Source organism: Nicotiana tomentosiformis, chromosome 2 (assembly GCF_000390325.3).
Source record: "Nicotiana tomentosiformis chromosome 2, ASM39032v3, whole genome shotgun sequence".
Taxonomy (NCBI): Eukaryota; Viridiplantae; Streptophyta; class Magnoliopsida; order Solanales; family Solanaceae; genus Nicotiana; species Nicotiana tomentosiformis.
This window is the reverse complement of record NC_090813.1, coordinates 9,683,902-9,755,864: the sequence shown is the minus strand read 5'-3', so window position 1 is coordinate 9,755,864 and position 71,963 is coordinate 9,683,902. Positions and strand designations below refer to the sequence as shown.

Genomic DNA, 71,963 nt, shown 5'->3' with positions numbered 1-71,963 from the left:
ATGAATTGGACCTTTTGGATATGAATTGAAATTTTAGGATATAAATTGGTGTAATTAGAAAAAAATAAATTTCTTGAATTAACTAAAAAAGATATAATTAATTTATAATTGTAGGATAAATTAATTTGTTCTTGTGAATCGAACTTTTAGGGTATGAGTTGAATTTATTTAGTTTAGTTAGTTTATGTTTAAACTCGTAGGATATGAATTGAAATTTTAGTTTTTAGGATTTGTTCTTGTGAATTGAACTTTTAGGATATGAATTGAACTTTTAAGATATGAATTGGACCTTTTGGATATGAATTGAACTTTTAGGATATAAATTGGTGTAATTAGGAAAAAATAATTATCTTGAATTAACTAAAAAAGATATAATTAATTTATAATTATAGAATAAATTAATTTGTTCTTGTTAATCGAACTTTTAGGGTATGGGTTGAATTTATTTAGTTTAGTTAGTTTATGTTTAAACTCGTAGGATATGAATTGAAATTTTAGTTTTTAGGATTTGTTCTTGTGAATTGAACTTTTAGGATATGAATTGAACTTTTAAGATATGAATTGGACCTTTTGGATATAAATTGAACTTTTAGGATATAAATTGGTGTAATTAGAAAAAAATAATTATCTTGAATTAACTAAAAAAGATATAATTAATTTATAATTGTAGAATAAATTAATTTGTTCTTGTGAATTGAACTTTTAGGGTATGGGTTGAATTTCTTTAGTTTAGTTAGTTTATTTTTAAACTCGTAGGATATGAATTGAAATTTTAATTTTTAGGATTTGTTCTTGTGAATTGAACTTTTAGGATATGAATTGAACTTTTAAGATATGAATTGGACTTTTTGGATATGAATTGAACTTTTAGGATATAAATTAGTGTAATTAGGAAAAAATAATTATCTTGAATTAACTAAAAAAGATATTATTAATTTATAATTGTAGAATAAATTAATTTGTTCTTATTTTATTTGTATAGATGGAACATCGTACTTGGATGTACAATAGAAATTATCCTAATCGGCGGGGATTGCGGGAGGATTTTGTAGAAGGGGTTGATGACTTTATTAGACATGCAATGTCACTTCCACCATACCAAAGTGAAGGAGTAATTAGGTGCCCTTGTGTCAGGTGCGATTGTATGAAGTTTAAAAAATCGGAGGAAGTTAAGCTTCATCTTTATAGGAAGGGGTTTATAGAGAATTACTTTGTGTGGACTAATCATGGAGAGATCGATGGTAGCAGTGGGATATTCCATAACATGGTTGTTGGTGAAAGTAGTAGGTCGGTGGAGAATACAAATCTTGATTCTAGAATTCAGAATATGGTTGCGGATGCTTTTGGGGGTGAGCCCAATGAAAATGTTGAACAAACTCCTAATGATGACGCAAAACATTTTTATGAACAGTTAGAGGAAGCTAGTCGTCCACTACATGAAGGAAGTCCGCACTCTGAGCTGTCTGTTGCAGTTAGATTACTAGTATCAAATCTAATTGGAATATTTCTCAAGCAGCCATGGACTCTTTCATTGGCCTTATGAGTGAACTAGTTGACCCTAATATCAACTTACCTGGTGATTTCTATAAGGCAAAGAGATTGGTTTCTAAGTTAGGACTTTCGTCAATAAGAATTGATTGTTGTGAAGATGGTTGCATGTTATATTATAAAGATGATGCAACTTTAGACAGTTGTAAATTTTGTGAAAAGCCTCGTTTCAAGAGGCTTTCCAGCGGGAATATGGTCGCTGTCAAGGCGATGCATTATTTACCTCTTATACCTAGGTTAAAGTCAGATGGAGAAGCTTGAAAGCACTTTGATAGGACATATCTAGATTTTGCTAGTGAACCAAGGAACATTCGGTTAGGTCTGTGTGCGGATGGCTTCATGCCTTTTTCTATATCTGCGACACCATATTCATGTTGGCCTGTCTTTCTTACACCTTATAATCTACCACCTGAGTTGTGTATGACTAGTCCATATATATTCTTAAATTGTATTATCCCCGGTCCACGTAATCCGAAAAGTTTGATTGATGTATATTTGCAACCTTTGATTGATGAGCTAAAACAATTGTGGTATGATGGTGTTGAAACATATGACATATCAACCAAGCAGAATTTTAATATGCGTGCTAATTTAATGTGGACTATTAATGATTTTCCTGCGTATGGAATGTTGTCTGGGTGGATGACTGCTGGGAAGCTAGCTTGTCCTTACTGCATGGAAAATAGTAAAGCGTTCACTTTGAAACATGGCCGAAAGCAATCATGGTTTGATTGTCACCGTCAATTCTTGCCTGATGATCATGAGTTTAGAAGGATGAAAAATGCATTCAAAAAGAATAAAGTGGAATATGATTCTCCACCTCCGATACTTTCAGGTGAGGAAATTTGGGAGAGGGTCCAGAACTTCAGTAAAGTTACTGAGGCTCCACCTTATAGATTCCCCGGATATGGTGTTAATCATAATTGGACGAAACAGAGTATATTTTGGGAGTTGCCTTATTGGAAGGATAATCTTCTCCGACACAACCTTGATGTCATGCATATTGAGAAGAATTATTTTGATAATTTGTTCAACACAGTGATGGATGTTAAAGGTAAGACAAAAGATAACCCGAAGGCTAGAATGGACTTACAAAAATATTGCAGGCAGCCTAAATTATACTTGCAGATAGCAAATAATGGTAAGGTGTTCAAGCCCAAAGCAAGTTACATATTCACTTTGGAGGAAAGACGACAAATTTGTGATTGGGTTACGAAATTAAAGATGCCTGAGGGTTATGCGTCGAATCTTGGAAAAAAAGTAGATATGGAGGTAGGGAAGTTGAGCCATTTGAAAAGTCATGACTGCCATGTTTTCATGGAGACCTTAGTGCCTATTGCATTTTGTGGTTTGCCTGAAAGAATCTGGAAACCCATCACAGAGATTAGTTTATTTTTCAAAGACTTGTGTTCTACCACATTAAGGGAAGAAAACCTACTTTGGATGGACCAGAACATCCGTGTAATTTCTAGTAAGATGGAAAAAATATTCCCATGTGGTTTCTTTGATGTGATAGAACACCTTTCAATACACCTTGTACACGAGGCACGACTTGGAGGGCCTGTTCAATGCAGATGGATGTATCTTTTTGAGAGGTAATATTATAAGTTTGATGTAATATTCTATTTTATTTGAATGTTCTTGGCTAACATGAGATTATGTAGGACAATTGGCAAATGCAAACAATTTGTTAAGCAGAGGAATAAGATTGAAGGATCTATATGCGAAGCCTATCTTGCAAAGGAAACTGCACATTTTTGTTCTTATTATTTTGAGAGTAACGTGCCATGTTCTAGGAATAGGCCCAATAGGCACACGGTCGAATGTGTGAATGATCCATTATATCCACCAATGTCCATATTCAATCAACCAGGCCGATGTTCTAAGGATGTTAGAAAGAGAAGTTTGAGTGATATGGAGTACAAGTCAGCTACACTTCATGTGTTGCTAAATTGTCCCGAAGTTGTACCATTTCTCAAGTAAGTATTGATTTATTAGTTATCAAAATGTAAAATTTACTGTGACTACATATTGATGCAACGACTAAAAATATTTGATATGTCACAGTCACTTCGTGGGTCAATTTGGCTATGATGCTGTATATACGAGATTTGATACGTGGTTCAAACAGTTTGTAAGTGTGTTTATATATATATATATATATATATATGCAGTGAATGTATAAAAATTGATTCATAAGTTGTGCTAACTTATGAATTTTTTTAACTCTATGTTGGTAAATAATCCAAATAATGGTGTAAATCAATTTTTGAAAGATATATCTTGGGGACCTGGGCTTCAGGTCACAACAATGTCTAAGTACGTAGTGAATGGTTATAAGTTTCATACAGAGGATTGCTCTAAACATAAAAATAGCAACAACACCGGGGTGTGGGTTCAAGGTGGTGATGGCAACCAAGTTGGAGATATTGATTATTATGGTGTGGTCAAAGAAATATTACAACTAGAATATACAGGTTGGCCATATAAGAAATTTATACTCTTTAGATGCAAGTGGTTTGATCCAAATCCAACAAGAGGTACAAAAGTACACAACCAATATAACATAATTGAGGTTAATCATACGAGGGAGTATGATCGCTATGATCCTTTCATAATTGCACATAACGTTAGGCAAGTGTATTATGCTCCTTATCCATTGCGGCGAAATAAGTCCGATTGGTGGGTTGTAATAAAAACTAAGCATGTAGGTAGGGTGGAAGTCAAGAATGTGTTAGATGTTGCATATCAAAACGATATCTCCAATGTTCACCAAATAGTGGACGATCAGTTAGAAAATAATTTGGAACATCCTAAACGCATATTGGAAGAAGTTGATATAAATGAAGTAACAATTATAGAAAATGAGGACGAAGAATCAACTGATGAAGCTCAAACAAGTGAGGACGAAGAATTCTCGGACGAGGAACAATACGTCGATGAGGATTAAAAAGTTGGTTTTTTAAAGCACTCTCGTTTTATAGCTAGTTTCTTATATGTTTCAATCTAAATGTGTATTATATTATGCAGATGGCAGGGAAGGGTCAAGGTAACAATAACCCTACTAGTTCTCGGGGTCGAGAAAAGGGTAGGAAGGGAAAGAGGAGGGTAGAAAATAATACTCCCTCTTTTCCACCCTTTTCAGAGATGCCTATGTCTTATCCTCCACCACACGGCTATACTGAGCGGCCACAGCATCACGAGCCGTGCACCTTCATTCAGACACCCAGTCTTCCATCACAGGGCCATAGGACTATACGTCCGACATACAGTCCAGCTACCTTACAGCCATCTGCATCACATCCACATGGATCACATCCCTACATATCACAGCCACATAGATCGCATCCATCCATGTCACAGCCACTCGGGTCACAGCCACTCGGGTCACAGCCATCGGTATCACATCCACTTGGGTCGCATCAAGCTATGTCGCAGTCACAGGGATCGCAACCATCTTCATCATCGACTCCATCTATTGTAGGCCTTCGCCTGCGAGGCATTAGCTCTGACCCGCCTACACCGTCTTCACATGCCTCTAATACACATGCTTCGGATGGTGATGACGAGGTAGTGCATTATGATCGATATGGCAGGATCATCATAGTCCCTGAGGATGATGGGTAAGTGTTATTCATTATTTTTGTGTCTATTGATTTGTAACATTTTTACTAAGATATTAATGTGTTTTTATTGTTAAATTGCAGGTTCAGGCCGGGTAATAAGACTACGAGGATAATCACCAATGCCATCAGAAAGCTTTATGATGGCCCTTATGCGACTTGGACTGATTGCCCATTCTCACTGAAGGAGCAAATTTTCAATCAATTTAAGGTATAAATGTTCTTTTAAACAGTTTAATAATTTATATTTATGATGTTTCCATCTAATATTTAACTTTTGAAATACAGAGCAAGTGTGTATGGGAAGACCGCTATAGCGCGGAAGTGGCTACAAATTTTCATCATAAAGCTCGCAAGAGATTGGCGGATGCTTTCTCGGATGCTAGAAAGAAGAACAAGAGGCCTGGCTGGTTACTTGAGAATTTGTGGAATGATTTGCAAAGGCAATGGCTTACCGCAGAGTTCTTAGAGAGGAGCGAAAAAGGAAAGAAAGCTCGCGCATCCGAGAAGGGAGGCTCCTTGCACACTGGAGGTGCGATCAGCCTAGGGACAGTAAAAAGAAGATTGGTACGTAATTGCTTAAATTATTTTACTTTTCTAAGTATATCTATTCTGTTTATTAAATAAATTAATTTATTTTCAGAAAAAGAAGTATGGGCGTCCAATGAGTCATGATGAGCTATTCAAAGAGATACATATTGTGAAGAAGAAGAAATAGGGGGATCAAGATAGGTGGGTCGAGGACCGGGCCTCGACCGCATATGTAAGCTTTCAATTTTCTTTAAGTATTATAATTTACTTTTATAAAAATTTTGAAATACTGATTTAATTTAAAATAATATAGGGTCGCTACCAAAGTAACGTGGAGGAATTCATCCGTAGTCATCCAGCTGGTGAATCGGGTGAGCCAACCCAACCTTCGGACGAGGATGCTGAAAGAATATGGTTGGAGTCTATTGGCGGTCCAAAATGGGGGAAGGTATATGGGCTTCCTACTAAAAACTTCCATCGCTATAAGTGTGGAATGCGAGGAATAGGGACTTCCTCGCAAGGCGAGCAACTTAATAGGGAGAGCCTCTCCGCTATGCGGGAGACAGTGACAAAGCTCACATCAGAGCTAGAAGCGGCCAAGGAAAGAGAAAGGCATAGAGATGCTCAATTCCTTGGCATGCAAGCTCAGATCAGAACTCTCCTATCTAGTGGAGCTTTTTCGTTGCCCCGATCTCGTGAGTCATCTCCAGAGGGTCGACCTCCACGTGATCGTTCCTCTCGTCCTCCGCAAGACCGTTCTCTATATTGTCTTGTAAATGAAAGTTCATCAGACGGTGATGATGATGTTGTAAAAAATACCCCTTGACTTTTATATACTTTGAACTAGACAAATAGAACCAGTTTTGAACAAGTTGTAATTAGTTTTAACTTGGTTTTGAATTTTTATGTTCAATTGAACTTTAATTTGTTAGTTTTAAAGTATTTATTGAATGTTTTGGTTGTTGTTGTGTTGTTGTTGTTGTTGTGTTGTTATTGTTGTTGTGTTGTTGTTGTTGTTGTTATATTGTTGTTGTTGTTGTGGTGGTGGTGGTGGTTGTGTTGTTGTTATTGTTGTTGTATTGTTATTGTTGTTGTTATTATTGTTGTTGTTGTGTTGTTGTTGTTATTGTGTTGTTATTGTTATTAGGTGTATTGGTATGCTGGCAGGTGGTATAGCTGCCAAAACAGGCATTTTATGCCAAAATTAAACCCAGAAAAACCGACCAAAGTTGGTCGGTTTTTAATAAAAAAAATAAATTATTCGAAAATACCGACCAAAGTTGGTCGGTTAATGAACATTGAATTCCCAGAATTCAACATTACCGACCAACTCTGGTCGGTATTTTGCCTGCACTGTTGAGATTACCGACCATAGTTGGTCGGTAATGTTTAATTTTAATTATTTTTAAAATATATATATTTTTAATTACTGACCAAAGTTGGTCGTTTTTTTAAATTTTAATAATTAATAAAAAAAATATAATTTAGTTAAACCGACCAACTTTGGTCGGTAAAATTAAATTAATAAAATATATTTCCGACCAAAGTTGGTCGGTAAGTAATTAAACTTGTCAGATGGTCGTTTTAAGCTACCGACCAAAGTTGGTCGGTAAGCCATTCCGACCATCAAAACACCGTCCACACCGTAATGGTCGCGTTTTGGTCTGTAATTGGCCATAACCGACCAACGTTGGTCGATTTTTTTGGTCGGTTTTTAGCAAATTTCTAGTAGTGAGAATACATTTTTCAGTGCCTCAAAACAGATGTAAAAACATACAAACACTAGCCTACAATGTTCATGAGGTTCACCAAGCTTCACAACACAAGTGTTGCCAGGGTTGGTCCTTAACAACTCATCCCTGTATTCAAGAATTCTACCAAACTCCACATTATGATCACCCATTATTTGATGTAGTACTTTAGCTTTTGCTCTTCTAGTTGTGGTCTTACCAACATGAACTTTGAATTTCTTTCTAATTAATCCTTGTAACTTGAATACTCTTATGTTTGGTTGTTCAGTTATTCTATCTTTAAAGACATTGGCCAAGAATTTAGAATTGCACGAATAATTTCTCGAGGCACTCTCACACTTGTGAACCAGATTGTAAGTCCTTATAACAAAATTATTACTTACAGTGTCCAAGCTTGCAAACAAAAGCCAATTATAGTTATCCTCGTTGCACCTCACCCTGACTCTTGTTGACTCATTTACATGCTTTTCGATCAAAACTCTTTTTGTAGTGCATACCTAGCTACTACATCTCTAAAGTCATCAACACTCTCAAAGATCATACCCAACTGCCATACAATCTTTTTACATATTTTATCAAACTTCTCACTCTTTGTAGATGTAGATCTCCTTTTTGTTAGCTTTACCTTCATGTCTTCCCATCTTCATTCCAACATTCATCTTCATCAGTTTCAAAGCTATAAGCATCAGAACTTGGATAATATGGTTCATCACTACCTAGCCTTCCTTCTACACTTTTTTTTACCTGTTTCAGTCTAATCAAAACCAAGATCCGGCCCAGCATCACCACATGGTACATCTTTAGTATCAACAACAACTTTCTCCTTTTTTTCTCCTTTGAAATGACCTACTTTCCTTCCTAATCTCTATGTACTCCTCATATACATCACTTTCATAATCACCCCCCTCCCCCCCAAAGAAGACTGTCTTCAGAATCATCATTATCTTCAATTGATCCATCAGATCCATCTTCACTTGAGTAATCTTCAGTTGGAGAAGATTTTGGGTCTGAAAGAGCAGTTGTTAAATCTTTTGGATCTGCAGGAGTAGCTATATTTGGAGGAGCAGTGTGTGGAGGAGCAACAATGCTTGGAGGAGCAGCAGCAGTGATTGAAGCAGCAACAACTTTGTTTGAAGGAGCAACAGTGTTTGGAGGAGCAACAGAACCATTAAAAGCAACCCCTTTATTAAAAGCTGAACAAGATTCCTTCTCACGCATGTACACATATACTTCCAAAACAGCCCCATATTGTAAAGACTTAAGACCCTTGTCATTTTTAATATTTTCTAAAATGCCACAGTTAGTTGGCCGAATACTAAATTTACAACTTGCGTTGTACCCTAGTTCTTTAATATAATCCTTCAACTCAAAATAGGATAGTATTCCCACATCAACATCCAAATTCACTCATTACTCCACCAACATATTTTGGTTCCCCATTTCCAAACTCAAAGACCCTACCATGATACAATCTTAAAGTGATTAAAGCAAACCCACTCAGACCTATATGCAAACAAAGCAAAAAATAAAACAGTCGATAAAACCAAATTTAGCAGAATTCGACAAACTATAGATACTATGCTAGAAAAATACTTATTTGCTAAAAATCAAAATTTTTCATTGAACCCATGCACAATCAAATCTCCGAGGTTAACATGCAGACAAGAAATCTCAAATTTATTCTGCCAATCGCAAAATCGCAATGGCTAAAAGCATTTAAAAACCCTAATCTAACACAAAAGTAATTAAATGCAGTAAAGAACTAACCTTTGCTCTTGGATTGTGACGAATAAAAAGCTTAGCCTTCCAATCTGACCTTCAATCGACATACGACAAACCCTAGAACATTATTCTTGTTTATCCTTCCAATCTGATCTCCCCTTCCTTGAATCGAAGCATTAAATAGGGGCTTTATACTTGTTTTCAATCTATTAGTATCCAATTGCAAGAGAACAAAGAAATTATTTAAGTTTTGATGATTTCGTTAAGGATCGAAGAGGGAAGATGAGTGTGAAGAATGGGGGAAAATTTTAAGTCTGATGTGTTTTGTTTTAATGAAACCGAAAATAAGAGGTAAAAAAAGATAAAAAGGGGAATGGGATGGGGACCATCATTTTATTAATAATTGATGCGTGTGTCTACACCGCATGTATTTTAACTGGGATACCAGTCCAGCTCAGCACAAAAGGTCCAAACAATTAAGGTAAAAAAAAGTTTAGGGGTACTAGAAATTCCGAAAAGAAAAAGTGTGCAGTTGGAACTTTGAGTATAGATTGGGGGATGGGGGGGGAGGGGGGGGGGTTTTAATTATGCATTTTCCCTTTTCTTTTTTGTTGGTAATATTTGTAGAAAATTTAAGTTTTGACTGTATATTGTGTGTCTACTTTTTAAATGTCACATATAATTTCCTTCGTTCCATTTTGTGAGTATTAGTTTATATAGACATGAAGTTCAAAAAATATAAATTTTTGTTTGAATCTTATGATCAAATTAAAAGTTTGTATATCTTTTGAATATTGTACAGTTTTAAATACGTCATGTCAATTCTATAAGTCAGTAAGAATAAAATAGAAATATTAAATTAAAAAATTACTATATATAGAAAGTTATATTTTTTTTGTTAATAGAGGAAATAGATAAGGAAGACGTGTAATTGTGCAACCAATTAATGAAGTATTTGGTATATGATTTTGTCAAAAAAAACCGAAATGTCTTTTCACTTTAAGTAAAAGGTAGATCCGACTTGAAGTATGAAAATAAATTGAAGTATATAAAAGGAAAATTTACGATGCACAGCAAACATATACACTTGTATCTACAAGTTGTATTCGTTGTGCAAACGAATATAATTCACGCATTGTATTTGTTGCGCGTCGAAATACAATTGATACAAGCTGATAACAATTGAACAATAACTACGAATGATAATCAAACAAATTGTAGTTACGTATCGAATTAGACTTTGAACTGTAGTGCTTTATGAACATTTTTCCATATAAAATGTGAGAGTATCTTATAGATGCTAACCTTCTATGCTTAGTTTGTTATTTGTAATATATGAACAAGAGATGGCAACCCAAAAGACAATTATACTTATAGCTTCTTTGGCCAAATTACCGAGAAACCAAAAGTGCTTATTTTATTTTTAAAAAAGTTTTTATTTTAGAGAATTAAAGTGTTTAGTCAAGTTTTTAGGAGACAAATAAGTTCTTTAAGTAGTAGCAGAAGCTATTTTTCGGAAGCTAAAAGAAGTAATTTTTTTCCAAAATTACTTTTGGAACTTTGTCAAGCACAAATTACCGCTCCAATATTGACAAAAATACTTTTCAAATTGATTAGCCAAATACAAAGAATTTTTCTCTAAAAGTACTTCTTTGAAAAGCATTACCGATAAAAATTATTTTTCAAAATAAGTAAATTTTGGAAATTTTGGCCAAACAAACTATTAGTGAGAGAGTTTATCCCGTCTATAAAATTCAATTGGTTAAATACAGTTTAAGAAGAATGATAGCTTCCTCATATACGTTCACGTTGTGAGTCTTTGGCCGAAAACGTTCCTAAACTACTACTATAACTTAAATTTCATCCCTACGCTTGTAAATAAAAAATATCTTTAAAGTTTATCAAGAGGAGTATGATACGTCCTACCGTTGCTCAAAGTTTAAAAACTAACGGTTTCATATTAAAAGCAAGATTTTGTACCGTGATAAGATAAAGTAAACTAAAGCAGTAAACAAACCTCTACCGAATAGACATTAACAAAATAGAGCAATTATTTCAGTCGCATTTAATAAAACAGTTATTGGTTCCACAACCCTTCCATATGGAAAAGGGTTGAATTACAACCATTTATCACACATCTTTATATACCTATCAATTTAACTCAATTTATTTATAGTCTACGCAATTTTTGATAACCATTCATTTGGACTAAAGAGGAACGTCCCTTTTGACGACCCTAACCTTCAAACCATTTGTCATTCGAATCACAACAGTAGCAGTAGGCGAAATGGTTTGTCCTTCCACTAGTTGGATATGGTAATTGTATATGATGGTGGCCGCCACCATTTTCATCTGAATGAAACCCATATCCTTCCCTATACAAGTCCTTGGACCAGCATTAAAAGCTGGAAATTGGTAAGATGGCACATGTTTGATGCCTCTTCGCTCCGAAATCCATCTCTCTGGCTTGAATTCTAAACAATCTTTCCCCCATATAGTCTGCAATCTTCCCATCGTATAAAACGATATCAATATTTTCATGTCTGGAGTAACACGGTGACCACTCGGGAGAACGTCAAGTTCAAGTGGAGATTTATGCTCAAGTGAAACTGGTGGAAATAGCCGAAGAGCTTCACACAATGCACCATGTAAATAAACCAGTTTTCTTGACTCTTCTATGTCGAAAAACTTGAGGTTTTCATCTTTTTTTAAATGCAGTTGCTGTTCAATCTCTTCCCTAATCTTTGTCTCTACTAAGGGATTTTTAGCTAAAAGCCAGAAAAACCAAGTGAGAGTTGTGCTTGTGGTGTCTCTCCCAGCAAACATTAAATTCAAGAAAGTATCTCTAAGAAATTCTTGTACATTACCAGAAGTATCTCCATTCGTCCACTGATTGTATGCTTTGATGTAGTCAGCAAATAAGTCAAAATCCTCGTCTTTGTTGGTTTTATTCAGTAGTAGCTTTTCTTGCTTTTGCGAAATGGCAGGATATATGAATTGATCAAAAGCTTCCCACGCTTGACTGAGATTTTTTTCTTTACCAATATTAAGCTTTTTTTGCAATTGCCAATAGCTGTCTGGTAAGACGTGTCTATACAAAAGTGCATCAACCATGTCGTTGAAGCCTTTTTCACATGGCAAATGAGGTAAATCGATTGATAAACTTTTTGGATCATGGTCAAGTAACAATTTACTAATATTATCAAAAGTAAATCTCTGAAAAATATCTTGCAAATCAAACGTCGTGCCTCGTTCAGCAAAAGCATCAAGAACTGGTACGAGACCTTTTTCGACAGTGTCCCATACGTTCTTCTTTAACAAAATTTGGAACTTGGCATGGCTCATTAAAGACATGGTGATCTTCCTGTGAATCTCCCATAATTCAGAATCAACATTAAAGATTCCATTTCCTAATATTTCAAATATTTTACGAAACTCGGGGCCTTTTGGATAGTTTGAGAAGTTTCTACTAAGGATATGGTGGATATTTGCAGGATCACTAGTGAATAACATGTTCATATTGGAAATCACAGGACCACGGAACTCAAAATTGTTCCCAGTTTCTAAAAGAATATCAGTGAAAAATTCGTGGATTCGATGAGCATTTTGAATTAATCCAGGCAACATTCCAGCGAGGGGCCAATCTGTTGGCGCTGAGCTTTTCGACCTTCTATTTATTAAGAACCATGTAAAATAAGTGAATCCAAGGATTATCAGTACGGGAATAAGAGAGTATACATCCATTGTTGTCGGACTTAATTTTTCAAGCTAGCTTTGGTTTGGTTAGTGTTTTTGTAGTGTCTGCACAAAATTAAGACAAGTATCAGCAAAATACTTCCATTTTTTTCAACAAAGTAATGGAGAGAGAGAGAGGCAGAAAAGAAATCTAGTTAGAGAGAATTTCCTTAGGTTAAGAACTAACTTCTTTTAGAAATAAAATTGAAATTGCAATTATAATGTATATTGCACCACTTAAATGCAACTAATACTATCAAAGAAGGGATAAGACGTATAGAAGTTTTAGTACCAGAATTATTTTTCTTAGACATCATATCCATCATATCAAACGGCCCTGATTTCTTTAACTACTAGACCGCTCCCGTAGAAACTTTTTTTCTTTCTTTGTCTTTAGATCTCAAAAATGAATAAACCAAAAATGTAAATCCGCCAATGATATCAATAGCCTATTTCTAACAAACTCGAAAAACATCCTATTCAGAAGACTAAGCTAATATATGTACTCTCTTTTGTCTCAATTTGTAACCGTGTTTGACTGAATATAGAGTTTTAAAAAACTAATTCTAAAAGTTGTGGTATAAACAAGTCATAAATATTAATGACTATATATCATCTCATTAATGGTAAAATCAGAAATTTAAAGATAAATTATTTTTAAATAAGAAGTTATGACACTATAGATTAAAAAGGAAAAATAGTGTTAATTTCACTGATGGTCATTGAACTATCTTTCAATTTCACTAAAGTCATATAACTATTTTTTGTCACTTAAAAGTAACTAAACTTTTTTATTGTCACTTAAAAGTCATTTTGCCTCAAACCCTACCATAAATATAACATGACATTAAATTTTATGATAAAAATTCAAAAATAAATGCCACATAAGCTAATATGGGTCATACCCATTTTAGATCCATTGAATTATCTTTCAATTTCACTAAAGTCATATAACTATTTTTTATCACTTAAAAGTAACTAAACTTTATCATTGTCACTTAAAAGTCATTTTGCCTCAAACACCTACCATAAATATGACATTACATTAAATTTTATGATAAAAATCCAAAAATAATTATCACATAAGCTAATATGGGTCATACCTATTTTAGATCCATTTATCCTTTAATGTGATTTGATCAATAATCCAAATGAGTTTCGATTAAAAAAAAAATATTAATTCCACATTAGTTTAAAATGATTATCCTATTCTACAAAGTTCTGTCTTTTCTGTCACAGCACATTCATAATTATTCTGTACTAAAATAATCTAGGCTAGAAAATTCTTATCTTGTTTGTAGGCCCCATCTGAGTAATTTTATAACTCTACTGAAGCTAAAATACTATTGTATACAATAGTATTTTAAAATGATTCGGATAGGGCATACAAACAAAATAAGAATTTTCTAGCATAAATTATTTTAGTATAGAATAATTATGAATGTGCTGTGATAGAAAAGACAAAACTTTGTAGTATAGGATAATCATTTTAAACTAACGTGGAATTAATATTTTTTTATCGAAACTCATTTGGATTATGGATCAAATCACATTAAAGGATAAATGGATCTAAACTGAGTATGACCCATATTAGCTTATGTGGCATTTATTTTTGGATTTTTATCATAAAATTTAATGCCATATCATATTTATGGTAGGGGTTTGAGACAAAATGACGTTTAAGTGACAATGATAAAGTTTAGTTACTTGTAAGTGACAAAAAATAGTTATATGACTTTAGTGAAATTAAAAAATAGTCCAGGCCATCAGTGAAATTAACAGAAAAATATGACACAGACCAAGAGAGTATCATTTAACTTTCCTAATAAAACATAAGCGAAAGAAGAACCAAATCATATACTTTTCCACCTTGTTTATCAAAATAAATAGAAACTTGAGTGTACATCTCATACAAATGTTTAGACAAATACCTTGAACAAATATGAAGCAGTGGCTCCTGCAGTTGTAAGTCCTTGAATGCAAATCTTGGATAAATGGAGTTCTTATAGGTGGTTAGAAATTAAATTTTTGGAAGGAAGGCTAGGTTGTGTAGGGCGGCGGGCGGCCGCGGTGGCACAGACTATGTTAGGCAATAGATATAGGTGTGGCGGCGATAGTCAACTTTTCTTCCCATTATTCTCTTTTTTGTTTCCCTATTTTCTACATATTTGTGAAAGCTCCTATAGAACTTTATATAGCATCCGTCCACCTTTATTGGTTAGTCACCTTTATGCGTCACATCACGAGTTCAGATTAATTCAACCCTCAAATAGATTAGTTATTTTATTGGTAATAAGAAGTTTTAGTTTTGAACCTTGGAAATAGAAGGAGCATTTTCTCCTTTAAAGTTGACTTTCTGAAATTAATCGAAGTCTGCGGATAGCAAACACCAATGAGGAAACAAAAAGTAAAAAGAGGGCACATTTGAGATTAAAAGAAATAACTATGAGATTATTATATATGGACGGATAGGTAAATATATTTGAATATTTTCCAATCAAATACAAAAGAATAAAACGACTTCACCCGACAAAATATTTTTCACAAGAACAAAAGTATCTTTATATGAAATATGTTATCCTCCTTACCAAAGTAATAATATATTGAACCTAAGGTCCTACCCCAACATTGTACAACTTAGACACCAGCATACCACGTTGTAATCTTAATTAAAAGGTCTATCTTTACGTTGAAGAAGAAGATTAAATAGCGAGCTTGAGCACACTTATGATTAAATTAATAAACGTTGAAATTGTTTTGTTTCTTTTGATATAGCACACTCTCAGTTTCGGGAGATTAATTGCGTGAGGTCTGGTTATTGCAACGGCAGATGTAATATTTCAATAGCGATTTTCACCACATTTATTTGATTTTCTATCCGATGTTCGGCACTTGCTTTAAGCTCTTTATTCTAAATTCACGCAGAAAATTAATCACATTTACCTTCAACTCATATATATATATTAGAAAATTAAAACATATAACATTGGACATGAAAGAGTAGTGAATGAATGCAGTAACATATTACTTGCAAAAAATTAAAACTCCGAAATCATATCTGGTTAAGTGATCTTTGTTATTTGGTCAAAAGTATATTGTAGTATACTAGTTATAAAAGGTAAAAAGAAACACACGCGTATAAACAGTAAAACAATTTCATCTAAATCTTTTTAAGTTTCAAAAGAGTTGCAATCGCTTTTGATTTCAATTGCCCCGTGATTATTTTACTTCAACTTATTTATTACCAGTTCATATGTTGTCAATACATTTGCTATATTTCAAAAGTGAACGTAACATAAGCTCACATACATTTTGCAGGGAGGATCTTTTGAAGATACATCAACAAGAGCCCAGCAGAAATCTTCTCAAATTCTTCACAGCTTTGGATATGTAATAAATGAAAAGATAGGAAGCAGGTGGCAGCTATAAATGAAATGGTACCAGGGTGAATTTGCAAGGAGATGGAAGAAAAGATAATTCAAAGGCGTAAATAAATGAGGATAGAAAAAGGACAGAAAGTTAGGTCGAAAAATTATGGAGTCATCTATAATGGGACTTTAATTTGGCCAACCAAAATTGCTTTTTGTGTGTGTGGTGGGGGAGGGGGATGAGCGAGGGTAGTATGGTTAAAAAAGGGGCCGACTCTAAAGTTATGAATAGTTAGGCTTGTACCTCACATCACCAAATTTGGGGTTCCATTTTTTTAAAAAGAATAATAGATTTATACGTATTTAAAAAATAATATTTAGTACTTTTAATACAAAAGTAAAGTTTTTAATATAAAAGAAAAGAAACCTCTTTAGATATACAAATAAAGTAATAATTTGATTTACTTAAAATGAGTAGATGAATAATTTTTCAAACGTTTTAATTTTTTACTTTTTACTCATTCATTAGATAACGTGTCAAAATTTTACTCTCCCTTCTTAATTTGCCAAATCAATCTTTCTTTTCCCCAATCTCTTCATGTTTCATAAACTCCTACATATTTTTTTTCTTTCTCTTTAATATTCTTATACACATTCTTTTTCCAAGATTTCATTACTCACCTTCTTTCTTCAAGATTTGATTAGTTCAAGTGTTCAACAATTTTATAAAATCTTATCTAAGAACAACAATATCTCAAGAATGATTAAATGAGTTAACTCTATTATCAGTTGAAAGGAATTATTAGAGAAAATCGATTATATAAAAAGATTATTAACAACTTTCTATTTCAAAAAGTTAGAAGATTAGATTTCAAATAAAAACATATCTTATAACTTTCTTTTAAAAATTTAGACCTCATATTAAATTTTGGCTTCAAATCCCCGCGTGTGCTTGAGCCGTCCCTAGTTCAAAATCAGGTTATTATGGAATTATAACTAGAATTATAATTATAATGGTGTAAAATTTATCCGTATTTTAGCTTATACCCTCAACCTGACATATGATAAATTTAAGTGCTTAAGTGCTATTTCCTCGACATAACCCACTCAATCCCTTCAACCAAACAGCCCTTAAGTGCTTTTTCCCCTTTTAGTTTATGACACGTTTCGAACACATGTTGGAATATTTTATGTAAAGGACATTACCTAGTTGGGCTGGTTCTGTTTTATTATGTGAAAGTGCGCAGTTAACCAATAATTAGAGATGTATTTACTCTTTAGCCACAATTTAAAATATATTTATTCTTTAGACAGTGCTTAATAAATTTTTACCCGTCCAGACGAAAATATCCATGTGCTAGACATGGGTATTGTCTAAATATTAAGGATATGGTGTCCTTAACTTCATGATTATTGTGTAAATATTAAGGACAAAGTGTCATGTATTTGCACCTTCCGTTGTTAAATTTTAAGACACAATGTCCTTAACTTCATATGTTCGGTGTAAATGTTAAGGACATGGCATCCTTAACTTCATGTGTGCAGTGTAAATGTTAAGAACATAATGTCCTTTACTTGTATTTGCACCTTCTGTTGTTAAACTTTAGGACCTCATGTCCTTAACTTCATATGTGCAGTGTAAATGTTAAGGACATGGTGTCCTTAACTTTATGTGTGCAGTGTAAATATTAAGGACATAGTGTCCTTAACTTTATGAGTGTTGTGCAAATATTAAGGACATGGTGTTCTTAACTTCATGAATGATGTGTAAATATTAAGGACAAAGTGTCATGTATTTGCACCTTCCGTTGTTAAATTTTAGGATATCATGTCCTTAACTTCATGTGTGCAGTGTAAATGTTAAGGACACCATGTCCTTAATATTTACACAGCACTCGTGAACAAATGGTAAAAATATCTTTTCGTATTAATTTTAATAGAGTAATGGCTATAAAAATACTGGATAAAAACTAAATATCATGTTAAAAAGTAATTATCCCACTCCATTTCTACTTTGTATTGGACCAAGCCCATTTTTGTATTTATCATTGAATGTAGCAGATTGGGCCAATAGTTAGTTTCGGGTTTCCCAGTCTCTATAAATTGAGAGGCGTAGATATTATGTAAAGACAATTATCATTTTTCTTTTTATGAATGAAATAGCTTCAAATTACTTCCCAATGTTAGCATAGAACCCTAATTCGATTTCATCAAATCAGCATGCGTTGGGCTACTTATCAACACGAATTGTGGCATGGTATACAACTCGTTTAAGTAGTCATGCTATAAGATATAATACTCACTTCTGATAAATGAGACGTATTGTATATCATCTGTAAAAGTGATGTGTAATATGATAAGGGAAATCTTTGCAAGTTGAGTTGATAAATCGCGCATGTATCAAGCCAAATATTACTTCTTCCGACCTTTTTTGCTTGTTTTGTTTTTGTTTTTACATGCTTTTTAAGAAAAAAATTAATTAGAAAAATAACTTGACTAAATTATTTTTATTTATTCTTTTGGATTAGCAGAGTTATCACTAGTTGGGTTAACATCAGGAGCAGGACTAGTGGGTGTATCATCATCCGGTTGAGTTTCATCAAAATCTATTTCCTCATCATCATTTTCATCAATAGTTGGATTAGAATAAAGAGCATTCATTAATTCATGGTCTAATTGTTCACCAGCTCTAATATTATGGCAAAATTGACTTTCGGTAAATTGTAACAAACTATTATCGCTATCAAGAATAGCAAGTGTAGGACAGATATGGGGTTTGGTTCGGGGAGCCTGGGGCAGTGGAGGAGGAACAGATTGAGCACTAGATTCTCCACTCTTGGATTTTCCCTTATTTTTACTAAAATTTTTTTTTATGGAAGACATCTTAATTAATCAAGTAATAGAAAATAAATAAAACAAACAAATCTATAATATTAAAACGTAAAAGTTGGAATGAGTTTAACGAATTGACGAACAACTTATTGAAAATTGATAATCGTTGAAGACTTGAAGACTTCAATTCACAAACTTCACAATTGTTTCACAAATTGTAACAATAAAGTAAGCAATAGTAGCAATTATAGAAGAAAATTAGAGAGAGATTGTGATAGATTGATGATTTTGTAAGAAAAATAAAAGAATGAGGAGGTATTTATAGTTGAAAATAGGGAAAAGATATAATTATAAAATGTTTGGGGTTAAAACAAAGTTGGGGAGTTAAATGACTATGTTGTAAATAGCCAACGGCTATTTTGTAACAGCCCCAATGGCTATATTTTAAATAATAGATTTTGTTTTTTTGAAATTTGACCTTTGGGACCGTTTGGCCCGCCAGGGACCAGTTCGGTCCCGGTCCCAAACGGTCCCGGGCCCAACGGTCCCAATTCTCGAACCAGCCCAGAAGCCCGAACCAGGCCCATGAATACCGGTCCTGGCCTGTTTGGCCCGTTTAGCCCGCGGTCCAGGTCCTGAACCGGCCCATTTGCCACCCTCAAAGTCAACTCCCCGTCAAACTTATGAACTTTCCAAACCTTCAAATTTTCAACTTTCGCAAATTCGCGTCGAAACCTTCGAGAAATATCCAAATGCAAATCTGAGCATACGCCCGAGTCCAAAATCACCCTATGGACCTAACGGAACCATCAAAAACTCCGTTTTCGGGTCAAATATACAAATGTCAAAGTTGGTCAATTCTTCCAACTTAAAACTTCAATCAAGAAATTCATTCTTCCAAATCGATTTCGAATAACCTGAAAACCAAAACCGACGATTCACACAAGTCATAATACATCATGTTTACCCGAAAAATAGATAGAGTTAAATTTATACGTAGTTCCGAGGATATGTGGCGTAACTTAACACAAAATGCAAGGATAAATAAAAAGTGTAAATATAGACTGGGGAGAATGCTAAAACAGATAAGGTTATCAGGAACAATGAATCTCAGGATTCAATAAATAGAATCAATCTAAGAAATCTGAAAGAACGGTTATTTTTGTAGAAGAATATAGCTCTTTTATTACAGTGTAAGCCTTCAAAAAACTTGTCTTACAGAAATAGTAACCAAGCCCTTTTATAGTGGAGGGATTTGGCTCTAAGCATAATAAAATAAATATTCATTGGGAGATCCATGATAAGTTAGCTTTTCCATAATTTCTGCCAAGATTCTCTCTAGTGGGATTGCAACGACCTTTGTCTGCGAGCTCGATCTTGCTTAGAACCCTCGATTTTGGTTCGAGCTTGATTTCGGCTCGAACTCATGATCTTGGTTCGAGCCCGATCCCGGCTCGAGCCCTCGAATTTATTCGAGGTCAATGTCGGTTGGTCTCTGGATTGTCAGCATAGTAGATTTTGATTCGAGCTTGGTAATGATATCGAACTTGACATGGATCGGCCTCCCCAGGTTCGAGGATAGTTTGCTCTACCTTCGGGATCTCACTTTGATAAATCATCGTTTGAACTCGATCGGACGTGCTAAGGCCGAAACCTATTTTGACCGTATACAGATAGTTCCCTCGTTTCTCAGAAAGAATGTGGCGAGAAACAATATGATTTTTTAACAGCTCGATCGGATTGTATCCTGTCGTTTCCATCGGGTTTGACCATGATGCATCCGGTAGCTGTCCCGTCGGTTTAGTCTTTCAAGGCATTTAACGCATGTCAGGCGGTAGTCGGCCACTGTTGATATTGAACCGCCATCGCTTGGACCTATAAATAACCCTTTCTTTTATCTTTTACCATTTTTACATCTTTTATCTTCCAAATTTTCCAAGTTCTTCTTCATACTCTCCATCTTACCAGTAAATCTATGATTTCTTTCAGCAAAAATCCCTCTTCAATTCTACCAGATCTTTGTCCCTTTCTTCTACTCCCCACCTTTGAATTCAAAAATGGCTAAAATATCGCAAACCATTCCTCAGAAAGAGAAAGCTTCATCCTCACAGTGTGCCGCCGATGAGAAACCGGCAGAACCACGGCCTGAGGAGTGTGTTCCCGAGGCGTGTATCCTTACTTCAGATTTTAAGGTCGATAAAGGTTCATCGGTCCCTGGCCGGTGTGAGCCTGTATCGAGGTACATCTGTTTGATAACCGAAAATCACCTCGAACAGCTAAAGAAAGATTGCAATTGGGGTGAGAAAGAAATAATAATTCCTACGCCCGACGAAGATATCACTTCTTACGTGAAAGGGTTTTTGAATGTGTATACTTACCCTTTCACTTTGGGTCCCTTTGATTCTGTTATTATTGACTTTTGTCGACAATACCAAGTAACCCTAGGCCAGGTCCATCCTTCTTTGTGGTGGATCGTTATCCTGATCCGATATTTTATGAGCAAGATCGAGGGGATGCCATTCACCCTCGATCATCTTATCCGATTGTACCGTCCTCGACTTTTTCGAGGGGGGTTAATAAAACTCCAGTGTCGGGCTACCAAGGCTCTGTTCTCGAGTATTGACGAGGACAGGGACCGAGGTTGGATGGGCAGGTTCGTTCGAGTAAGGACTTCGGACCTGATCCCGACTGAAAAGATGCCCTTTTCCGAGGAGTGGAATATGAAACGTAAGTGTGATCTTACTGTTACTTCTATTTTCTTCTTTCATTTATTCTCTCATCGACACTCCCCCTTCTTGTTGATGTAGTGGTTCCCTGGATGCCCGGAGCAATCCCCGATCTCAAGAACTGGGTACGAGCCCTTGTTTCGACCTCCACATACGCCGAGCGCTCATGGCGTGATTTGTCAAAGGGTCGGTGGGAGGCCAAAAATCACGGTAAGCCCATTTCTCCGACTCTTTGATGATCCGAACAAGGCGGTTTTCAAAATATTTTATTAAGGTTTCCCATATGCAGGTTTGGGTAAAACATGCAGTTTTGAGGCCCTTGCCCAATGAAGAGGGAATTTCGGCCTCTGTCCCAAAGCCGGTGAAGGAAAATAAAAGGAAGAGAGCCTCGGTTCCTGAATATCCAAAACCGAAGAAGAGGATGGCTTGTAAGCCGAACAAGAATGTCATTCCTTTGACCGTGGAATCCGTTCTGCGTCTAAGGGATGAAGATGAAGATGATGAAGAAGAAGAGAATGATGAGTGTGCTTTGGCGGTCCGAACGAAGAGAACCACCGATGCCTCATCGCCGGCTGGATCGATGATGCTCTATGAGGCTCCGCCTCGAACTGAAGATATACCGAAGAAAGATTCGGGTAGAGTCCCCGAACTATTGGATATCGAAGACGCATCTCACCGGAGTCAACCGGCAGGGGATATGATCGAAGAGCCCCTCGAACCCCTTCAAACTGAGGGAAACGCTCTAGGCGAGCCATTTGGGGCAGCAGCAGTCGAGGATTCGCCTACCTTTCCCGCTTTTTCCGCAGGGGTGATTTGGGAAGCTCAAGCTCTGGGAGCCCTCGATCTAGACAGGCCTCACGATGAAGAAGATCCTTTTTGTGACCTATTTACCAGCATTGAGGACGTTGCCAGTGCTAGTGATGAATCAGATCATTGTCACGGAGTGCTGTAGGCTTTGAATCAGGTGAGCTTTTAAAACTATTTTGTCGGTACTATCTTCATGTTTGTTTTTCGTTAACTTCGCTTCTTGTTTCTTTGTAGGCAGCGGCAGTTCATCGAGAATAATGTTCTCGATCCCAGAATGAGCTGCATCGATTCGCATCCGACCTACAATGGGCTATTGACGAGAGGAACTCCCTTGGACTTTCCTTAGGGCAGAGAGAGGAGGAAATAAAAGACCTCGGTGCTAAGCTGGCTAAGGCTTATCGAGATCAGATAGATTTGTCTGAGCAGGTAATGATGCTTTTGAAAGCCTATGGGCTTGATACCGGAACGATAGCTAACATTTTGGTCTCACAGCTGCAGCAAAAAATCGAGATGATCGGGAAGCTTCGTGAGGAGGTCGACGTGATAAGAACGGAGTCTTTGCGGTGGAAAGAAGGTATGGACTGCTTTGCTGCCGAAAAAGAGACTGCTCGAGCCCAGTTATCATCGTCTGAAACCCAACTTCAGAAGATGAAGGAAAAGGTCCTGGTTCAAGCAAGGAGAATTGAGGAGCTTGAGGCTCGGTTGGCCTCTGTACTTGCCAAGGCCGAATCCGATGCCGAAAAGGCAAAGGCCGATGCGGATGCGCTCGTGGCCGTCTATCGGGCCGATGCTGAAGCTGCCCAAGTCCAGGCAAGAGAGGCAGCCGACTCCGCTGATATTCGAGCGCATTGGGTCGCCGAACTTGCTAAGTGCCGATCCAGAAGGGAAACTCTCGAGGAGATCCATGCCCGTGGCTTCGATCTCGCTAAAGAGATAAAAAGGGCCAAAGAACTCGAAGCCGATGCTGAAGCTCTGGTTTCAGATGGCGATGACGATGAGAGCAAGAGCGGATCCGAAAATAGGGGGAAGCCTAATAAAGAAGAGACCGCTCATGGTCGAGAAGTTTAGTTCTTAGTTTTTACGTTGTAATCTCTAATGCAGATAAATTTGTATATAGACGTATCTCCCTTTTTGCCGACTTACTTCTGTTTTTGTTTCCCATCTGGCGAGGACTTTATTCATGCCTTATGAATGTTTTCACAATGATTTAAACAATTTAATCAAGTTTGGACTTCGTAGCTCCTGTAACCGAGCGAGCGCTTACTCAAAACTTGGGGAAATGTAGCCCTTTAGGCTTATTATTTGTCAAGGATTCGATCTTGAAGAAATATAGCCCGTAGGCACAATGGTCGAGTGAGTGTTTGCTCGAACTCGAAGTAATGTAGCCCGTAGGCTTAATGGTCGAGTGAGTGTTTGCTCGAACTCGAAAATAAAAAATCGCCCGTAGGCTTAATCGAGTGAATGATTCGAACTCGAAGTAATGTAGCCCGTAGGCTTAATAGTCGAGTGAGTATTTGCTCGAACTCGAAATAAAAATAGCCCGTAGGCTTAATCAAGTGAATGATTCGAACTCGAAGTAATGTTGCCTGTAGGCTTAATGGTCGAGTGAGTGCTTGCTCGAACTCGAAATAAAAATAGCCCATAGGCTTAATCGAGTGAATGATTCGAACTCGAAGTAATGTAGCACGTAGGCTTAATGGTCGAGTGAGTGTTTGCTCGAACTCGAAATAAAAAATAGCCTGTAGGCTTAATCGAGTGAATGATTCGAACTCGAAGTAATGTAGCCCGTAGGCTTAATGGTCGAGTGAGTGTTTGCTCGAACTCAAAATAAAAATAGCCCGTGGGCTTAATCGAGTGAATGATTCGAACTCGAAGTAATGTAGCCCGTAGGCTTAATGGTCGAGTGAGTGTTTGCTCGAACTCGAAATAAAAATAGCCCGTAGGCTTAGTCGTCGAGTTTATCTTAATTCTGATTGCATAATAAATCTCAAAATAGAGGAATTTTCCCTTGGATATAAGACGCCGATAAAGAAGAGAACTTTCTTCGCACGTTATTATACGCCTGGGTTTGGGCCAATCTATATGAGCATGGTTCGCTTCGACCATTTGGCTCTTACAATTTTTCCTATTGGAACCCTGTTGTGAAATAACTTTCTTGCGAGACCTTGGATATTGTTGTAAATGTTGCACGATCAATGGTTGCCTCATTAAAAACCTTTCTGCAAAACCCATTTGGGATAAAACCGGTCTAAGGGGAAAAGAGTGCAACGCGTGCTTCCTAGCGAGAGACTCGTCTTAGCCCTTGTTCGGACTTCTGCAGGGGTCAGTTTTGAGATATAAACGGATATGGAAAGGTTGTACCTTAGCAGTAGTACCGTTTTAGATGTGATACATTCCAGCTGCTTGATAGCTGTTTGCCGTTTATAATGCTGAGCCTGTACGATCCCTTTCCGATGTTCTCAAGCACCTGATATGGTCCTTCCCAATTCGGTCCTAGTTTCCCTTCGTTCGGATTTCGGGTACTGATGGTAAGTTTTCTCAACACTAAGTCCCCAGGCTTGAAATGGCGGAGCTTGGTTCTTTGATTATAATATCTTTCGATTCGCTGCTTTTGGGTGGCCAATTGGACGAGAGCAGCTTCTCGTCTTTCATCCGATAGTTCGAGGCTTGTATTCATAGCCTCGTTATTTGATTCTTCCATCGCGAATCAAAATCTGGCACTGGGTTCACCCACTTCGACTGGTATCAATGCTTCGGACCCATATACTAAGGAAAATGGGGTCGCCCCCGTACTAGATTTTGATGTTGTCCAATATGCCCAAAGGAGTTCGGGCAGGATTTCTCTCCATCTCCCTTTAGCATCGTTCAATCTCTTCTTTAAGTTTTGAATGACAATTTTGTTTGTTGATTCGGCCTGCCCATTCCCGCTGGGGTGGTATGGCGTCGATAGTATCCTTCTTATCTTATGGTCTTCGAGGAATCTTGTTACTTTGCTGCAAACAAATTATTTTCCATTGTCGCATACTATTTCGGCAGGAATCCCGAAACGGCATATGATATGATCCCAGATAAAGTCTATAACTTCTTTCTCTCTTATTTTCTCGAACGCCTGCGCTTCAACCCATTTAGAAAAATAGTCAGTCATAAATAAAATGAATTTGGCTTTACCTGGGGTCGATGGCAGAGGGCCGACGATATCCATTCCCCATTTCATGAATGGCCATGGGGATAGGACCGAGTGGAATTGTTCTCCAGGTTGGTGAATCATCGGTGCGAACCTTTGACATTTGTTACATTTACGAACAAATTCCTTCGCATCTTTGCCCATATCGACCCAATAATACCCTGCTCTGATTATTTTTCGAACTAACATATCGGCTCCAGAGTGATTCCCGCAAGTACCCTCGTGCACTTCCCGTAGGATATAATCGGTATCTCCCGGACCCAAGCACACTGCCAAGGGTCCATCGAACGTTCTTCGGTACAGTGTTTCGTCCGGAGCCAATGTGAATCGAGCAGCTTTAGTCCTTAGGGTTCTGTAATCCTTAGGGTCCGATGGGAGTTTTCCGCTCTCCAAGTATTCAATATACTTGTTTCTACAATCCCAGGTTAAGTTTGTAGAATTTATTTCGGCGTGACCTTCTTCAATTACCGATCTCAAAAGTTGAACAACATTCCCTGAATTGTCTACCTCGACCGACGACCCTAAATTCACAAGCGCATCGGCCTCATTACTCTGTTCCTGTGGAACATGCCGTAAAGTCCATTGTTTGAAATGGTGAAAAGTGACAAGCAGTTTATCTAAATACCTTTGCATCCTACCTTCTCGAACTTCGAAGGTTTTGTTTACTTGACTCACCACCAGCAAGGAGTCGCAATTGGCTTCAATGACTTCTACTCCCAAGTTTCTCGCTAGCTCGAGACCTACAATCATGGCTTCATACTCGGCCTCATTGTTAGTCAACCTGACAGTTTTAATAGATTGCCTAATAGTGCTACCCGTGGGTGGTTTCAAAACTATGCCCAGCCCAGACCCTTTTACGTTCGAAGCCCCGTCCGTAAAAAGGATCCATACCCCCGATGACGTACCTGATTTCAACAATTCTTTTTCTACTTCGGGTACGAGTATTGGCGTGAAATCGGCCACGAAGTCTACTAAAATTTGAGACTTGATGGCCGTACGGGGTTGATATTCGATATCGTACCCGCTGAGTTCGACGGCCCATTTAGCCAGTCGGCCTGATAACTCGGGTTTGTGCAAAATATTACGAAGCGGGTAAGTGGTTAACACACATATGGGATGACATTGAAAGTACGGCCTTAACTTTCTTGAGGCGCTTATCAGTGCAAGCGCCAATTTTTCTAAGAGCGGATATCTAGTTTCCGCTTCTCCTAAGGTTCGACTCGTATAATAAACGGGGAATTGCGTACCTTGCTCTTCCCGAACTAGGACACCGCTTACGGCGACTCCTGATATCGCCAAGTACAAAAAAAGTTTTTCGTCTATTTTTGGAGTGTGAAGTAGTGGTGGGCTTGATAGATATCGCTTTAGTTCCTCTAATGCTTGTTGGCACTCCGGGGTCCAAGCAAAATCGTTCTTCTTTTTGAGTAGAGAGAAAAATTAGTGACTTCGGTCAGATGATCTTGAGATGAACCGGCTTAAGGCTGCAATCTGACCTGTTAGCCTTTGTACGACCTTCACGCTGTCCACAACGATGATGTCTTCGATGGCCTTGATTTTATTGGGGTTAATCTCTATTCCCCGATGTGATACCATAAAGCCGAGGAACTTGCCCGAACCGACCCCGAAAGCACATTTCTCGGGGTTGAGCTTCATGTTGTATTTCCTTAAAATCTCGAACATTTCCTGCAAATGGGTCAAATGGTCCTCTGCGCGCAGGGATTTAACTAACATGTCATCAATATAAACTTTCATTGATTTTCCTATTTGTTCTTCAAATATTTTATTTACTAGGCGTTGGTAGCCCCTGCATTTTTTAGCCCGGAGGGCATCACATTATAACAATACGTTCCATATTTGGTGACAAACGAAGTCTTTTCCTGCTCCTCTGGGTTTATCTGGATTTGATTATACCCGGAATAGGCATCGAGAAAAGTGAGGGTCTCGTGGCCGGCCGTGGCATCAATCATGCGATCGATGTTAGGCAGCGAAAAGGAATCTTTGGGGCATGCTTTGTTCAAATCCTTATAGTCCACACACATTCTAAGTTTGTTCCCTTTTTAGGGACTACAACTACGTTGGCTAGCCATTCGGGATATTTCACCTCCCGAATGGACCCTATTTTGAGAAGCTTGGTTACCTCGTCCTTTATGAATGTGTGCTTTCTCTCTGACTGGGGTCTTCTCTTTTGCTTCACCGGTCTGAACCTGGGTTCCAAACTTAGCCGATGCGTCGTTATGTCCGGCGGGATCCCTGTTATATCTAAATGGGACCATGAAAAACAATCGATGTTTATCGATAAGAAATTGAATGAGTTTCTTCTTGAGTTTGGGGCTCAACCCCGTTCCCAAGTATACCTTTCGCTTGGGCCAGTGCTCGATCAATATGACTTGCTCTAGCTCCTCGATTGTTGATTTGGTGGCGTCGGAGTCATCGGGCATCGCGAAAGATCGAGGGACCCTTTGGTCATCATCCTCTTCGATTTTCTTGTTGTCTGGCTGGGTCAAAGCCGATGTCTGTGATTGCTATTTGGTGTCCCGTTCTCCTTTCGGGCCCGATCCTTTTATCGAAGAAAGTGAGAACATTGGTTTAGCTTCGTCGACGGCGAACATTTCCTTTGTGGCTGGCTGTTCTCCGTACACCGTTTTGACACCTTCCGATGTCGGGAATTTGAGGGCCTGGTGTAGGGTCGAAGGCACAACTCTCATGTTGTGGATCCATGGCCTTTCGAAAAGGGCATTATATCTCATATCGCCTTCGATCACATGAAACTTTGTTTCCTGGATGGTCCCAGCCACGTTTATTGGTAGGATTATCTCACCCTTGGTGGTTTCACATGCCATGTTGAACCCGTTCAGGACCAGAGTTGCGGGTACGATCTGATCCTATAGGCCGAGCTGCTCTACTACCTTCAATCGGATGATGTTGGCCGAGCTACCTGGATCGACTAACACATGCTTAATTTTAGTTTTGTTCATGAGTACGGATATTACCAGTGCGTCGTTATGAGGTTGGATGACCCCCTCTGCATCTTCATCGTCAAAGGACAAAGTCCTCATGGGTGCGTAATCTTGAGCCCGAGGTCATTTTTCCCTCACCGTCGATGTTTTAGTGCGTTTAAGTACTGGTCCCTGAGGGGTATCGATGCCTCCGATGATCATGTGGATGACGTGCTGCGGTTCTTCTTGCTCGTTTTGCTTGCTGAAATCCCTACTTTTAAAATGGTTCTTCGCCCTATCACTTAGAAATTCCCGAAGGTGCCCTTTGTTAAACAAGCGAGCTATTTCCTCCCTTAGTTGCTTACAATCTTCCGTTCTGTGGCCATGGGTACCATGATATTCGCATGTTTGATTGGAATTTCTTCGGCAGGATCGGTCTGCATGGGTCGAGGCCATTTAGTGTCTCTGATGCGTCCGATGGCTGACACGAGAGCGGATGCACTAACGCTGAAGTTATATTCCAATAATCGAGGTGCTTCTATAGGATCGGCATATTTATCAAAGCCGCTCTTACTCATAAGCCCCCGAAAACTTTGTCCTCGATCAATACTTCGATTGTTATGAACTGCATTGCGTGCTGAACCGTTGTTCACCCGATCCGCGACGTATGGTCGATATCGGTCTCTGTTCGACCTTCGTTCTCTGTCGATCTCCTTTTGGTTTTTAGTAACTGTCCTGTTCTGATGAACGGGTCCGTATGGAGCTCCCAACTGATCATCCTCGACCCTAATTTCGATTGATATCGGTTGTGAATGTCTGCCCAAGTTATCGCTGGATACTCGATCAAATTTTGTTTCAGCCGATGTGATGCTGTCGAACTTAGCTCGTTCAACCCTTGGGTAAAAGCTTGTACGGCCCAATCGTCCGCGACCGGGGGTAATTCCATGCGTTCTATTTGAAATCGGGATATCAATTCTCTCAGCATTTCATCCTGCCTTTCCTTTACTTTGAAGAGAGATGATTTCCTTGTTGCAACCTTTATGGCAGCAGCATGTGCTTTTACGAACGAATCTGCTAACATGGCAAAAGAATTGATGGAATTCGGCGGTAAATTGTGGTACCAGATCATCGCTCCCTTCGAGAGGGTCTCCCCGAACTTTTTCAACAATACGGATTTGATCTCATCGTCCTCCAAATCTTTGCCTTTTATAGCGCATGTGTAAGAGGTGACATGTTCGTTAGGATCGATAATACCGTTATATTTGAAAATTTCGGGCATACAAAATTTTTTGGGGATTGGCTTCGGTGCCGCACTCGACGGAAAAGGCTTTTGTATGAATTTTTTCGAATCAAACCCCTTTATCATTGGTGGAGCCCCCGGGATTTGATTGACCCTGGCATTGTACGTTTCCACCCTCTTGTCGTTGGCTTCGACTCGTTTTGTGAGTTCCTCGAGCAATTTAGTAATTCTGGGAGTAGTCCCCGATTCTTGCTCGTTAGATTTCACTATGGCGGGCTCTGTTCTGGGGTGACTTCTCGAAGTGGATTGAAATCCGGCCTGCTTTGTGCGCGAGTTTGGCTCTGTAGCTGAGCTATCGCTACTTGTTGGGCTTGTAGCATCTCGAAGATCATACGTAAGCTGGCCCCGATTTCTCCCGCCTTTTGGGTGTCTCGGGCTACGGATCAAGTACCGCCCTGAATGCTTCTTTCCGATTCGGAACGCTGGTTCGCCTCCAAAGCTATTTGTGAATTGACATCCAATGGTATTCCGGTTCGAATTTCGGGTACTTCGATTCGAGCCTCGGGTGCCAAGCTATCGTTAATTGGCCTTCCGGCCCCGGGTGCCAAGTTGTTGGTTTCATCTTGAAGGCCAGCTTCGTAATCTATCGGTGAAGCCATTTGATTGGTGGTTATTCGTAGCTGATCTGAAATTCAAGATGTTTTCGGAAATAAGTGCAAAGCACAATGGCGTATTTTTTCAGATTTGTATCAAATGACCACTGTTATCCTCGGCCCCATGGTGGACGCCAAACTGTTTACCCGAAAAATGGATAGAGTTGAATTTATACGTAGTTCCGAGGATATGTGGGGTAACTTAACACAAAATGCAAGGATAAATAAAAAGTGTAAATATAGACTGGGGAGAATGCTAAAACAGATAAGGTTATCAGGAACAATGAATCTCAGGATTCAATAAATAGAATCAATCTAAGAAATCTGAAAGAACGGTTATTTTTGTAGAAGAATATAGCTCTTTTATTACAGTGTAAGCCTTCAAAAAACTTGTATTACAGAAATAGTAACCAAGCCCTTTTATAGTGGAGGGATTTGGCTCTAAGCATAATAAAATAAATATTCATTGGGAGACCCATGATAAGTTAGCTTTTCCATAATTTCTGCCAAGATTCTCTCTAGTGGGATTGCAACGGCCTTTGTCTGCGAGCTCGATCTTGCTTAGAACCCTCGATTTTGGTTCGAGCTTGATTTCGGCTCGAACTCATGATCTTGGTTCGAGCCCGATCCCGGCTCGAGCCCTCGAATTTATTCGAGGTCAATGTCGGTTTGTCTCTGGATTGCCAGCATGGTAGATTTTGATTCGAGCTTGATAATGATATCGAACTTGACACGGATCGGCCTCCCCAGGTTCGAAGATAGTTTGCTCCACCTTCGGGATCTCACTTTGATAAATCATCGTTTGAACTCGATCGGACGTGCTAAGGCCGAAACCTATTTCGACTGTATACACATCATACAGAGCTACTCATACCCTCAAACTATTGAGCGAAGTGCAAATACTCAAAACGATACATGGGTTCGTTACAATATCTCACAAGGATTTCCTGACTAGCTATAATTAATGGTATATTAGTTGCCTTGTTGACCAATATGTTTCATGAAAATGACATATTACTATTGATATCGACGTTTATCTCTTATCTGTATGGCTGAATTTAGCACTAGTCATTAATATCCAGTTCTATGGTTAATTAATGCCTTACATCCATTGCTACCAAAGATATTGTTAATTATTATAACTTCTAAATATAAGATAGTTGAGATTTTTCCCGGTTGGTGGGAATTAAATTAGTTGGATAAACTATATTTTATGTAAAGCGAATCCACATTTCTATCTACTTCCATTGCTTGTGGTATGCGTTCGCAGTTTCTATAACAATTCAGTCGTTCTTCTCTTCTTTCCTTGTGAGAAAAATAAATGTAGTAATATTTTTGCCCTTAATCTTGTCAACAACAACTTTTTGCTCTTTTTATTTTCCTTTTCTTTCTTCAAGTTTTTTTCTCATCAAATGGAATATAACTTGTATTTGTTGTATTTTTCTCTCGAAAGAAATTGAAATAATTTAGAGACTGGACCATGATTTGAAGCTTATGAGTTTATGATTATAGTTATGTTATTGTGTTCTAAATTAATAATCGATAACTTTTTTGTTTTTCGAGAGTCAATATCTTAGATTATCTCAATATTTTAAAAGTTAAAAATTTAGATATTCAAAATTTATACGAAGAATACTATAAGTTACAATTCTTCTTATGTTAATATAATGAAAAGTGTATTTCAAAATATTGATTAAATTTATATAAATTAAATGTCAAAAAGCGAAAAGATTCACGTATACAAGAACGTGTGGAGCAGTATTTTAATTTTTTGAACAATTTAACGAGAGTGGACTGTAATAATCCACGTTGTTGTTTCGTTGCCTTTTGCTTAGATTTCCTTAATTCTAGTTTTGGAATTTGATAATGCTGGCAAAAGAACCATTTTATAAATGATTAACCTTTTCGAAGCTCCGTTTACTTCGTGGTTTGGGTTCTTGATAAATGATAACTGTGATGAATGCTTTTGGACTTGTTTTGCATATCAGCTTCAAATTATTGAAATAGTTTCCACTATTCACTCTTGGTACTCCTTGTTTTATTCTTTTATTTATTCTGGCTAATTTTTTATAAAGGGATTAATACTTGATTAGGGATTAATCCTTGCTCTTTTCTATAAGATCGAAACAAATGGTTAGGGAAGAGGTGAGATATTCATGGTTCACATTTCTCATAATTTATTATTTTAGTTTACTTTTTAACAATTTGGAGTTTACTATACAGCATACTATAATTACTATCGAATCACGATATATTTTATTTGAGTATGTTAAATGTTATTTCTATATTCTTGGTATAATGTGTAGTACACCATAATTATTGTTGATGCCTCTTTTATAAACTACTATACGTCTTGCGCAAAAAATTAAAGCACATAAGCAGATTCATAATTTAAAATATATGAGTTTAATATTTAAGATTCTTAATATTTGTTCTATTATATTTTTAAAGATTTGAATTGATATCTACTATTTATTATAATTTTAATAAACTTTTACATATAAATTTATTTTTCACGTCAAAAGTACAGGGTTCATATGAACGCGATAGCCTAAGTTAAGTCCGCCCCTGGTGAAATGATAAAAAAAAAAGTTGGCTAAAAACTTCATAGCTTGCCATATTTTCAACTATTTTTTTCATCAAATTCTTCACAGTTGTAGATCTGTAATAAACCATGAAGATAGAAAGAATATGAGCGTATAAAAGAGGGGACGAGGGTGAAATTGTGTTGTTAAACTATTTTCCTTATTTCTTTTTGTGTGTAAATAATGGATGAAAGAGGAAGACGAAAGGGGTTTGCAAGGAGAATCAGAGATGGAGGAAAGGAGATTTCAAAGGTGTAAATAAATGAAGATGGGAAAAGGACAGAAGGTTTGGTAGAAAAGTATGGAGTTATCAATAATGGAGCTTATATAAAGTGAAATAATTTGCATATTTTAACTTATGTGTCGAAAGGCTTTTTAGTAATTTCATTTAAAAAAATATGGTACTCCCTCCATTTTAATTTAAATGATGCAGTTTGACTTGATATGAAATTTAAGGAAAAAAAAATTTAAAACATATGGTGCTAAAAAGTTTAAGGGCAAAAGCTTAATGGGTCCATGATAAAGTGGGTAAAATAAAAAATTTAAAGTTGAATTATTTCTAAATATAAAAATATATTATTTTTTTTAAAATGGACTAATAAAAAATGTGTGGTAGTGTTGGAAAATGCCATAGATTTTGGCTAAATTCCAAGTCCCAAATCCCAAATTTCAAAACCAGCTCAATAGCTGGTTTTGTGCCAAAATATCACTATTATATTTTTTAAAAATTATCCCAAACTTTTGTATTTTATAAAAGAGCCCACCATTTATTATTTTGTAATGATGTTGCTTCATCTTCTCGGTCATCTGATAGTATATCATGTAGTTCATAATAAAAACGATAATTTTGTATCAAATTTATTTATGTTCAGGACTATGGTTTGTGATAATATAATGAATGTTATTGATAATGGTACTATTGGGTATTTGTGATAGTTTTTAGAACTTGTGGGTATAAGTCATGATTCATGTTTTTCCAAACCAAACTTCATCCAAAACAGATGTCCAAACGCATTTTCATCTTCAAACTAAATTTAACCCAAATCAGATTTTTCAGAATAAATTTGGAAATTTATGACCAAAGGTTAGCTTAGAATTAAACGGGAAAAGGAAAATAATGACCTTCGCGTCCGTACTACTAATTGTAACAAGAGACAGTACGATACTCATGTAGGGTTTCGTAGGTGCTGGAAAATGCCAATTCTAAGCCATACTTAACTTCTTTTGTATATTAATAGTTTTAGGATACGCACCCTTGTAATCTATCTTAATGAATAAAAAATCCTAAGAGAATCAAATACATATTATTTTTAAAATTATATTTGAGTTATATAATAAAAGTTATATAAAAGTATAAATTTTTGAAAATGATTATTTTTATCCTATTTAGCTAATTAACCAATAAAAAAAGAAATTTTGTCCAATAGAAATTCTCAATTATCCAAATAAATATATTTGACTTAATATCTTTTTCAGTTTTATAATTTTATAACTCCAATTTTCACAAATTTTCATTCTTCCTTTAAGTTTCAACAAGAACATTTAATCCTTGAAGATTTAATAGTTTATCTTTAAAAAATTAGATAGCTATATGTTATTAAGTTAATTCTATAAGATACAAATATGGTCTAATTTTTTGCAAGCAAAATTCAAAGTCTATTTCTTTAATCAATAAAAAATAGTATACGAATTGCTTGAAACAGATTAGAAAAAAAAACTAATATCGCAAAATAAAATCCATTAATCTACTCTTCCTTGTCATAGTGCTGGAATAGAATCCATAGTGCTCGAATCCACAGTGCTCGAATCCATATCGCAATGTAACGATCCGATCGGTCGTTTTGAGTATTACAATCTCGTTTTTTTCATTTATTGCTCAATTTATGCCTTACAGTTGTTTTATGACTTATCGGGTTAGTTGATTCGGGTCCGAAAAGATTTCGGAGTGAAATAAGATACTTAGTCTCATAATTAAAAACTTAAGTTAAAATAGTGATCGGATGTCGACTTATATATAAACTACCCTAGAATGGAGTTTTGATAATTTCAATAGCTCCGTATGGTAATTTTGGACTTAGAAGCGTGTCCGAAAAACTATTTGGAGGTCCGTAGTGGAATTAGGCTTGAAATGGTGAAGGTCGAATTTTTGAAAAGTTTGACCGGGGGGTTAACTTTTTGATATCGGGGTCGGAATCCGATTATAAAAATTTGAGTACCTCTGTAATGTCATTTATGACTTGTGTGCAAATTTTGAGGTCAATCGGACTTGCTTTGATAGGTTCCGGTGTTGTTTGTAGAAATTAGAAGTTTCAAAGTTTATTAGGCTTGAATCTATGTGTGATTCATGTTTTTAGTGTTGTTTGATATGATTGGAAGGCTCGACTAAGTTCGTACGATGTTTTAGGACTTGTTGGTATATTTGGTTGAGGTACAGGGGGCCTCGGGTGAATTTCGGATGGTTAACTCATCAAATTCGGACTTAAAACCACTGCCGAAATTTTTGCATCTGGTATTTTCGCACCTGCGGAGGTTTGATCGCAGGTGCAAAGCCGCATGTGCGCACCAGCCATCGCATAAGTGGAGCGAGCCTCGCAAATGCGAGCCCGTAGAAGCGGCTCCAGTGGAGGCTTGGTCAAACCGCAGAAGCGGTTGAAATCTCGCACCTACGAGATCGCAGAAACGGCTAAGTGAGTCACAGGTGTGGAACCCCTGGACAATATACATTTCGAAGGGGTTCCGAGTTTTGCCATTTTTTGGACCTTCAAGCACGGTTTTTGGGGTGATTTTCAGAGAGAATTCAAGGAAAACTTGAGGTAAGTGAGGATATTCATTCATTGTGAGGATATTTATGGGATCGAGTTGCGTGCCGCAGCAGGCCATATTGGCTTTATACATTATTATTATATGGATCGGGGTTGCCGCCTGCAGCAGACCTTATAGGCTTTACTATTTTATGGATCGGGGCTGCCCGCCTGTAGCAAGTCTTATAGGCTTTACTATTTTATGGATCGGGGTTGCCCGCCTGCAGCAGGCCATATAGGCTTTATTATTATACGGATCGGGATTGCCCGCCTGTAGTAGGCCATATAGGCTTTATATCACACTTGGACTGAAGGAGCCCCTCCGGAGTCTGTACACACCCTTAGTGAGCGTAGATAATTATATATATTCGGGATGAATTTTTCTAGGGCATGGACTTGCCTTACTTATTTATATTGTAATAAATTTACCTGAATATGGATCTTGTTCGTATCATTTACATTTGGGGATAAATTAACTCAGGGCTGGATTGGCCTTATACAGTACTGAGTGACTGACTGTCAGTTAATGTATATTTATATATGGATTGGAACACCCCTGGGTTGGATTGGCCATAAACAATACCGAGTGACCGAATAATTGGTGACCAGTATTTACTTGAGGTCTTTCTACTGAGATGTCATATTCCTCATATCATGCAGTATTGATCTATTTCACTTGTACTAAGTTTAATTGTTAAATTTGAAAGCATGCCTATATTTTTGTACCATTATTTATACTGGACTTTACCTGCGGAGCTCGTCACTACTTTCAACCCAGAGGTTAGTCTTGTCACTTATTGAGTTAGTTGTACTCATACTATACTCTGCACCTCGTGTGTGATCCAGGTGCTCCCGGATACGGCGGCTGCTAGATTTTGAAGTTAATTCTGTTAGGAACTATCAAGGTAGCTGCTTGACGTCCGCAGACTCGATTCCTTTCCTATTTAATTATTGCATTGTTCTATATTTTCAGATAGTAATTTTTTTTATTCGTCAGACTTGTATTCATATTAGATGCTCATGTACTCAGTGACACCGGGTTTTGGGAGTATTATATTTGAAATTGTGAGGACACGTACTACCGGATCGGACGGTCAACCACCAGTTCCACCAGTTAGGGCCGTGAGAGGTCGGGGCAGTGGTAGAGGCCGGGGCCGAGGTAGAGGTCGAGGTGTAGCTCATACCATAGTGGGACCAGCACCTGTAGTACCACCAGTTGCACCAGCTCAGGCACTAGCTGTGCCCATTGATATTCGAGGCCTTTAGGAGACTTTGGCCCAGATATTGACAGTTTGCACTGGCCTTGCATAGGTGGTTTCGGCTCAAGCCGCACCTGCCACTTCTCAGGCCAAGGGAGGTACTCATACCCCTGTTGCCCTTACTCTAGATCAGGTAGTGCAGGGACTTCAGATACCACTTACATGGCAGGAGTTTTCTGTTCTCTTTTTGGAGAAGTTTGTGCCGCAGTCGCACAGAGAGGAGCTGCTTAGACAGTTTGAACAGTTACGTCATGATGGCATGTCTGTGACGCAATATGAGATAAGATTTTCTGAGTTGGCTCGTCACATAGTTTGGTTGGTTCCCACTGATAGAGAGGGGATTAGGAGGTTCATTGATGGCCTCACATATCAGCTACGATTGCTTATGACTAGGGAGAGGGTATCTGGTGCCACTTTTGACGAGGTGGTTGACATTTCTCGGCAGATAGAGGTGGTCCGTAGTCAGGAGCGTGGTGAGAGGGAGGCTAAGAGGCCTCAAGGTTCGGGTGGTTCTGGTAGGGTACCTTTGGGAGGGGAGTCCTACCACAACAGGGGTCGTCCTTACAGACACGCTCAGACGGGTCGTCCAGTTCACCGTGGTATATCATCCAGCCATGGTTCATACAAATCTCATTAGGGGCAGTTATCTCTCAGTGCACTTCCAGCCCCGAGTACGCCCTGTGCACCATCAGTTCAGGGATCATCTGTACCAGGTTCTTCTGGTAGTTATTCTGGTTCTTGAGGTCCGCCTCAGAACTCGCCACCATTCTTCGAGATGGAGTGCTATTAGTGTGAAGAGCTGGGTCATGTGAGGAAATATTGTCCCCGCCATACGCGAGGTCCAGTTCAGCAGAAGAGTCAGGCTAATACTTCTGCACCTGTTGCTCCACCACCCGCCCAACCATCTCGGGGTGGGGCTCAGTCAGCTAGGGGCCGCCCAAGAGGGGGAGGCCGATCAGGTGGCAGTCAGGGCCGATTCTATGCTTCTCCTGCCAGACCATATGTTGTTGCTTCAGATGCAGTGATCACAGGTATTGTCTCAGTGTGCCACAGGGAGGCATCTATATTATTTGACCCTGGTTCCACATATTCGTATGCTTCATCATATTTTATTCATTTTCTGGATATGCCTCGTAAGTCTTTAGTTTCATCTGTTCATGTATCTATGCCGGTGGACGATACTATAATTGTATACCGGGTGTATCAGTCGTATGTGGAAATTATTGGGGGACAAGACCAGAGTTGATTTTTTATTTCTTAGTATGGTCAATTTAGATATTATCTAGGTATGGTGAGATATTAGATGTTTTGTTATATGACTTTGGGCCAAGTGGGGGAGTCTGCTATCTACGATTTGATTGCGCGATTGTGTGAGGTATTGGTTTCGTTTCGAGGTACACTTGTGAATTAGTTATGACTTGCACAGGTTGAGATCGGGGATGACTTGAGTAAGCAAATTTTTTGATTGCGGGTTATATTACACTTTATGAAAAATAATGAGATGATTAAATTGTGATTTTGAAAGATGTAGTACGCACGGAGTATGAATTTGATTGGTGGTGTTAAGGTAGGGTTACTTCTTTGGGGGCTGTTATGCTAATGGGGCTTGTGTCTTTCTGTCATGACCCAAAATCTCACCTGTCGTGATGGCGCCTATCTCAATACTTGGCAAGCCGACGATATCAATAAACCACCATATCTATTAGGTTTTTAAACCAAATAATTAAATTCAACGGAAGAAATCTCATAAATACAAATATGACACTCCCAAAACCCGGTGTCACCGAGTACATAGGCATCTAAATGAATACAAAGTCTGACTGAAAAAAATCACTGTCTGAAATATAGAACAGTACAATAACTAAATAGGAAGGGAATCAAGTATGCGGTCTTCAATCAGCTACCTTGATAGTCTCCAATGGAAAGAACTCCGAATTCTAACAACCGTCGTATCCGGGAGCACCTGGATCTGCACACGAGGTGCAGAGTGCAGTATGAGTACAACTAACTCAATAAGTAACAAGACTAACCTCTAGGCTGAAAGTAGTGACGAGCTCTGCAGGTAAAGTCCAGTATAAATAATGGTATAAAAATATAGGCATGATTTCAAGTTTAACAGTTAAACTCAGTACAAGTGAAATAGATCAATACTGCATGATATGAGGAATATGACATCTCAGTAGAAAGACCTAAAGTAAATACTGGTCACCAATTATTCGGTCACTCGGTATTGTTTATGGCTGATCTAGCTCAGGGGTGTTCCAACCCGTATATAAATACACATCGACTGACAATCAGTCACTCAGTACCGTATAAGGCCAATCCAGCCCTGGGGTAGTTTATCCCCAAATATAAATGATACGGACAAGATCCATGTCCAGGTAAATTCATTATAATACAAATAATTAAGGCAAGTCCATGCCCTGGGAAATACATCCCGAATATACATAATCATCTATCCTCACTAGGGGTGTGTACAGACTCCGGAGGGGCTCCTTCAGCCCAAGCATAATACAAAGCTAATATGGCCTATTGCAGGCGGGCAATACCCATCCGTGTAATAACAAAGCCTATAAGTCCTGCAGCAGGCAGGCAACCCCGATCCATAAAATAGTAAAGCCTATAAGGCCTGCTACAGGCGGGCAGCCCTGATCCATATAATAATGATGTATAAAGCCATTATGGCCTGCTGCGTTGCTCCATCCCATAAATATCCTCACAATGGATAATTATTTCTGAGTATGAAATGTATATTTTTGAACAATTAATTCAACAGCAACACGACCCCATGGGTCCCAAAATATTGGCACGTATCCTAAACATGATCTTTAATAGGAGCCTCAGCTCAATTTCTCTAACACGTAGAGAATATTCAGGTAATAATATGATTCATTAATCTTACAACTGCACAGGATTTATTCAAGACACAAGTTATATGGTGCATGTCCACATGTTCGTTACCTATCGTGAGTGTTACCTCCAAACAATTTATATCACACCAAATTCGAGGATTCATACCCTGAGAACCAAGTTTAGAAGTGTTACTTACCTCAAACCGTGTAATTCTTTACTCTGGTATGCCTTTTCCTCATAATTGGCCTCCAAACGCCTCGAATCTAGTCATAAATAATTCGATTCAGTCAATAAATTTTTTTGGAATTAAGTCCATAAGAAAATGCTAATTTTCTATAAAAATTTGAATTTTAGCTCAAAAATCGCATATTGGGGCCAAATCTCGGAATCCGACGAAACTCATAAAATCCGATAACCCATTCAATTATGAGTCCAACCATACCAGTTTCACTCAAATCCGACTCCGAATCGACACTGAAATCTCAAAAATTCGTTTCTATGAGATTTCTAAAATTTTCCCAAATTTCAATCTCAAAACACTAATTAAATAGTGAAAACAAATGATGGATTCGGGTAATCTAATCATAATTGAGTTAAGAACACTTACCCCGATATTTTCTCTTAAAACCTCCCAAAAATACCCCTCCCCAAGCTCCAATTTGACAATAATGGAAAATGGGACGAAATCCCATGCTTTATAACTTACAGTTCTGTCCAGGCCCTCGACCTTCGGTCCTCGGCCTTCGATCCTCGGCCTTCAGTCATCGGTTTTTATGACCTCGATTTATTTCATGACCTCGGTCTTTTTCATGACCTCGGTTTTTCATGGCCTCGATTTTTCCAGCAGCAGAAATTTCCAGCAGCTATTTAAGTCTAAATTTTGATCTGTTAACCATCCGAAATCTACCAGATACAAACCATATATGAATTTCAATCATAAAATACGCTACGGACCTGATCACGTACTCAAAACACTGAAAAGAGATCGTCTTGACCCGATATTGACCACGATCAAACTCTCAAATTTTTTAACCTTACTAATCTCTCAATCAATGATCCAAAAAGAAATACACCCAAGCCCCTCGGGACCTGTCAAATCATACCAACAAGTCCTATAATATTATACGGACTTAGTCAAAACCTCAAATCATATCAAACAATGCTAAAACCATGAATCATACCCCAATTCAAGCTTAAGGAACTTAAGAATTTCCAACTTCTACATTTGATGCCGAAACCTATCAAATCAATTCCGATTGACCTCAAATTTTACACACAAGTCATAAATAACATAACGGAGCTATAAAACATTTCAAAACTAGATTCCAAGCCCAAAATCAAAAAGTCAATCCCTAGTCAAACTTCCCAAAAAGTTTGACTTTCGCCATTTCAAGCTTAATTCTACTACGAACCTCCAAATACTTTTCCGGACACGCTCCAAAGTCCAAAATCACCATACAGAGCTATTGGAATTATCAGTATACAAATTCGAAGTCATTTACACATAAGTCAATATCTGGTCAACTATTTTAACTTAAGCTTCCAATATGAAATTTATTCTTCCAAGCTAACTCCGAAATACCTTAAAACCAAAACCGATAATTCATACAAGTCATAATACCTCGTAGGAAGTTATTCAAGACTTCAAATAGTTGAAAGGAGCGTAAATGCTCAAAACGACCGGTCGGGTCATTACACTTTCGGCCCGTTTGGACGGTACAATTTAGATTTGAGCATAGTATGTGACTTTCGAAAGGGTTCTAATGAATTCAAAATGAATATGTGTCGATTCAAAAATTTTCTGAATTTGTATATCGCCAGAATCAGTTATTTACACTGGATGGTATCGGGACTTGCGATAATTCTGTATGACTATGGATTCTACATTTCAGTGCAAGAAAGGTAAAAATGAACAATTTTAAGTCCACATAAGGTCTTTTCAGTGTGGGGATCTCGGTTGTGGTACTTTTGTAGTGATTAAGAAGAATACAGTACCTTATGGGCATTAGGGCGATGCGATTTTATGTTAGGATGTCTTGTAGTGAGTTTAGGGCAAGGATCGTAGTGTTCTGACAAGGGAAAGTGACAACTGAAGGGTAATTCATAAGAAGAATCGGAGAAAATAGGATAATCGGGTATGTAATTTGCTGGTGACTCAAAGTTTATAATGAGATCCTTGTGTTTGTCACATGATGGCATGATGGATGCGGTGTGTTGTGCGGGATTAAGATTTACATGTACAAGGTGGCAGTTCATTCTTAAAGGGAAGGTCATGAATTATAGACAACATGGTCAGTTTCAGATATTTAAATGAATGTTATAACTGCTCGGTAATTCTTGAGAAGGGTATGTACTTCAAAAGGCGCATTGTGTTCTGACTTTCGGATGCCATCGGTATTGTGATACTCACCTAGCTAATAGACTACTGATGTATGATTTATTGATATGTGGCACGGAGGAATGTAGTGACCCGGCCGGTCATTTTGAGAGTTATAGCCCCGATCCCCTATTTACTATTTTTCCTATACCTTTTTCTGCTTGTGTGACTTGCCGGGAGGTTTCGTTTTGGGTTTTGGAGTGTTTTGGGACACTTAGTCCCTAAATGGAGGTTTAAGCCATAGGATTTGGACCTTAGTCAGAACTGTGTGAATACGACTCCGGAATAGAGTTTCGTCAGTTCTGTTAGCTCCGTTAGGTGATTTTGGGCTTAGGGGTGTGTCTGGATTGTGTTTTGGAGGTACGTAGTTTATTTAGGCTTGAAATGGAAAAAGTCGATTGTTTTTTGGAGATTTGGACCGGTAGTGGAAATTTTGATATCGGGGATGGATTCTGATTCTGGAAGTTGAAGTAGGTCCGAAATGTTGATAATGACTTGTGCGCAAAATTTGGGGTCAATCGGACGTAGTTTGATAGGTTTCGACATTGGTTGTGAAAATTTGAAGTTTCAAGTTCTTTAAGTTTGAATTGGAGGGCGATTCATGATTTTAGTATTGTTTGATGTGGTTTGAGGGCTCGACTAAGTTCGTATGGTATTTAGGATTAGTTGGTATGTTTGGTCGAGGTCCCGGTGGCCGCGGGTGAGTTTCAGGTGCTTAACGGGTGAAAGCTTGGACTTAGAAGTATTTCTGACATACTGGTATCTGGTGTTTTCACACCTGCGGTGGGGAGTCCACAGGTGCGGCCTCGCCGAAGCGAGGTTGGGATCGCAGGTGCGCCTTTGGGCCTGGGAGTAAGTGATCGCAAATGTGACGAGTGAGACGCAGGAGCGGAGCCGTATCTGCAAAAGGGCTGTCTCAGATGCGGAGATGAGAAGGACCCAAGGTTCCGCAGAAGCGGACGAGTAGACGTAGAAGCGCATCCCCAGATGTGGACTTAGGCGCGCAGGTGCGGAATCTGGAGTTTAATGAAACCTCGCAGGTGCAGAGTCCTAGCCGCAGAAGCGGCATCGTAGGTGCGATGATAAGGTCGCAGGAGCGGGTTCGCTGGGCAAAAAAGAAAGAATTTTGAGGGTTTGATTCATTTCTTCATTTTTGGACTTGGGAGCTCAGAAATTAGCGATTCTTTGAAGGATTTGCAGAGAGAGCTTTGGGGTAACGATTCATTACTAGTTTTTCATTGTATTTCATTAATCTATAGTTGTTTCCTCCATTTAATTTCAGATTTGGATTGAAAAGTTGGGAAAATGGGGGAAGAGTTCCCTAACTGAATTTCTGAGTTTTGATTGGGATTTAGACATCGGATTTGGATAAAATTGGTACGAGTGAACTCGTGAGTGAATGGGTGTTCGTATTTTGTGACTTTTACCTGATTCCGAGACGTGGTCCCGAGTCGACCTTTTAGGGCGAATTTCGGAATTTTTGTTAAAGTATTGATTTCATTAATTAGATGAGTCTATTATGGTTGTATTTATGATATGTAATTGCTTTTGGCTAGATTTGGGCCATTCAGAGCCGGATATTCGTGGGAAAGGCATTGTGATCGATAGATTAAGCTTGGTTCGAGGTAAGTGGCTTCCTTAACCTTATGTGGGGGAGATCCCGTTAGGATTTGGTACGGCTTTGATATGTGAGTGTCGTGTATGTGAGGTGACGAGTGAGTACACGGGCTAATTGTTGTAAAAACTTGATTTCTGCTAAGTAATAACCTGTTTCCTTCTCATTTGAGTTACATCAGCATGTGTAGTATCCTGTTAGCTTAGAATAGCATGTCTACTAGCCTTAATTGCTTATCTGAACTCCGTGCAACATGTTTAGTGAAATTCCTGGTTTTCCTTGACTTGTACTTTGTCCAAATAGTAGGATTTTGTGTTGTAACTGTTAATTCTATTATTTGAGCTGCATATTTACTTTTGGGACTATGAAACAGTATTCCGGGAGATCCCCTTGTACTGCATATTTACTTTGGGACTACGGAACGATATTCCAGGAGATTCCTCTGTACTGCATATTTACTTTGGGACTACAAAACGGTATTCCGGGAGATCTCCCTGTAGTGCATATTTACTTTGGGACTACGGAACGGTATTCCGGGAGATCTTCTTGTACTACACATTTACGTTTGGGACTACGAGACGGTGTCTCGGGAGATCCCCTGTTGCTATCTCTGTGTACTGAACTGTTGTCTTCTATAATTTCATTCCTGTTAAATTTCATTCTTTATTTTACTGCGGTATTTCATTCTACCTTGTTTTAGTTATGTTGTTACTGCTACAGTTAGTTGTTAAATTTATGTTTTCATTTCATTATTCCACAAATGTTAGGCTTACCTAGTCGTAGAGACTAGGTGCCGTCAGGACATCATATAAAAGGGAAATTGGGTCGTGACAAGGACTTATGGGAATATTCCTAGTGGGATGATCGTACATAAAGGATGTGAAAGCCATGCGAGTGCTGGAGTTGTGATCAGTTATGATGGTTTATGTGTACTTATTTGATTGCTCGTGTATAATATGCTTGAATTAAAGGCATGTGACCATGCATGCAGATTATGTTATTGGCACGTGAGTTATCCATGCAGATCCATATAATGATATTATTGGAATGTGAGTTGTCCATGCGATTCTAGATATTTATATTATTGGCACGTGAGTTGTCCGTGTGGGTCCAAATATTGATACTATAGCACGTGAGTTATCCGTGCGAGTGATGTTAATGTGAGCTCTTGAAGAGTTGGTTACTGTTATTAAAGTTGTGTGTCTTTGTTCTACTATATATATATATATATATATATATAATGAGCTTATAGCATTACAGTTGTGGTGGTGCTTGTTGAACTTACAATACGGTTCTCTACTTTGAGACATCTTCCATTTGTTGGCTACAAGGTTGCGCAGTTATGGATTGAGTTGTATTGGTGTGACATGTCAATGTGATAGTTGTGTTTAAACTATAAGGTCATTGGACCTAGAGTGGGTACTATCAGGTTTGATTACGGTATATTGGGAGGATAATATTGAAAGTCGGCTTAGAAAGTGATTTTGGTTCTAGTTGGGGCGGGAGAACTCCATGACTTGTCTAAATGATAATATGTTATGAGATTTCGCGTGTTTCTTTCATTATCAGCAGTGCGAAAGCTTTATAATGAGGTTTTGTTTGATATGGGGTTTAATACTATTACCGATTACTTTGGAGTTGTTAATGTGATTGAAAATGGTGCTATGAGCTTGCGAGTTGAGTAGTATGTTAACTGATTATATCCGGGGTTTTGGTTATGGCTTAATACAGCTTGTTCAGACTCATAAAACGTGTTGATGTGAGGTTCAGTTCTTGAAAAGAAATTCTAAATGTTGGAAATTGAATTCCAAGGTTTATGGGCTAAGGTTGATGTAATAATTTTTAATTATGTTGTGTTATCAGGCCTATACAATTTATAAAGAATAAGGTGGCTTGGGATCACCCCCGAGTATGTGCATGGTAGAATGGCTTGAAAACCGCTCTTGGCACATTCGAGGACGAACGTATGTTTAAGTAGGGGAGAATGTAACGACCCAACCGGTCGTTTTGAGTATTATAACCTCGTTTTCCCCATTTACTCCTCAATTTATGCCTTACAGGTGTTTTATGACTTACCAGGTTAGTTGATTCAGGTCCGGAAAGATTTCAGAGTGAAATGAGAAACTTAGTCTCATAATTGAAAACTTAAGTTAAAATAGTGATCGGATGACGACTTATATGTAAACGACCCTGGAATAGAGTTTTGATGATTCCAATAGCTCTGTGTGATGATTTTGGACTTAGGAGCGTATCCGAAAAATTATTTGGAGGTCCATAGTGGAATTAGGCTTGAAATTGCGAAAGTCAAATTTTTGGGAAGTTTGACCGGGGATTGACTTTTTGATATCGGGGTCGGAATCCAATTCTGAAAATTTGAATACCTCCGTTATGTCATTTATGACTTGTGTGCAAAATTTCAGGTCAATCGGACGTGATTTGATAGGTTTCGTGATTGTTTGTAGAAATTGGAAGTTTCAAAGTTCATTAGGCTTGAATATATGTGTGATTCGTGTTTTTAGTGTTGTTTGATGTGATTGGAAGGCTCGACTAAGTTTGTATGATATTTTAGAACTTGTTGGTATATTTGGTTGAGGTCCCGGGGGCCTCGGGTGAGTTTCGGATGGTTAACAGATCAAATTCAGACTTAAAACCACTGCTGAAATTTTTGCTTCTGATATTTTCGCACATGTGGAGGTTTGATCGCAGGTGCAAAGCCGCATGTGCGCACCAGCCATCGCAGAAGCGGAGCGAGCCTCGCAAATGCGAGCCCACGGAAGCGGCTCCAGTGGAGGCTTGGCAAAACCGCAGAAGCGATTGAAATCTCGCACCTGCGAGACCGCAAAAGCGGCTAAGTGAGTCGCAGGTGCGGAACCCCTGGACAGTATACATTTAGAAGGCGTTCCGAGTTTTGCCATTTTTTGGACCTTCAAGCATGGTTTTTGGATTTAGAGAGAATTCAAGGAAAACTTGAGGTAAGTAACTTGTGATTATTTCTACTCCATAATATTAAATTATCATCGAATAATCCGACTTGATTACATGTTTTTAAGGTATAAATCGGGGATTTGAACTTAGGGATTTGGAAATAAGATTTGATGAATTGGATGTCGAGTTGAGGTCGGATTTTGGTAAAATTAGTATGGTTAGACTCGTGATTGAATGAGCTTTCAAATTTTGTAACTTTTTTCAGGTTCCGAGACATGGGCCCCACAGACAATTTTTGAGCTAAATTTTGGATTTTGTTGGAAAATTAGTATTTTCTTATGGAATTAATTCCAATAAATTTTATTAATTGAATCGAGTAATTTGTGGCTAGATTCGAGGCGTTTGGAAACCAATTCACGAGGCAAGGGCCTAGCAGAGTAAAAATTTAGACGGTTTGAGGTAAGTAACATTTCTAAACTTGGTTATGAGGGTATGAATCCCCGAAATTGGTATGCTATAAATTGTTTGGAGGTGGCACACACGATAAGTGACGAACATGTGGACGTACACCATAGAAATTGTGTCTTGAATAAATCATGTGCAGTTGTAAAATTAATGAATCATGTTATTATCTGAACATGTTCCACGTGTTGGAGAAATTGAGTTGAGGCTCCTAGTAAATATCATGTTTAGGCTACGTGCCAATATTTGGGACCCATGGGGTCGTGTTGCTGTTGAATTAATTATTTCAAAAATATACAGTTTACACTCAGTCATATTCATCCATTGTGAGGATATTTGTGGGATCGAGCTGCGTGCCGCAGCAGGCCATATTGGCTTTATACATTATTATTATTATTATATGGATCAGGGATGCCGCCTACAGCAGGCTTTATAGGCTTTACTATTTTATGGATCGGGGATGCTCACCTGCAATAGGCCTTATAGGCTTTACTATTTTATGGATCGGGGCTGCCCGCCTGCAGCAGGCATTATAAGCTTTATTATAATACGGACCGGGACTGCCCGCCTGCAATAAGCCATATAGGCTTTATATCAAGTTTGGGCTGAAGGAGCCCCTCCGGAGTTTGTACACACTACCAGTGAGCGTAGATAATTATATATATTCGGGATGGATTTTCCAAAGGCATAGACTTGCCTTACTTATTTATATTGTAATGAATTTACATGGACATGGATCTTTTCCGTATCATTTACATTTGGGGATAAATTATCCCAGGCCTGAATTGGCCTTATACGGTACTGAGTGACTGACTGTCAGTCGATGTGTATTTATATACGGGTTGGAACACCTTTGGGCTGGATTGGCCATAAACAGTACCTAGTGACCGAATAATTGGTGACCAGTATTTACTTGAGGTCTTTCTACTGAGATGTCATATTCCTTATATCATGCAGTATTGATCTATTTCACTTGTACTGAGTTTAACTGTTAAACTTGAAAGCATGACTATATTTTTGTACCATTATTTATACTGGACTGTACCTGCGGAGCTCGTCACTACTTTCAGCCCAGAGGTTAGTCTTGTTACTTATTGAGTTAGTTGTACTCATACTACACTCTCCACCTCGTGTGCAGATTCAGGTGCTCCCGGATACGACGGCAACTAGATTTCGAAGTTAATTCTGTTGGGAACTATCAAGGTAGCTGCTTGACGTCCGCAGACTCAATTCCTTTCCTATTTAATTATTGTACTGTTCTATATTTTCAGACATTGATTTTTTTTTATCCGTCAGACTTTGTATTCATATTAGATGCTCATGTACTCAGTGACACTGAGTTTTGGGAGTGTTATATTTGAAATTGTGAGCTTCTTCCGCTGAATTTAGTTATTTTGTTTTTAAACTTCAACGATATGGTGGTTTATTGAGATTGTTGACTTGCCTAGTATGGAGATAGGCATGCACGACATGTGAGATTTTGGGTCGTGACACGCAAGTTTCAAAAGCTTTTATTACCACACAAATGTCATGCCCCCCCAAAACTTTTACCCAAGCTTTTAAGACCACAAGTTTCAAAAGTCTTTTTGTGTAGTTATAACGAGTCCTAAAACCTAAAAGGAATAAACAGTCTTGAAATTTTTATATTCTTATAATAGCCTAAGAACTTAAGTCAAAAGGTCCTCTGGTGAAAATCGTCATAGTGCTCGAATTCTTTTTCAAAGAAATCAGTTTGAATTAATCGGTTAAAAATGTTTTTGTTTTCTTTAAAAAAAAAAATTTGGTTGTGTAATTCAAATAAGAAAATATTTAATATAAAATTTAGTTGATTTTGAAGTCCTAAATATTAGAAAAACAAATTAAATGGCTATTCCTAAATGTTAGTAAAATAATTAAATAATTATCTTATCTAGTGTGAAATCTTCTTTTATAGGGTAAAAAAGATAAATGATATTTCGCTAAGGATTTTCGTGCTTTTAATATAATATAGATATAGATAGATTGTCCTTAACGACCCAAACAATATCTTTTGTTTGAAAAACTTTCTTTTGTTACTTTTCGGTATAATCAATTGATATTCCGTATCTACTAACTCTATTAATCCAAATTCATGCCGCATATGGTTCATTAAAGAGAGAATCATTCCCTACTATATTTCTTTTCATTTTTTGGGCTATTTTTTAAAAACTCAAATGCTTTTTTCCATGTCTTTTTGTTCATATTTAGCCATCAAGATGAAAATATTTATTCGTTCCTCCACTAGGTTGTGGTGGAATAGTTTGCATTCTTTCATCTTTATCTATATATCCTAAGTTCAATCCCTGAGAAAGAAATTGTCTTTAGCACGGAGTGTTTTACTCCAAAAATGAAATTTATAGGGATAAAATGTAGTTTGATCGGACCACAAAACAAATATCAGACATCGGGTAAAAAGCAAAACAAAATAAATATTCTTTTCTCCATTAAAAAAAATCTTGAAATCCAAAAGCTCGATGCTTATCTTGAAAAGTTAGTGTGAGCAATTCAAGAGTAACGAAAGCAAATTGAATGAACTCATGAAGTCAACTTGCTTTTCAAGAACGTGCACAATTGAAAGAAATCGCCCATTCTTTTTCAAGAGTGTACAGTCTATGTCCTCAAATAATTATCTTAATATATTAGAATATTTAAATATATTGGGACCCTCTCAAACTTTAATGTCGGAATATTGCAGCTCTTATATAACATCATAGAAGGTCCGAATGAATTGCTTAACACAACAAAACTTACTAAGCCCAAAGCTAGATTGGAAAAGAAAACCTCCAACTCTCAATGGATTTCCTTAAATATTCTCTTCTTATATTGATAATTCTTTGTTTCACTTATTTTATTACATGTTACCTCCGAAATAGATGGACAAAAACTTCAGCTCCAACATATTGGCCATTCGTTGGAATGTTGCCAGCAATAATTTTAAATTTTCATCGTATCCATGATTATATAACCAAGGTTCTTATAGAAACTGGGGGCACATTTGAGTTCAAAGGTCCTATATTTGCTTATATGGACATGTTGATTACTTGTGATCCAGCAAATATCCATCATATCTTCAGTAAAAACTTCTCAAACTATCCAAAGGGACCTGAGTTTCGTAAAATATTTGATATCTTGGGAAATGGCATTTTTAACGTTGATTCGGAATTATGGGAGCTTCACAGGAAGACCACCATGTCCATAATGAGTCATGCAAAGTTCCAAACTTTGTTAGAGAGGAACATGTGGAACATTATTGAAAAACGATTTCGACCAATTCTTGATGCTTTTGCCGAACAAGGCAATTCATTAGATTTGCAAGACATTTTGCAAAGATTAAGTTTTGATTCTATTACCAAGTTGTTACTTGATCATGATCCAAGAAGCTTGTCCATTGACTTTCCTCATGTGCCATGCGAAAAGGCGTTCACCGACGCTATTGATGCGCTTCTATTCAGACACATAATACCAGAAAGCTGCTGGAAGTTGCAAAAATGGCTTCAAATTGGTAAAGAAAAGAAACTCACCCAAGCATGGGAGGCTTTTGATGAGTTCCTGTATCCTTGCATTTCACAGAAACAAGAGGAGCTAATGAAGAAAACCATCAAAGATGAAGAGTTCACATTTTTAGCTGCATATATTAAAATGTATAATTCATGGAACAAAGGAGATTTGGGTACTTTACAAAATTTTCTCAGGGATACTTTCTTGAATTTAATGTTAGCTGGGAGAGATAGTACAAGTTCAGCTATCACTTGGTTTTTTTGGTTCTTGGCTAAAAATCCCTTAGTTGAGACAAAGATTAGAGAAGAAATTCAACAACAATTGCATCTTAAGAAAGAGGAAAACCTCAAGTTTTTCAACAACGAAGAAATGCTGAAATTGGTCTATCTACATGGTGCTTTGTGCGAAACTCTTAGGTTTTTTCCATCACTTTCTTTGGAGCACAAAGTCCCACTAGCACATGACATCCTTCCTAGCGGTCACCATGTCACGCCAAAAACGAGATTGATTATACCATTCTATTCAACGGGGAGAATGGAGACTATATGGGGAAAAGATTACTTAGAATTCAAACCAGAGAGATGGATTTCTGAACGAGGAGGGATCAAACATGAGCCATCTTTCAAATTTCCGGCGTTTAATGCAGGTCCAAGAACTTGTATAGGGAAGAATATGGCATTCACTCATTTGAAAATAGTGGCAGCCACCATCATACACAATTACCATATCCAACTAGTGGAAGCTCAAAATATTTCTCCCACTACTTCTATTATCATGCTAGTGAAACATGGTCTGAAGGTTCGTGTAGTCAAAAGGGTATAGTACGTGCATGTATGTACGTATGTCTTACGTACAATACTGTGTAGAAAATAGTTATTAAAATATGTTCTGATTGATGGAATCAACCTCTTTCTACGTGGAAGAGATGTAGTTCAGAACATCCAAATAAAGTTGTTCTCTTTCTTTACTGATCTTCTTTTAGGGTCTCTTTTTCAGCGATATGATTGAAATTTTGCTTCAATTTCCTGGAAAGAACGTTTATTATGTATAAAAGAGGTAATGTGTTGCCTTTGGCAAAAATCTCCAACCCGGAAAGAAAGTTTATTATTGTTATAAATTTAATGCACTTTTAGTTGTTTACCAAATGTGCAACTTTAGTAAATTTGAATGTTTTACACTGGTTGAAAACGAATAATTTAACATTTTTAGTTCTTTATCATTCGACATAAATTTTTCGAATTGAATTAATTGAACACCAATTATATTCTAATTAGCACCAATAAACAAAATTGCACCAGTAGAACTAACGCAATGGCCACTGTAACTTCTATATCCCAATATACACAAAATGCTTATGGTGACTTTTGAAACACTCCTATATGTAAAGTGGATCTGAGACCCTCTTATCAGCAAACAATTGAAGTGCGTGAAATGTTAAAAAAAATTAGCGCTACAGACCTCATTTTCCTGCCATATATTTCACTTTTTTTTTCTTTTTTCTTTTTTGTTTTTTTTATGTTGTTGTTGTTGTTGTATGGAGGTCTTTTGAAGAGAAATCAACAAAAAACCCCACCAAAAATCCTCAGAAACTCTTCGTAGCTTTAGATATGTAATAAGCCAAGATGACAGGAAGAACGTGACCGTTATAAAAGAAAGAGAACGAGGGAAAAGTTGTATTATTTAACTATTTTCCTTTTTAAAAAAATAATTGATAAAAGAGGAGGACAAAAGGGGCTTTCAATTTGCAAGGAGTTGGAGGAATGGAGATTTTAAATGTGTAAATAAATGAGGATGGGAGAAGGGCAGAAAATTTGGTCGAAAAGTATGGAGTCATAACTCATAAGTAATGGGACTTCAGCCAACCAAATTTGATTTCGAGGGGTCTACTTGTATTTTAAGTGTTTTCTATTCTTTATTTTTAGTTTATGACTCATTTTGGACATGTCGGCTTAATGAGTTTGATGGTAGAAAATTAAATCGCTATAAGAGAATTTAAACATATTTAATAAAATTCATATATTTTAATGACTTATTTTCTAATCTACAGATCAATCAAAAGTGACAAAGAAATGTAGCTAAGAGTTGTCAAATTAGAAAAAGGGAATAAATGTAAATAGAGAGGAAAAATCAGATGTGAAAGTGAAGATGTGTATGAGAGAGTTGCCAACTTCACTCCTAATTTTCAAATAATAAATAGCAATTACTAAATAAAATTTTCAATAGCAATAGCAATTTGAGAGAGAAATAGAGAGATTACATAATAGAAAGATTTGTGTTAAAAAAGAAATAAGAAGGAGGGTATAATTTAAAATTAGGGCAAAAGTACAATTTTATAAACTTAAGGATTAAAAATAAATTTAAAAGGGTTATGAGGTGATTAAAAATAAATTTATGCCATGTGGATCATAAAATGATTAATTACTGAGATCCATTTAACTCTTATACTAACAAAAAGAGAACTAAAATGGTAAAAGTTCTCCTAACTCCACCGTTAAGAACTAACCCAAGTTTCTCACTTTTTTTTCCTTTTAATACATTAAAATATGTTTCTTACTTTTAGCAAAATAAAATAGTATTCAACTTTTACTTTTACCTAATCTAACTTCATAAAATATTTGCAAGATTGCAAAATTTTCAAATGAGCGTAGGTCACAATGACTTGTACTGATGCTGCATAATGTTTACGAAACTGTATGTGATCAGAAAATAAGATAAAGATCCTCTATACGTCCAATCAAGTTTACTAAAAGCAATACTTCACTTAATTTCATTTCAAAAATATCCAGTATATCGAATATTCGAAAAAAAGTCAACATAAAATAAAAACTGGCATTGATCATAATATATTGTTACCTTGGAACTTTTGTGATCCTTGACTCTCGAAATATATTGTAATGATCCAACCGGTCATTTTAACTTTTAGAACCCCGTTCCCTAAAATAAAACTTCTCGTAGGTGCTTGTAATGATTTATGACTTGCGGGGATGGTTGGTTCGAGATTTGGAAGTGTTTGAGGTGAAACCGGAACACTTGGTTCCTTAAGTTGGCCTTAAAGTGCTAAGTTTGACTTCGGTCAATATTTTGAGAAAACGACCCCGGAATAGAATTTTGATGATTCCAACAACTCTGTATGGTGATTTTGGACTTAGGAGCGTGCTTGTAATTTTATTTGAAAGTCCGTAGTAATATTAATCTTGAAATGGCTAAAAATAAGAATTTAAGTTTGAAAGTTTGACCGATGAGTTGACTTTTTGATACCGGAGTCAGAATCCATTTCCGATAATTTTCATAGCTCCGTTATATCATTTATGACTTGTGTGTAAAATTTGAGGTCAATCGGAGTTGATTTGATAGGTTCCGACATCGAATGTAAAAGTTAAAAACTCTTAGTTTCATTAATCTTGAATTGGGGTATGATTCATGGTTTTAGCGTTGTTTCATGTGATTTAGAGGTTCGACTAAGTTCGTATGATATTTTAGGACTTGTTGGTATATTTGATTGAGGTCCCGAGGGCCTCGGGTGAGTTTCGGGTGGTTAACGGATCAAAAGTTGGACTTAAAAAGCTGCTGCAATTTTCCCTTCTGCTGTATATTCTGGGCTGTGATCGAGCCCCAAATCAAACCCAGATATCGAGCCCATGATCGAGGCCTGAGTCGAAGCCAGGGACGGGGCTCAGTATCGAAGTCACGATCGAAGGTCCAGCTCGAGGACATGATTGAAGGTAAGGCTCGATGCCCTAATCGAAAGCCCATGCTCGATGCCCTGATCGAAGGCCCAACCTCGATGCCCTGATCGAGGCCATGACCGAGGTCCAGGATCGAGCCTGTGATCGAAGCCGCGATCGAGGCCCAGTTCGAGGACCAGTTCTGAAGGCTGCTGGGCAGTTTTATAAAAAGAGGGCATTCGTCCCATTTGCCATTTTTGACGAACTTGAGCTTGAGTAGAGACGACTTTTGGCAGATTTTCAAGGAAAAAATATTGGGGTAAGTGATTCTAACTCGGATTTGGTCTACATATACAAGTATATCATTGTTTTCACCATAAATTAATGTTTTGATATTGATATTTGGAAAAGTTTAGAAATCTCATAGAAACGAAATTTTGAGATTTCGGTAACGATTCGGAGTCGGATTTGAGTGAAACTGGTATGGTTGGACTCGTAATTGAATGGTTGTCAGATTTTATAACTTTTGCCGGATTTCGATATGTGGGCCCCGCGGGCGAATTTTTAATTAATTTCGAGATCTTTTCTTTAAAATGTAGTATTTTCTTATAGAATTGATTCCTATAATATTTAGTGATTGTATCAAATTATTTTGGCTAGATTCGAGTCAGACGGAGTTGGATAATCGTGAAAAAGGCCTTATAGTGGATTAAATTGGAGCAAGACGAGGTAAGTCTCTTGTCTAACCTTGTGAGGGAGAAATTACCTCATAGGTGATTAAAATTAAATAATTATTGCTAATTGTGGGGGGCTACGTACGCACGTGGTGACGAGAGTCCGTGCGTAGCTACTATTAATGCTAAAGTCCGGATAGTTTAGGACTCAAAGCATGCCTTACTTGTGTAAATTGTATTCTTTGATTTATTTATATTAATTGATATCTATATGAATATATTGTGAATTGTTAGATAAAGATATTAAAGGATGAAAATCTCACAGGCTTGATTGTCTGCTTTAATCAATTAATTGTTAAAAAGAAATTGTTCTCCTCCCAAATTTATCTTATAATAAATATACTCTCCTTTCGGAGGCACATAAGAAAATATCCTCCTTTCATGTAGAGCGGGCCGAACGCCTCGGCAGGATAGATGCATCTATGGATCGCGCCGCACGTCCCTCGGCAGTGTACACAACACTCTGGATCGGGCCGTACGTCCTCGGCAGAAATCGTGCTTAATAATAATAATTACACGATACTTTAATAATTTATTTCAGCTTGTGAAGCTAATTTTAATAAATTGAAAAATCCTTGAAATTTAATGAATTATTATTCTTGCTTGTTAAGGAATAAATTGTTACTCCTGTAAATGAGGTTTAATTGATAAATTGGAAACTATTTGAATTGAAGGAATTTAATTAATATATTGAGAATTGTTACATTTGAAGGAATTTGATTATCTCTGCTGATTAAACAAATTATTGTAAATTCTGTAAATCATGCTGATTTAAATATTCTAGTTTTATTTCAGTTATTGTTATTGACCCATAGTGAGTGTCAAAGTCGGTCATCTCGTCTCTACCACTTCGAGATTAGGCTTGATACTTAATGGGTACACGTTGTTTACGTACTCATACTACACTTGCTGTACTTTTTGTGTAGGATCTGAGACAGGTACTAGTGGAGGACCTATCATTACATACCCACGTCATCCCGAGGCATAGTGGTGAGCTGCCTTTCTGAGCCGTTCTGCAGCTACCAGTGTCTCTTCTTATATTTATATTCTGTCTATTTCATTTCAGACAGTATTGGGAGTTTTGTATAATCTACTAGATGCTCATGCACTTGTGACACCGGGTCTTGGCACACACATTGGTAGAAGTTGGTATTTTATTCTTTTCTTGGAATAAAAGTTTAACCAATGTACGTTTGACTTATTAGTTGGCTTGCCTAGCTGTAGTATTGGGCGCCATCACGACCTATAGATGAAATTGGGTCGTGACTACATGGTATCAGAGCACTAGCTTCACGTAGGTCTCACAAGTTATGAGCAGCACTAATAGAGTCTTGCAGATCGGTACGGAGACGTCTGTACTTATCTTCGAGAGGCTATATGGTGTTAGGAAACTACCTTTCTTAATATTCCATCGTGCAATTGATGTAGTACTAAATAACCTTCTCTTATCCTCTCACAGATGGTGAGAACACACTCTAATGAGATTCCAGACTAGGGAAGAGCTACTCCCCCAATTGCTAGAGGCCGAGGCAGAGGCCGGGGGAGGGCTCCAAGCCGTGGTAGAGGGCGAGGATGTCCCAGGACTGTTCCAATTATGCCGCTAGTGGATCCAGCAGAGAATCCCATTATTGAGGAGCAGGGTGAGGTACCTGTGGCAGAGCGAGCTCCGATGGATTTCATATCTGCACCAGGATTTTAGGACGTCATGGGTCGTATGCTGCGGTTCATGGACAATATGAGTCAGGCCTGTTTATTTCCGGAATACCCAGCCATATCTCAGGCGGGCGGGGGAGCACAGACCCCTACCGCGCAGGCTCATGGACAGGCAACTACTGTATATCAGACCCAGGGTGCACTACCCGTGGGTGGAGTCCAGCCAGTGGCAGCAGCTATACCTGAGCCCAGGCCAGCTATAGCCGCCGATCCTCAGAAACTATTGGACAGATGGACTAGACTACATCCTCCTGTCTTCGGGGGTGAGCGACATGAGGATCCACAGGATTTCATTGATCGTTGCAAGGATAGACTGTACAATTGGAATCCCATGGGGTTGATTTCACTACTTTTCAGCTAGAGGGTAGAGCCCGTAGATGGTGGCAGTCTTATGCTCTTGGCAGACCAGCAGATTCTCCTCCCATGACTTGGGACAGGTTCACCCGTATCTTCTTGAACAGGTATATTCCACCCTCTCAGAGGGAAGAGTTGCGGTTTCAGTTTGAGTAGCTCCAGCAGGGTCAGATGTCAGTGACTGATTATGAGGCGAGGTTTTCTGAATTATCTCGCCATGCACTAATGATACTCCCTACTGAGGCGGAGAGAGTGCGAAGTTTTGTAGCCGGTTTACATACTGGTATTCAGGCTACTATGGCTCGAGAGGTTGAGATGGGTACTTCTTATGAGCGAGTTGTGGAGATAGCCCGGAGGATTGAGGGTGTACGTCAGCGGAGCCGAGAGCAGATTATGAGAGATAAGCAGTTCAGGTACTCTAGAGAGTTCAGAGGTGCTCCGTCCGGGGGCAGAGGTCAGTTCGTGAGGGGGCAGTCCAGCAGACCCCCATATCCAGCCCCACCACCTCCTCGAGGTGCTCCAGTACGACCTTATTTCAGTGCTATACCAGAGAGTTCTTATCGCCCACCAACTATTCAGGGTTCTTTCCGTGGGTATTCAGGTCCCCAGGGCCAGACACTTAGTCAGTAGCCCATCGCACCGAAGAGTTGTTACGAGTGCGGGGATCCCAGTCACATGCGGAGGTTTTGCCCCAGGTTTCGAGGTAGACCGGTACAGCAGGGTCAACAGCCTATGCTTACCGGACCAGTTGCTCCACCAGTAGTCCTACCACCCAGAGGTGGAGGACAGGTGGGTGAGGGCCATCCTAGAGGTGGAGGTCAGCCAGGCGGAGGCTAGATAGTTGGCGCTCCAGCTCGGTTCTATGCTTTTCCGGCTATACCAGATGTAGAGGCCTCAGATGCCGTGATTACAGGTATTATTTCTGTTTGTGGCAAAGATGCCTCAGTATTATTTGATCCAGGATCTATTTATTCATATGTGTCATCTCTATTTGCTCCATTCCTGGGTGTTTCTCGTAAGTCCTTGAGTACTTCTGTTTATGTGTCCACTCCTGTGGGCGATTCTGTTGTTGTGAACCGGATCTACCGGTCCTGTATTATTACATTTTGCAGTTACAAAAGTAGAGCAGATCTCCTATTGCTTGAGATGACCGATTTTGAAATTATTCTGGGCATGGACTGATTGTCTCCATATCATGCTATTCTAGATTGTCATGCCAAAACTGTTACCTTGGCTATTCCAGCATTGCCTAAGCTGGAGTGGAAGGGTTCGCCTGTTCGTTCATTTAATCGAGTTATTTATTTTATAAAGGCTCAACACATGGTTGAGAAGGGTTGTTTGGCTTATCTAGCCTATGTTCGGGATATTACTGCAGAGACTCCGGCTATTGATTCACTGCCTGTAGTTCGGGAGTTCCCCGATGTATTTCCTTCAGATCTTCCAGGTATGCCACCTGATCGTGATATTGATTTCTATATTGACTTGGCTTCAGATACCCAGCCTATATCTATCCCACCGTATCGCATGGCTCCAAAAGAATTGAAAGAATTGAAAGAACAGCTTGAAGAGTTACTAGCCAAAGGGTTTGTCAGACCGAGTGTTTCACCTTGGGGTGCACCAGTATTATTTGTGAAAAATAAGGATGGAACAATGCGGATGTGTATTGATTATCGCCAATTGAACAAAGTCACTATTAAGAACAAGTACCTGTTGCCATGTATTGATGATCTATTTGACCAATTGTAGTGTGCTAGGGTATTCTCTAAGATCGACTTGAGGTCGGGGTACCATCAGTTGAAGATTCGGGATTCGGATGTTTCGAAGACTGCTTTCCGTACTAGATATGGTCATTATGAGTTTCTGGTAATGTCTTTTGGTTTAACTAATGCCCCGGCAGCGTTCATGGATCTGATGAACAAGGTATTCATGCCATATATTAATTCGTTTGTCATTGTCTTCATTGATGACATATTAATCTATTCGCGCAGTAAGGAGGAACATGAGTAGCATATGAGAGTAGTCCTTTAGACATTGCGAGAACAAAAGCTATATGCTAAGTTCTCTAAATGTGAGTTTTGGCTAGAGTCTGTTGCATTTTTGGGACATATTGTATCGGGCGAAGGTATTAAAGTTGATCCCAAAAAAGATTGAGGCAGTTAAGAATTGGCATCGTCCCACTTCGGAGACTGAGATCAGAAGTTTTCTGGGTTTAGCAGGTTATTATCGTCGGTTCATGGAAGGTTTTTCATCTATTGCAACACCTTTGACCAAATTAACCCAGAAGGGTGTTCAGTTTCGATGGTCCGATGATTGTGAGTCAAGCTTTCAGAAGCTCAAGACAGCACTGACTATAGCACCCGTGCTAGTGTTACCATCTGGTTCGGGAATATATACAGTGTATTGCAACATGTCACGCGTTGCCTTGGGTTGTGCATTGATGCAGGAAAGACGAGTTATTGCATATGCTTCACGTCAGCTGAAGCCCCACGAGAAGAATTATCCGGTACATGATTTGGAGTTAGCTGCGATTGTTCACGCTCTTAAGATTTGGAGGCATTATCTTTATGGGGTGTCTTGTGAAGTTTACACTGATCATCGCAGTTTGTAGCATTTGTTCAAGCAGAGGGACCTAAATTTAAGACATCACAGATGGCTGGAGTTACTAAAAGATTATGATATTACTATCCTGTATCATCCGGGCAAAGCGAATGTGGTTGCAGATGCCTTGAGCAGAAAGGCGGAGAGTATGGGTAGTTTGGCTTTCATTTCAGCAGAGGAAAGGCCATTAGCCTCAGATATTCAATCCTTGGCTAACAAACTTGTGAGGCTGGATATTTCAGAGCCCAGTCGAGTTCTTGCATGTGTGGTGGCCCAATATTCACTATTTGAGCAGATCAAGTCTCGCCAGTATGATGACCCATACTTGATGGTTCTTCGTGGAACGGTACTACGAGGTGGTGCCAAGGAAGTTACTATTAGAGCGGATGGTGCTCTGCGACTCCAGGGTCATCTATGTGTTCCTAATGTGGATGGACTGAGGAAAAAGATCCTGGAAGAGGCGCACAGTTCTTGGTATTCTATTCATCTAGGTGCTACTAAGATGTATCGTGACTTGAGGCAACATTATTGGTGGCGACGAATGAAAAAGGACATAGTTGAGTATGTATCTAGGTGTCTAAATTGCCAGCAAGTTAAATATGCGCACCAGAGGCCATGTGGCCTACTTCAGCAGATGACTATACCATAGTGGAAATGGGAACGAATTACTATGGATTTTGTAGTTGGGTTGCCGCGGACCTTGAGGAAGTTTGATGCAGTTTGGGTGATTGTTGACAGGTTGACTAAGTCGTCACATTTTATTCCTATTGTGACTACGTATACTTTAGAGAGATTGGCCCAGATTTTTATTCAGGAGATAGTTCGGTTGCACGGTGTGCCAATTTCTATCATATCAGATAGAGGCCCTCAGTTTACTTCACATTTCTGGAGAGCAGTGCAGAGTGAGTTGGGGACCCGTGTAGAGCTCAGCACAGCCTTTCATCCGCAGACCGATGGACAGTCAGAGAGGACAATTCAGATTTTGGAGGATATGCTCAGGGCATGTGTGATCGACTTTGGAGGTCAGTGGGATCGTTTCCTGCCTTTGGCCGAGTTTGCTTATAATAACAGTTACCAATCCAGCATCGAGATGGCTCCATTTGAGGCTTTATATGGTCGGCGATGTCGTTCACCTATCGGATGGTTTGAGCCAGGTGAGGCTAAGTTATATGGTACTGATTTGGTAAGGGATGCTTTGGAAAAGGTAAAGTTGATTCAGGAGCGACTTCGTACAGCACAGTCCAGACAAAAGAGTTACGCGGATCAGAAAGCGCGTGATATATCATTTATGGTAGGTGAAAAAGTTCTCTTGAAGGTTTCGCCGATGAAGGGAATTATGAGATTCGGGAAGAAGGGCAAGTTGAGCCCAAGGTTTATAGGCCCATTTGAGGTGTTGAAACGAGTTGGGGAGGTTGCTTATGAGCTTGAATTGCCTCCCAGCCTATCGGGAGTTCATCTGATTTTTCATGTATCTATGCTCCGGAAGTATCATGCCGACCTATCACATATGTTAGACTTCAGCACAGTTCAGCTAGATAATAGCTTGGGTTATGAAGATGAGCCAATTGCCATTGTTGATAAACAGGTTTGCTAGTTGAGGTCCAAGAGGGTTTCTGCAGTAAAAGTCCAGTGGAGGGGCCAACCAGTCGGGGAAGCGACTTGGGAGGCCGAGGAAGACATGCGGAGCAGATATCCACACTTATTCAGCACTCCAGGTACAATTCTAAACCCGTTCGAGGACGAATGTTTGTTTAAGAGGTGGAGAATGTAATGACCCAACCAGTCATTTTAACTTTTAGAACCCCGTTCCCTAAAATAAAACTTCCTGTAGGTTCTTGTAATGATTTATGACTTGCGGGGATGGTTGGTTCGGGATTTGAAAGTGTTTGAGGTGAAACCGGAACACTTGGTTCCTTAAGTTGGCCTTAAAGTGCTAAGTTTGACTTCGGTCAACATTTTAAGAAAATGACCCCGGAAAAGAATTTTGATGATTCCACCAGCTCCGTATGGTGATTTTGGACTTAGGACCGTGCTCGAAATTTTATTTGGAAGTCCGTAGTTAAATTAGGCTTGAAATGGCTAAAAATAAGAATTTAAGTTTGGAAGTTTGACCGATGAGTTGACTTTTTGATACCGGAGTCGAAATCCAGTTCCGACAATTTTCATAGCTCCGTTATGCCATTTATGACTTGTGTGTAAAATTTGAGGTCAATCGGAGTTGATTTGATAGGTTCCGACATCGAATGTAGAAGTTCAAAACTCTTAGTTTCATTAATCTTGAATTGGGGTATGATTCATGGTTTTAGCGTTGTTTCATGTGATTTAGAGGTTTGACTAAGTTCGTATGATATTTAGGACTTGTTGGTATATTTGGTTGAAGTCCTGAGGGCCTCGGGTGAGTTTCGGATGGTTAACGGATCAAAAGTTGGACTTAAAAAGCTACTGCAATTTTCCCTTCTGCTGTATATTCTACGCTGTGATCGAGCCCCAGATCGAACCCAGATATCGAGCCCACGATCGAGGCCTGAGTCGAAGCCAGGGACGGGGCTCAGTATCGAAGCCACGATCGAAGGTCCAGCTCGAGGACATGATTGAAGGTAAGGCTCGATGCCCTGATCGAAGGCCCATGCTCGATGCCCTGATCGAAGGCCCAACCTCAACGTCCTGATGGAAGGCCCAACCTCGATGCCCTGATCGAGGCCATGACCGAGGTCCAGGCTCAAGCCTGTGATCAAAGCCGCGATCGAGGCCCAGTTCGAGGACCAGTTCTGAAGGCTGCTGGGCAGTTTTATAAAAAGAGGGCATTCGTCCCATTTGCCATTTTTGACGAACTTGAGCTTGAGCAGAGACGACTTTTGGCAGATTTTCAAGGGAAAAATATTGGGGTAAGTGATTCTAACTCGGATTTGGTATACATATACAAGTATATCATTGTTTTCACCATAAATTAGTGTTTTGAGATTGAAATTTGGAAAAGTTTAGAAATCTCATAGAAACAAAATTTTGAGATTTCGGTATCAATTCGGAGTCGGATTTGAGTGAAACTGGTGTGGTTGGACTCGTAATTGAATGGGTTGTCAGATTTCATAACTTTTGCCGGATTCCGATATGTGGGCCCCGCGGGCGAATTTTGAATTAATTTCGGGATCATTTCTTTAAAATGTAGTATTTTCTTATAGAATTGATTCCTATAATATTTAGTGATTGTATCGAATTATTTTGGCTAGATTCGAGTCAGACGGAGTTGGATAATAGTGGAAAAGGCCTTATAGTGGATTAAATTGGAGCAAGACGAGGTAAGTCTCTTGTCTAACCTTGTGAGGGAGAAATTACCTCATAGGTGATTAAAATTAAATAATTATTGCTAATTGTGGGGGGCTACGTACGCACGTGGTGACGAGAGTCCGTACGTAGCTACTATTAATGCTAAAGTCCGGGTAGTTTAGGACTCAAAGCATGCCTTACTTGTGTAAATTGTATTCTTTAATTTATTTATATTAATTGATATCTATATGAATATATTGTGAATTGTTAGATAAAGATATTAAAGGACGGAAATCTCACAGGCTTGATTGTCTGCTTTAATCAATTAATTGTTAAAAAAAATTGTTCTCCTCCCAAATTTATCTTATAATAAATATACTCTCCTTTCGGAGGCACATAAGAAAATGTCCTCCTTTCTTGTGGAGCGGGCCGAACGCCTCGGCAGGATAGATGCATCTATGGATCGCGCCGCACATCCCTCGGCAGTGTATACGACACTCTGGATCGGGCTGTACGTCCTCGGCAGAAATCGTGCTTAATAATAATAATTACACGATACTTTAATAATTTATTTCAGCTTGTGAAGCTAATTTTAATAAATTAAAAAATCCTTGAAATTTAATGAATTATTATTCTTGCTTGTTAAGGAATAAATTGTTACTCCTGTAAATGAGGTTTAATTGATAAATTGGAAACTATTTGAATTGAAGGAATTTAATTAATATATTAAGAATTGTTACATTTGAAGGAATTTGATTATCTCTGCTGATTAAATAAATTATTATAAATTCTGTAAATCATGCTGATTTAAATATTCTAGTTTTATTTCAGTTATTGTTATTGACCCATAGTGAGTGTCAAAGTCGGCCATCTCGTCTCTACCACTTCGAGATTAGGCTTGATACTTACTGGATACACGTTGTTTACGTACTCATACTACACTTGCTGCACTTTTTGTGTAGGATCTGAGACAGGTACTAGTGGAGGACCTATCATCACATACCCACGTCATCCCGAGGCATAGTGGTGAGCTGCCTTTCTGAGCCGTTCTGCAGCTACCAGTGTCTCTTCTTATATTTATATTCTGTCTATTTCATTTCAGACAGTATTGGGAGTTTTGTATAATCTACTAGATGCTCATGCACTTGTGACACCGGGTCTTGGCACACACATTGGTAGAAGTTGGTATTTTATTCTTTTCTTGGAATAAAAATTTAACCAATGTACGTTAGACTTATTAGTTGGCTTGCCTAGCTGTAGTGTTGGGCGCCATCACGGCCTATAGGTGAAATTGGGTCGTGACAACTGGCATTGATCATAATATATTGTTATCTTGGAACTTTTGTGATCCTTGACTCTCGAAAAGCTTTGCCAGCAAGACGTAAATAATTTTGAAATATTAAAAGGGCATCCCGGTGCACTAAGCTCCTGCTATGCGCATGGTCCGGGGAAGGGCATGACCACAAGGGTCTATTGTACGCAGCCTTACTCTACATTTCTGCAAGACACTATTTCCACGGCTTGAACCCGTGACCTCCTGGTCACATGTCAACAACTTTACCAGTTACGTCAAGGCTCCCCTTATTTGAAATATTAATAGCTAATTTTTACATTAAAGATAAAAATAAAAACTTCATCTAATAGGTACCTGATTGTGAAAAAGTGAATAAGACTTTTGTGCATTTGCAAAAGTATTAAAACTAAAAGGTTCCTGCACTAATATAAATAGTGAAGTTAATTGAAAGCGAAATTATAAGTTTAACTTAGATTAAAATAAATTGTTATATTACCGTTATCATTTGAGTAAAGCTAGGGTATATCAACGAGAGAGAAAACTCTGAACTGTGGGATAAGCTAGCACAAGCCACGGTTTGAGAGGCACTTAAATAAAAAATCTCAAAAATATTTTCCTTTGATATTGGATCCTAGCAATTAATAAAAATATTAGTGTAATTGCTAAAATATTATAAGAAATGATATATATGAGATACTCTAATAGTTGAAAAATAAAATGTGATATACCTGATTGAAACATTTTTCATTATCAGATAGAGCTCTATCATCGACTCTCGCTCCATCCTGGTTAGCGAAACTTCACTTGTTTCCTCGAGCTTTCTTGAGATTTGCGTTCACCTCGAGGGAAGGTTTGATCCTCTTTTTATGGCGTTTCCCATCTTTATTTTTTAAATTTTTGGCTCGTGTGAGGATATTTATGTTATTATTTCCTTTCGGTAATTCTCTTGTTAAACCACTAGTACAAAGAGATGGAGTTGTTGCCTCTGTGATTTACTTCAATTTTGAACTTAGCTCATTTGCACATGCTACTGCTACCTTATAGCTGTCATCTGTTTCAGAAGCTTTTGCTACCATTCTAACAAATATAGGACAAAGAACTCTATAACGATTCATAGTAATCAACTTTGGATCCTGGATCTATATTTTTTACTCATCAACTTCTTTAATATTTACGCCATTTGTATTTTTTGTCCATCTTTCTAAAATATACTCAGTTGGAATTCTACTAACTTCATTCACTACATCGAGGACTCTTATTGCATGGCAACAAAGTATACCCATAGACTCAAACTTCAAGCAAGTACAAGATATATGGCCTATCTCTGTCACTGTAACAATATACTCTTGAGTATGCCCATGCTTACTAACCTTGTAAATGGTGGACAAAGTGTTATTTTCACATCCAATATTCACTTTGATTGATAAAGATTTCATACATTCATCTTAAAATTTTGCAAAAATATTTGAGGTATAGACCCCTCTAGCATGAAGCAAAACAGAAACTTGTGCTTTTAATACTGGAATTCGTTGTGATGCATCACAAGTATCTTGCAGCTCATTATATCACTTATCCTCAGTTTCTCGATCATAATGCTTAAACAATTGTACTAAATTATAATCAGACTGCCAGTAATCCTTTAAATCACCACTCAAACTCTCACTCAATTGTGTAATGTTCATACCACCCGAAAAAGTTTTCTTTCTATATGGTGCAAATAGTTTTTCCCTTAATACATATATTTCTTGCAACCATTCATTTTCATGAAGGTTATATTCATCAATCATTGTATTCCAAGTATCCATAAAATTTTCTTCATCTTCATACTCATAAATGCATTTTCGAAAATCACCACGGAAAGAAGCGTACCTTTTATAAATTTGATTGAGATGTTTAGCTGCATTTTTCTCTATGTGCCAAACGCATAACCTGTGATAAACTTCAGGCATGACAAGTGAGATGGCCTTACTCATAGTAGCATCTTGATCTGTAAAAATTGTTTTGGGTTTTTTTTCCAAACAACGCTCCAAGAAACGTTTCAAACAACCACTGAAAGGAATCTGCAGTGTTATCATACATTAAAGTGTCTCCGAAAATAACCATTATTCTATGGTTGTTCAATCCAACGAAACTAGCCAAAGGTCTGTGCTCACTATTTTTCTGGTAAGTAGTATCGAATGAGAGCACATCTCCAAAAGTATCATTGTCACGACCTAAAATCCTAACCTGTCGTGATGACGCCTAACGTGGTACTAGACAAGACGATTTCTCACAAATACTTCCAACACTATTTACAAGAATGAATTTAAAGCAGTTTTAGTAGTAAAAGTTCTCATAACTGGGATAGAAAATCTAAAACATAATGCGGAATTCCCAACTATCGGGGTATCACAGAGTACATGAGTATCTATACATCACAAGTATGGAAAATACGGTCTATAATAGTCTAAGACCAAATACCGTAATCAAGAAGATAAATAAGGAGAGACAAAGTCTGCGATACACCGACAGCTACCTCAGAATCTCCGGATAATCAACTGTGCGAAAAAAATTAACACCCACTGTGTCCGGGAACACCTAGATCTGCACATGAAGTGCAGGGTGTAGTATGAGTACAACCAACTCACCAAGTAAAAATACTAAATAAAGAACTAAAAATAGTGATGAGCTTCACAGTTGAGTCCAATTACAGTAACTTCCAACATAACAAGGCATGCATGCTTTCAAGTTCAACATTTAAGGCCAAAACAGTAATTTCATGTCATGTTCAACTGAAACATAAGATAATATATCTCAGAAATTTTCAAAACAATGATATATGACAGCTGAAGTGCAACAATAATAAAATCAAATGCATCCTCTCAGGACCACATTCACTCAGCCCTTCCACTAGCTCAACACTCAGCACTCGCACTCAATAGGTACCTGTGCTCACTGGGGGTGTGTACAGAATCCGGAGGGGCTCCTTCAGCCCAAGCGCTATAATCCGTATGGACAACTCATGTGCTGCACGGACAACTCACGTGATATAGTATCAATATCTGGATCCGCACGGACAACTCACGTATTGCATGGACAATTCACGTGCTATAGCATAATATCTGGATCCGCATGGACAACTCACGTGCTGCAAGGACAATGTGCTATAGTATAATATCTGGATCCGCATGGACAACTTACGTGATGCACAGATAACTCACTGCTGCAGGGACAACTCACGTGCTATAGTATAATATCTCACAATCAGGCCCTCAGCCTCACTCACTCATAAATCTCTACAGTCTCTCGGGCTCTCAATAATCATGAAAATCATCCCAAACAACAATGATATGATGCATCAATAATGACCAATAGAGACTGAGATAAAATAAATAAGTAAACTGTGACTGAGTACAAAATAACAATTTAGCAGCTAATTCAACACGTATACGACCTTTGTGGATCCCTACAGTGCCAACACATAATCTAAACATGATTTGTGATTCGATTTCTCTACTACATAGAGAATGTACAGATAACAACAGATTATTCAACTACACAGTTCCATGGAAGTTGACCAAGTCACAATTCCTATGGTGCACGCCCACACGCCCGTCACCTAGCATGCGTGTCACCTTAAAACCGATCACATAACACAAAATTCAGGCTTTCATACCCTCAAGACCAAATTTAGAACTTTACTTACCTCAAACCGTGTAATTCTTTATTCTTATATGCCTTTGCCTCGCGATTCAGTCTCCAAACGCTTCGAATCTAGTCATAAATAATTCGATTCAGTCAATACGAATTATAGGAATTAATTCTATATGAAAATATAAATATTTCAAATAAATTTTGAAATTACACTCAAGCATCGCTCGTGGGGTCCACGTCTCGGAACCCGACAAAAGTTATAAAATATGAACGTCCATCCAACCACGAGTCCAACCATATAAATTTTACCAAATTTCGATATGAACTCGACTCTCAAATCTTCAAATTAAACCAAGAGGGTTTTCACAAATTTCCAACTTAAATCACCGATTAAATGTTAAAAACTACCATGGATTCGGGTAATTTGATGAATATTGAGTTAAAAATACTTACCCCATTGTTTTCCTTGAAAATCTCCCGAATATTGCCTCTCCCCGAGCTCCAATTCGTCAAAAATGGAAAATAGGACGAAGTCCCATTTTCAGAACTTAAATTTTATGTCCAGACCTTTCTTCTTCGCGAACGTGACAGGTCTCTCGCATTCGCAAAGCATAAAATTGTGTTGTCCATAAATTGGCCTTCACGAATGTGAGTCACAGCTCGCGAACGTGATGCTTTACCAGGCGAACCTTCGTGAACGCGAAGGCAAAAATCCTCACCAGCCAGATTCCCATTCGCGAATGCGATGCCCAATCGTGAACGTGTAGCCTCACCTCCTTTACTTACGCGAACGCGAGACCCAAGTCACGAACGCGATGAACAACCTCGCCTGCCTCCAATTCCTCTTCGCGAATGCGAGACCCCTCTCGCGAACGCGAAGAAGGAAACTAGATACAGACATCAGAAAAATTCAAACAGCATTCCAAGTCCAAAAGTTTAACCGTTAACCATCCGAAACTCACCCGAGGCCCACGGGACCTCAACCAAATACACCAACAAGTCCTAAAACATCATACGAACTTAGTCGAAACCTCAAATCACATCAAACAACGCTAAAACCACGAATCATACCCCAATTCAAGCCTAATGAAACTAAGAAATTTCAACTTCTACATTCAACGCTGAAACCTATCAAATCAAGTCCGATTGACCTCAAATTTTGCACACAAGTCATAAATGACATAAAGGACCTATTCCAATTTTCAGAATCGGATTACGACCCCGATATCAAAAAGTCAACTCCCCGGTCAAACTTTCAAACTTAAAATTCTATTTTAGCCATTTTAAGCCTAATTTAACTACGGGCTTCCTAATAATTTTTCGGACACGCTCCTAAGTCCAAAATCCCCATACGGATCTATTGGAATCATCAAAGCTCTATTCCGGGATCGTTTACACATAAGTCGACATCCGGTCACTATTTTAACTTAAGCTTTAAACCTTTAAACTAAGTATTCCAATTCATTCCAAAACCTCACCGGACCCGAACCAATCACTCCGGCAAGTCACATAAAAACTGTAAAGCTTAAGTGGAGCAGTAAATGGGGGAACAGGGTTGTAATACTCAAAATGACTGGCCGTGTCGTTACATTCTCCCCCTCTTAAACAAACGTCTGTCCTCGAACGGGTTTAGAATTATACCTGGAGTCTCAAATATCTGTGGATATTTGCTCTGCATCTCCCTCTCAGTCTCCCAAGTAGCTTCTCCGACTGGTTGGGCTCTCCACTGCACTTTCACTAAAGCTATGTTCTTTGATCTCAACTTTCGAACCTGCCGGTCTACAATGGCCACCAGCTCCACATCATAAGTCAAATTACCATCCAACTACATTGTGCTGAAATCTAAAATGTGAGACGGATCCCCGACATACTTCCGAAGCATAGATACATGAAATACTGGATGAACACTCGATAAACTAGGCGGCAATACATGTTCATAAGCCATATCCTATCTTCTTAAGCACCTCAAACAGCCCAATATAGCGAGGGCTCAACTTGCCCTTCTTCCCCAACATCAATACACCTTTCATGGGTGAAATATTGAGCTTAACCTTCTCCCCAACCATGTAAGCAACATCAAGGACCTTCCGGTTGGCATAATTCTTCTGTCTAGACTGCGCCGTGCGAAACCGCTCCTGAATCAATTTAACCTTCTCCAAAGCATCCTGAACCAAATCAGTACCCAATAGCCTAGTTTCACCCAACTCAAACCAACCCACCGGATACCGACACCGTCTCTTATTTAAAGCCTCATACGAAGCCATCTGAATGCTCGACTTGTAGCTGTTATTGTAAGCAAACTCTGCCAGTGGCAAAAATTGATCCCAAGAACCCCCAAAATCAATGACACAAGAGCGTAACATATCCTCCAATATCTGAATAGTGCGCTCGGACTATCCGTCTGTATGAGGGTGAAATGTTGTACTCAACTGAACCTGTATATCTAATTCTCGCTGCACTGCTCTCCAAAACTGTGATGTAAACTGTGTGACCCGATCCGAAATGATGGATACGACACACTGTGTAAGAGAACAATCTCGCGGATATAAATCTCAGTCAATCACTCCGAAGAATAAGTAATACCAACTGGAATAAAATGTGTGGACTTGGTCAACTGATCTACAATTACCCAAACAATATCAAATTTCCTCAAAATCCGTGGGAGCCCAACTACGAAGTCTATGGTAATACGCTTCCACTTCCACTCTGAAATTTCAAGTCTCTGAAGTAATCCACCCGGTCTATGATGCTCGTACTTCACCTATTGACAATTTAAATACCGAGCTACCAACCCAACTATATCTTTCTTCATTCTCCTCCACCAATAGTGCTGCTTCAAATCCTGATACATCTTCGTGGCAGCTGGATGAATGGAGTACCGCGAACTGTGAGCCTCCTGGAGAATCAACTCGTGCAAACCATCTACATTAGGGACACATAGCTTGCGATGTATCTGTAATACACTGTCATCCCCAATAGTGACTTCCTTGGCATCACCGTGCTGAACCGTGTCCTTAAGGAAAAGCAGATGAGGGTCATCATACTGACGTTCTCTGATACAATCATAAAGATAAGACTGAGAAACCACACAAGCCAAAACTTGGCTCTGCTCGGAAACATCCAATCTGACAAACTGGTTAGCCAAGGCCTCTCTGCTCCCAGTAAGTATGCTAAGCTACACAAACTCTCCGACTTAAGAACTCAAGGCATCGTCCACCATATTGGCCTTTTCGAGATGATAGAGAATGGTGATATCATAATCCTTAAGCAACTCCAACAATCTCCGCTTCCGCAAATGATGATCTTTCTGTTTAAACAGATGTTGTAGACTCCGGTGTTCAGTATAAACCGCACAATGGACACCGTACAAATAATGCCGCCAAATCTTCAAGGCATGAACTATAGCTGCTAACTCAAGGTCGTGGACCGGATAATTTTTCTCATGTACCTTTAACTGTCTGGACGCATAGGCAATCTCTCTACTAACTTGCATCAGCACTGCACCGAGACCAATGCGCGACGTATCATAATACAAAGTATAAAACCCTGAACCTATAGGCATCACCAATACTGGGGTTGTAGTTAAAGCTGTTTTGAGCTTCTGAAAGCTCTCTTCACACTCATATGACCATCTGAACGGAGCACCTTTCTGGGTCAAT

The 71,963-nt window shown here is 38.3% G+C and overlaps 2 protein-coding genes across 3 annotated transcripts; one reads left to right on the top strand and one right to left on the bottom strand.

Moving 5' to 3' along the window:
- Nucleotides 1-11,217: 11,217 nt before the first annotated feature.
- On the bottom strand, nucleotides 11,218-16,342 carry LOC104114811 (alkane hydroxylase MAH1-like). Of its 2 annotated transcripts, none has more exons than XM_070194951.1 (2): nucleotides 16,220-16,342; nucleotides 11,218-12,976 (listed from the first exon to the last, which is right to left on the bottom strand). In XM_070194951.1, exon 2 carries the CDS (start codon nucleotides 12,917-12,919, stop codon nucleotides 11,384-11,386), a length of 1,536 nt encoding a protein of 511 aa, XP_070051052.1. In that variant the 5' UTR covers nucleotides 12,920-12,976; nucleotides 16,220-16,342; the 3' UTR covers nucleotides 11,218-11,383. The 2 variants fall into 2 exon arrangements, with proteins under 2 accessions (XP_070051052.1, XP_009623637.1); XM_009625342.4 differs by lacking the exon at nucleotides 16,220-16,342 and adding an exon at nucleotides 14,842-15,291.
- A 6,811-nt stretch (nucleotides 16,343-23,153) lies between these two features.
- Nucleotides 23,154-51,871, top strand: LOC104086512 (alkane hydroxylase MAH1-like). The gene is made up of 2 exons (XM_070192824.1): nucleotides 23,154-23,344; nucleotides 50,425-51,871. The coding sequence occupies exons 1-2, from the start codon at nucleotides 23,154-23,156 to the stop codon at nucleotides 51,869-51,871; spliced, it is 1,638 nt and encodes a 545-aa protein (XP_070048925.1).
- Nucleotides 51,872-71,963: the final 20,092 nt, after the last annotated feature.

Bases quoted from the DNA above. Each gene is read 5' to 3' on its own strand.
- LOC104114811 (XM_070194951.1), bottom strand. From the start codon at position 12,919: ATGGATGTATACTCTCTTATTCCCGTACTGATAATCCTTGGATTCACT.
- LOC104086512 (XM_070192824.1), top strand. From the start codon at position 23,154: ATGATCGGGAAGCTTCGTGAGGAGGTCGACGTGATAAGAACGGAGTCT. The intron at 23,345-50,424 runs GTTGGCCTCTGT...CCTCCGAAATAG, and splicing joins ATTGAGGAGCTTGAGGCTCG to ATGGACAAAAACTTCAGCTC.